The sequence below is a fragment of the Medicago sativa genome, chromosome 1 (assembly GCF_051527215.1).
Source record: "Medicago sativa cultivar Bolivia chromosome 1, Bolivia_mono, whole genome shotgun sequence".
NCBI lineage: Eukaryota > Viridiplantae > Streptophyta > Magnoliopsida > Fabales > Fabaceae > Medicago > Medicago sativa.
This window is the reverse complement of record NC_140749.1, coordinates 38,508,093-38,580,181: the sequence shown is the minus strand read 5'-3', so window position 1 is coordinate 38,580,181 and position 72,089 is coordinate 38,508,093. Positions and strand designations below refer to the sequence as shown.

The following is a 72,089-nucleotide window of genomic DNA, read 5'->3' as shown; positions in this document are numbered from 1 at the left end:
GCATCATCAAACATACGACACTTATGCACCAAAGTATCAAAGTCTCGGATCTCCTGAATACACATGTACTGGTAGATATCGGGCCTCAAACCGCTCTCGAACTTCACACACTTGGTAACGATCGCATCCTCAACATTGACGTACGGATAAAACCTCGAAAACTCTTCGAACTTAGCCGCATACTCAGCCACTGAACGGTTCTCTTGCTTCAAGTTCAAGAATTCCACTTCCTTCTTAGTCCTCAAATCCTCAGGAAAGTACTTCCCCAAAAACTTAGTCTTGAACCTAGCCCAAGTCACAGCTCCTCCACCAGCCTCAAGCCTTCCGTTAGCATTGGTCCACCAATACTCAGCCTCCTCAAAAAGCATTTGAGTAGCCAATCTGACCTTCTGGTCCTCGCTAGTCACCATAGCACGAAAGATCCTCTCCATGGCCTGCATCCATGCCTGAGCTCCATCCGGTCATACCTACCCTTGAACGTCGGTGGACTGTTTCGTAAGAAACGGTCAAGCCTCCGCTCCTCAGCCTCTCCAGGATCACGATGACCAACCACCGCCTGCTCGTTAGCCTGAACCAACACTTGTGTCATTGCAGTCAAAGCCTCTGCAATTGCTCCATCATCTCTGCCACCAGCCATCTCACTTCTACACAAAACCAACCAACAGATAAGAATAACAGCACAACAAACAAGTATTGAAGGTAACTCATTACCATTAGCATACTAACAGGAAAATTCAACGGATGCTAGTTCGGACAAGACTGACCACGGCTCTGATTCCAACTTGCAACGCCCTATTTCTGTTAAAGCGATAAAACACGCGAATATAACGAATATTCAAGAAATAGAAGCTACGTCTAACACAAGATCCAAAAATCCAAACATACATGCATATATATAATGTCTAAACAGTCACAGCGGAATATAATTCATACATCTCCCAAATATATATGTCATGGTCAAGATACAACATCACATAAATCCTCTAAGTCCGACAAGTGGACAATCACAACAAATAGAAACAGAGTCCAATAACAACAAACAGACACTAAGCCTAATCAGAACCTAGACCTATGACTCCAACACAACAACGGAGAAAGCTCCCGTCATCCAAACATCCAACAAGAACTCACCAAGCGACTAATCCTGCACAACGTCTACCCATCCATACAGACAGGTAGGCGGTCAAAACCACTGGAGGTTATCATTACACTAATCATAATCAATAAACAGCAATTGAAATGGAAGTGACAAATCAATTTCCAAAATAGTTTGCATAATCATTTAACCTCCAAACAAACATTCATACAACAATCCCATTATCATAACAAGCAACCGTCATTGCATATATCACCAACAAACATTATTCACATTCACAACAAATCTTCACATCATTATGCAATTCGCCTATACTCGACACATATATGCATGTGGTACCGCAACAATAGTCATTAGATGCCAACCGCACATCTATGTAAGAGTACACCTCCTCTTACATGTAAGAGTACACCTCCTCTTACAACAACTACGTAAAAGTACACCTCCTTTTACATTACAACATATGACTCAATATGATATGATGCATGGACATACAACATCGACCCGATAATGCACAACTTCAACATAACAACGACAATGTAAAAGTACACCTCCAATTACATTGACCACCTCCACAACAATTGCATTATCAAGTATATGTGTCCACACATTCAACGAATCACATTTCAATAGGAGTCATCAACATGGATCAACGCACATCAATATCAACCATAAATTATCACCACAATTCCATATACTCCTCATAAACCAATAAAATGGAACTACACAACATTTCATGACATACATCATATTCAACCTTCAACAATCATCCACATATCATCAACTAATCATATAAAACTATTCATGAAAGATTTATAAGGTACTTGGTTTAAAAAACCATTTTCAACAAGTTCGTCTCTCAAAATCTCAACATTAGAAATAATTAAGCAATTGAGCCAAAACAAAGTAAACAAGTCCCAATGTCTCAACTAAGCATACCTCTAGGCCACATATGAGTGCAGTAGAGGATGCCTTGGCGTTTCACCGGCCAAATGCGACGAATTCATGAAAATCACAAAGCTCGTCTCTCCTTGCACTTTTCACAAATATTCTCATTTTCAAGTCAAAACAAGTTAAGACTTGATGAAACCAATCACAACCATTTTTAGAAATCATATAAAAATTATACAACTTTAATCCTACTTCAATTTCCGGATAAAAACGAGTTTTCGGAAAAATCGACGTTTGGACCGTTTTTCCAAAGTTTACGTGAAAATCACAAAATCAAGTCCAATTTGAATCAAATGAAGTTCTAGTAGGATTAAGTGCATAAACAGAGGTTAAACAGGTCAAAAGAAACATTATAGAAAGCCCGGATTGGTCCCCAAGTGCACTAAACGAAGAATCAAATTTGGCTGTACAGGAGGTAGCACGCTTAAGCGTCCGCCGCACGCTTAAGCGTCCTAAACACCGTAGCTCAGTGTTTGTACGCTTTCAGCACGCGGGCAGCACGCTTGCTGCTCGCTTAAGCGTGGTGAGCACGCTTAAGCGTCCTCCTTCAGACTGTCAAAAATCAGTTACGGGTTCCAACCCATTTTCATCCAAAATCCCCATTTTGATTCACCCAAACCCCAAAACTTAATCCAAAAGATGTTTATAGGTCATATACCATTCAAAGCACTTAAACATACACAAGTTTTGAGATTACAACATCAAATCATCAAAATTCACCAATTCACTAAAATTTTCTCAACTTTCAACAACAACAACAATTTCATCATTAATTCACCCAATTTATGATACCCAATATATCAATTCAACAACAACACATATCCAAACAACAACAACAACAACATTTGAACATGAATTCATTCACAATTCAACAACCATAACATTGTTTATCATCAAAATTTACCCAAAACCCATCTTGTTCATATATACCCATTTTGACATACAATATCAACAATAACAACACAATTATCATTCCATTCATGTACATAATCATGTCAACGACGTTAAGCATGAAATTCTACAACCAAAATCAAATTGAGCACTTAACCAAAATTATGTAAAGAATTAGGGTAGAATTAAACTAAAGGATTATGATTAAAGCCTAACCCCCTTGCCTCAATCCTTCAAAATCAACACTAGGGCTTCACTTTAGCTCCAATCCTAGCTCCAATCCTTGAAGCTTGACCTCCCTCTAGCTCTCTCTCTAGCTTCCTCTTGAAACCCTTGTATTCTCTCTACTCTTTCTCTCTATACCACTTATTTCTAATGAAAATGAAATGTTGGTAAAAACCTATTTCCTCTACCAACTAGAGTTTATATAGGCTTTACTACTTGGGCTCAACTCACAACACCTTAATGGGCCTAACCCATTTCTATTCTAACCCAAAATGTTACTACTCACTTAACGGTAAAATGTAATACTAACGGTCACTTACCGGTAAATAAATAATTACTACACTCTCTCTAGTAACTTAGTAAAATAACACTCTCACTAAGCACTAAAAATAATCCTCAACAAAATTACAAAATTACCCTTACTCTCAAAATGACCAAAATACCCCTAAGTTCAAAATGACTAAAATACCCTTCTAACACCGAATTCTACGATTCCCAACCAAAAATACACACAGAGGCAAATAATCACATATGAGCACATATAACACACATAAATAAATAATAAAATAAATCTATCGAAAAATAGGGCTGTTACACCTGCAGTATTGACAATTTCAGATTTAGGTACCCATTGTTTTATGGGTCCTTTCAGGTTAGTATTAGAAGTTTTACTCTTCACTTCTTGTACCCTGTCCTATAAGTTTGGTTGCTTCTGGTTAGCCATTACCTTAGGTTTAACAACCTTTGATAATTGTTGTGTTATAAAATCTATCATTGATATTTAAAGGAGCAACTAAGTCAATCGGTTTAACAAATGTTAAAGTGAGCATATTGTTTTTTTTTTGGAAACGGTTCATATTTCTTTTTTTGGAAACTAAAGTGAGCATATTGTTGAATAATACATTACAACATTTCTCTAGGAGTTGAAAAAAACTTCTATTTTTTATTAAAAAAATTATTCAATGCAGAGACGGGATGGAGCGGGATACACGAACCCGTCGGGGATGGGGTTCAATTTCTCATTCTCGTTGGGTATGAGTAGGGTAACGGGTAAGTATATGAGAATCGGATATATAGGGATGGGGATGTAAAACGCATCCAAATTCATTCTATTTGAGGTTTTGGGCAAGAGTTGTTTGTCTATCAAATACTAGTATAGTTAGGCTAGCATTCAGCAACCAACAATTCTGACTATTCATTCACGCCTTCTCTTTTTTCTTCTTCTTCTAACCGTTGTTGCTGATGATAGCTGGTTTCAGCATGTACACTAAGTATGGGATGATTGGAGTTTCACATTTCAAATCAATTATCTACCATAACTGGTGGATTTCCACTCAATTTTCTGCATACACAAACATACATAATGTCATTTCAAGAAGTAAGCTCTTATTCCAATCCAATGTCTTTTAAATCAATTTTGTTTTTCTGTTATTCGATTTCCAAATATTTAAAGGTTGTGTTTCCTTCTCACACGGAGGTAGGGGTGGGAATAAGTCAGGCCGGCCTACGGGCCAAACCAGATTTTTTTTAACTAAAATGGTTGGGCCACATACCATAAGGAATGGTTAAAATTGAGTTTTTGAAAATTGTTGTGGTTTGATGTTTTAGGATTTGTATCTGAAGTTCTCTTTGAAAGGGGAAGCGAAAATGTTGACGACAATGGACAGTTGCAACATTTTCCATCATCTTCATATGAAGCTGCAATGGAAAAACTTTCATCTCTTATTACTCGCCAAAGGCGTGGGGAGAAGCCACCTATTGCTAATAAATTAGAAAACATGTCAATGTATCTAAAGGTCATATGTCAATGAATAATCTGATTCTTACTGTATTTTCGAGGCATTATGCTTATTTTTAGCTTGTGCAAAACAGCTTATGCTTATTTTTATGATGAACATAGGGGCCGTTTGGATTATGCTTAAATTACACACACATTTTATTATGAACATAGGGGCCGTTTGGATTATGCTTATTTTTAGCTTGTGCAAAACAACTTATGCCAATAAATAAGTTTTTATGTTAATTTTTAAGTTCTCACTGACGGAAATTGTATATTTATAAATTGTTTTTCATAAACTATATTTAAAAAATTATGAATAATACATAAAAGCTTATTTATTTGCATAAGTTGATTTTCATAAGCTCAAAATAAGCTTAATCCAAACGTGCCCTATTAAGGCTGCGAACAATACCCCAGTCGGTGGGACCCCTTCCCGGACCCTGCATATACGGGAGCTTTAGTGTCCCTGGCTGCCCTTTATAGTTCTCTGATATTGTTGTCCTGACATGACAGAAAAGTTATCCTAATATTCATGTTTATCTTGCATTTGCCCTTTTAGTTAATGGATTTCTTTGTCATTGTCAGGGTTCAACGTGCATATTCTATGAGGAGGCAATCCTAAGGGAGTGTGGTATTCGCACTGGAGTTTTCACATCCCCTCACTTAATTGATGTGCGTGAATGGTTTCGTATAGATGGGTTAGTAATTGAATGGATTGTCTTCAAAAGTTGATCTTAACATTTGTATAGATACTGCATCAGCAGTTCATCATTCCAATAATCTATTCTAACCACTATAGTTCGTTTTGCATTGTTCCTTTCTCTCTCACGCACACACACAAACACACTTCTCATCTATCCTTTACCTGGTCCTGGTAAATATATAGCAAACTTTCAGAAAATTGTGTTACTCAAACCAATGAACTCAGATGAATGAGAATACATCTAGACTTCAGTTGATTAGGTTCTATTCATATTTTCTTACTTCTATAATAATATATCTTGTTAGAAAGAATTGCATTGAGATACTGCTTAGTAGTAAAATCCATGCCGTCAGTCACCGATAGCGGAGCAACCAAACCTAAAACTAGGATAGCGAGGTGCAGGATGGCCGTTATTTGATTTGTTTTGGAATTACTGTACAATTAATGATATTAATAAACACATAATTGATGAAAAATGGAACTAATTGCTGAAAATTCATGTACTATTCTATAGATTTGCAAATAGAACTATAGGGAGGACTTAGTGACAATGCCAGCTTGTACAACAGAACAACTAGCTGTTTTGTGGAAATTCATGCTTTCTGTACTAGTTTTGTTAAATGTATGGCATTAACTTCTGAACTGTTGATATTTCATGTAGGATTAACATATCAAAAGACAAGTTTTTACAGTATTTGTGGGATTGTTGGAATCAATTGGAGGTATTATTTTTCATTTTTCTAGAAATTCTTTTTGACTCCCTCTTTCTAATTAGATGTACTTATCTCGAATCAAAGTGTTTCTTTAATACAGTATGATTGCTTGTATTGTATGTGATATTTAATAGAAAAATTTACTATTGTTAGAGTATTTGTGGCCGTTCCCTTTTGGCCTTCTGATAATATACTTATAGGAAATAAAAAACAGAACTCGTGTTTAATGAAAGAAAACATCTAGAATCTCTTTGTCGTGGTTGATATTGAGAAGTTGAGATCTCTAAAATGGTGATCTCTACAAGAACATAAAACAAGAATCAATAAAACAGAAAAGAAAATATTGGGACACTTCAAGCACTTTTAAGGAGCTCGTTTCCCTCCACCCAAATCTGTTTGTGTCTCCATCTGTGTGGGCTGGTTGTTACGTTGCATCTCAATATGCACTTTTCGTACATCCCTTGCTCGCTCATTTCTCACAACTGTCCCTATTCAAGTGCTTCCATTCCCTTCCTTGCTATTGTACACTTTAGTGTCGGTAACAATACCCCTCAGCACATTTAATCTTGTGGATAGAAAGGGAGGAGCTTTGGGATTGAAAAGATAACATATCAACTCTTATCAAGCTTCACAGACAATATAAATCTTTTTTTTTCTAAGTATGCTTCTATTGTACATTGATGTTGATTAGAAATCATAATTTATGTACTGTAGATTTCAAATCAGATGTTACATTTCACATTGACATGATAACCCATTGCTAAGAAATGATATTGTGCATACTATCCATTTCACATTGACATATTCTGTGAGCAATTTCTTAACTCCCAAAGCTTAATGTTGCAGGAAAAAGCAATGGAGCAGCTTCCAATGCCCCCGTTGTTTATGTTTCTTACTATATTGTCCTTCAAAATATTTATATCTGAACAGGTAAGTTTGTATTTTAGTTTATCAGAGTTTCTCACTATATTATCCTTGCAAAATATACCACGTATCCCTGTATGCAGTAACTGTTGTGGAAGATCCAATGTGACAAACTTCTTATACATGGGTCAAATTCATAGAGTCCACCAACTAATGATCTTTACAACATTCTCTTGCTGTATTTATTTTGTAGTGCATGATTAATGTTGTTTTAAATGATACAGTATCAACCCAAACCAGTTTGCCATGCTCTCTTGATTTGAATTAAAATTGTATGCCATTGCTAGTAATATACCTTTATCTGTCTGCAACATGCTTTTTTAACTCTAGAGTTTCTATTTCTAAACAGATGGAATAATTTCTCCGTCTCAACTGCTATGCTTTTCTAGCATTTGTTATTTTTATCTAAAAGTTATTAGGATCGTTGTGAAACTAAACTAATGTTCTTAAAAAAAATTATCGCTCTGATATTGAGATGAAATTATGCTCAGTGTTTTAATGTATTTGTTAGCCTATAATTTTAAAGGCTATCATTAAATGCAGTCAAGGAGAATTGACCTTATCATCGAAGAAATAGAAAAGTTAACTCTGAAGTTTTTTAGCGAAGTTGGGCTTGCTGGGAGCACGTGTTTCGGTTCGACGAACGAGACTTATCGAGAGACGGTTATTTTGGATAAGGACATCTCCGAAGTGCATTCGAAATTCAAATTTAAATAGATAAGATTTGTTAGTTTTCTATAGTTATAAGTTGGAATTCGAATTTAGGTAGTTACTTCTACTTGTATAAATAGTAGTTTTTCTGATGAAAAAGTGGTCACAATTCAATCATACAAAACTTACACTCAAATTATCCGTATGGAAGTGAGAAACGAGTCACAAGTTGCAATGTATGAATCTGTGTACCAATTTACATTCAATCAATGCAATTTAGATTTGTCCTTTTAAAATGTCTTTACATTTTACTTGTTTCTTTTGAGCAATTCAAAGTTATTTTACTTAACAAACTTCGATTGGATTCAACTGGGTTGAGTTCGATTGCTTTTATCTTTTCTGTTTATTTAAATCTTTCAAGAATATTTACAATTTCCTAGAAACAATAAAAGAACAAATATGCTCCTAAGATTTACTGGTTGATCTTGCAAGTAACTACGTTTAAACCAGCGGTTGTTTACCAAAAATCAGTGTAAACAAATTGGCACGCCCAGTGGGACCTTTTTGTGCCTTTGTAAATAGTTTAATAGTGAAATTCGTTTGATTTATATTGTTGGTTTGTGTTGTGTATGCTCTTAAGGAGTAGAAAACAACATCCTGAAATGGTACGTCCTCCTCCCAATCCAGACACAGCGGCATCGAACGCCGCTAGTTCATCAGGAACAACAACAACCAACCCGCCTGCATCACCTAGTGGTACGCAAGCAATCCTGACAAGTACTATGGCACCCGTATTAGAGCCAGTCGAATCGATGATGGCCGTGCAAACGAGTCAAGCCATTCCAGCGGTCACATCGGCCGCAAGAACTACTCAGGGGGTTCCAGCGTTTACATTGGCCGCCCAGACGTCGCAGGCCATCCCTAGTACGTCGAACCAATGGTTCTTTAATCTTGGCACAAGTCGTCAGTCTATGCAGTACGGCATGCCAACTTCCTTGATGCAAGGCCTACATACGAATCCATCCTTGTATTCCGAGAGTTTGAACGTACCAATTCCCCAACCGTTCGCTCCTAGGGTAAGCGTTCAGTTCATGACACCCCAGCAATCCTTAACCAATGCATCCATGATGGCCTAAAGGCAACAGATGGATGAAGCCAATCATGAAATGGCTAATCTGGTGACACAACAGATGGGTGCAGTGATCAATCCTTTGATTCGAGACACGAATAATAGTTACCAGGCATTGTCTGCTCAGATGGAGCGGATAGCCGATTTCTTTGGCGCTCCTGCTGCACATAGGCCTGTAAATCGAAATCCGAACGTTGGATCGGTAGAAAATCCTGTCGTTAGTCAGAATAATCAAGTGCCTGAAACTCAAACCCAACCACTAAGGTTACAACAACCGGTTCAGGAGGAACCAGAAAGAGTACCAATAGTGGTCAATAGGCACCAAGACGCAAACCAAGTGGTCATGCAAGCCTGTCGAAACAATTATGAGGGCCATAATAACATAGGGAATGTGGTCGAAACTTTATTAGCCCAAAATGGTTTAATATGGGTTTACATAGGCCAAATTAGTGTCAGCTTTATCTGAATATGTTTTAGAGACTGACTTACCAAGGAATTGGAAGGTCCCCAAATTTACTAAGTTTTCTGGGGAAACCAATGAGTCAACAGTCGAACATATTGCTCGATATCTGATGGAGGCGGGTGAAATGGCAAACAATGAGAACTTGAAATTAAAGTATTTTCCAAGTTCTTTGACGAAAAATGCTTTTACTTGGTTCACTACGTTGCCTCCTCATTCCATTTATAGTTGGAATCAATTAGAAAAGGCATTTCATGAACAATTTTGCATGGGCCAGTCTAAAATCAGTTTGAAGGAATTGGCCAGCGTTTGTCGGAGAACGCATGAATTAATCGATGATTATTTGAATAGATTCCGTCTTCTCAAGGCCAGATGTTTTACTTCAGTACCCGAACATGAATTGGTCGAAATGGCTGCTGGTGGTCTCGATTATTCTGTACGAAAGAAATTGGATACCCAATATCTTAGAGACATGGCGTAATTAGCGGATACAGTCCGACAGGTCGAAAGGCTTAAGGCTGAAAAAGCCCGGACGAACAAGTTCCCTAAAAGGGAAAAAGTTGCCTATGTAGATGCAGGAGATAGAGATCCCGAGTTCGATTGGGGATCCGATACTGTTGAAGAAAACGAGATTAACCTGGCAGAACTAAAAGATGGACCACCTTATACATGTAAATTGTTAAGGCCATCGAATGGAAAGACTCCAGAAGAGCCTAAAAATGACAAATACCCGCCTAAAACATATACTTTTGATGTTTTTAAATGTGAAGAGATTTTTGATCTCTTAGTTGCAGATGGCATAATTTCAGTGCCAAAAAATATGAAACTTCCCCCTTTAGAACAAAGGAAGAAGCGAGGTTTTTGTAAATTTCATGCTTTTTTAGGCCATAACTTATCTCGTTGTACTCGTTTTAGGGACTCGGTGCAAAAAGCTCTCGATGAGGGAAGGCTGAAATTTGGAGATAAAACCAAACAGCCAATGCAAATAGATGAAGATCCTATGAAGAAAGCAGACTCAATGTACACTGATGTAGTCGCCATAAACATGATAGATATCTCAGAAGAGTTTGGCACTGAATCCCCTCCTTTGGACCCAGTTTCGAATGAAAGTTCAAAAACTGGAAAGGAGATGTTTGCTGAAGATCATCAATCTGAAGATGCAATGGTTACTGAAGACCAGTTTGCTGAAAAAATGAAAGTGGCGTACCCTAAGGCTGAGGAAGATTTAATTGATTTCCTTAACAGGTGCAAAATTTCCAACGCGCACGCTATGCTTTGCCCAAGGTGCAGCGCAGTTTTCGATAAAGAAGCTGCAAAATCTGTCGAGGGATTTCAACCTCACACTAAACAGAAAGGAGGTTGGGTTGATAACCGTACAAAACTTCAAAGAAGAATCCAGGCAAAAGTCACGGGCGGACTTTCAATCCTCATTTGAAGGCGCCTACAGACACTTGGGTCCTTTCTGGGGGTAAGAAATCTGGTTACTCCACCCCACCAACGAAATGGGTGAAAAGAGTAGCCACAACGTCTCATCAGCAGGAGACATCGAATTCCAATAAGTATGCCTACAACAACAATTACAAGGGTAAGAACCCAATGAAAAAAACACAATGACGAAGGTATCAACGCCAGAAAAGGAAAATGTGTTGAAGGACATCACTAATGTTGAAACAAGGGAGGAAAAACAGGAAACTGTTTTCGAAATGGTCAAAAGACCAGCCACCGAGAGAATATTTCCCCGTTTGTCAACTTTGAAAGAAGATCTTCCAAAAGAGGATGAGGAAATGACTTCAAATTTCTCTGAATCTGACCCAAGTCTCGATATAGTGTGTAATGTTGTGTCAGTGCTGCCAGTTGAATATGATGTACCTTCCGAGGTAAATGAAGTGGAAAGTGATTTCACTGAAGAAATGGCTATACATAAGCCATTGTGCTATTATGTTATGAACAATGGTTGTGTCGAAGATCAACAGGTGGTGTTCGAGAGGCCTGATATCTCGATGATGCATCACCTTAAACCTTTATTTATCCAACCTTAGATAAATGGTGTGGGAGTAAATAAAGTATTGGTGGATGGAGGCGCTACAGTGAATTTGATACCCCAATCCTTTTTAGGAAAAATTGGACTTGTTGATTCTGATTTGAAACCACATAACATAGTTCTTACTATTTATGAAGGAACAACTGGCAATTCGCTTGGGGCTGTCGAAGTTGATTTGATAGTTGGAAGTGTAAAAAGAACAACTACGTTTATGGTAGTCCCGTCTAAGGCTAACTTCAATGTGTTGTTAGGCAGGGAATGGATACATGGTGTGGGGGCAGTACCTTCTATCGTGCATCAAAGGATTGCTATTTGGCGAGAAGATGGCCTGGTAGAGAATGTGGAGGCTGATCAAAGTTACTTTATGGTTAAAGTAAACACCGTCACTAAAAAGAACTTCGATAAACAACTTGCCAAAATTTCTCCGGTCCTTTCTTTGGGTCCTAAGTATGTAGTTTCAGAAGATGAAATGTACACCATGAGACTGCATCCAGATTGCCTCGTATGGGAAAGAGAACTTATTGATCATGATTACGTAATGGTGAATCATGAAGAGACTCCCTTAGAGGAGGAAGATGTACTTAGAACAAGAAATTCAGCATACAGGAAGGTTACTGATGACCTCATTGATGGAGTATGTAGTCTCACCAAAGGGGTGGGATATCAAAAAGGGATCCATGATTAAGCCCAGGATAAAATTACGGCCTACGTGGCCGAAACTCAATTCAAAACGGCTAAAGAGGCCGAAATTTCACAAACAGATGTGATCGAAATTCCAGTGGAAGATGTTACTGATGACCTTCTTGATGACCAAAAACTGGATTGTATATATGACGACGAACCTTTGGGTTTCGAAGAAGATCCTATGGGTTCTACCATTAAAATGAAGGCACAAGATCCTTTCGAAGAAGTAGATTTGGGAGATGGCTCCGTCAAAAGACCCACTTATGTGAGCGCCAAAATTCCCAAAGAGTTCAAAGATCGAATCATTGAACTTCTAAAAAAATACAAAGATTGTTTTGCTTGGGATTACAATGAAATGCCTGGTCTAGATCGAAAAGTGGTAGAGTTGAAATTGTCAATTTGCCTAGATAAAAAAACAAGTGAAGCAGATTCCCAGGAGGTTTGCGCCACAAATCTTACCAAAGATTAAAGAAGAGATCGAAAGATTCTTGAAATGCGGTTTCATCAGACCGGCCAGGTATGTAGATTGGTTAGCAAATGTAGTGCCTGTTAAAAAGAAAAATGGGACGATAAGAGTCTGCATTGACTTTAGAGATTTAAATCTTGCTACTCCCAAAGATGAATATCCTATGCCTGTAGCAGAAATGCTAGTAGATTCAGCAGCAGGATTCGAATATCTAAGTATGCTTGATGGTTATTCATGCTACAATCAAATTTTTATTGCTGAAGAGGATATTTCTAAAACAGCGTTTCGATGCCCGGGGGCATTAGGCTGTTATGAATGGCTAGTGATGCCATTTGGCCTAAAAAATGCTGGTGCTACATACCAAAGAGTAATGAATTCGATGTTTCATGACTTTATAGAAGACTTTATGCAAGTCTACATCGATGACATTGTGGTAAAATCTTCATCATAAGATAGGCACTTAGATCACTTACGCCAGTCATTTGAAAGAATGCGGCAATATGGATTAAAAACAAATCCATTAAAATGCGCATTTGGTGTTTGTGTAGGTGATTTTTTAGGTTTTGTTGTCCACTAAAAGGGGATTGAAATCAATCAAAACAAAACCTAGGCAATAATGGAGACTAAAGCACCTTCGACCAAGAAAGAGTTGTAGTCTTTGTTGGGAAAAATCAACTTTCTCAGAAGGTTCATATCAAACCTAAGTGGCAGGACACAAGCATTTGCGCCATTGCTTCGCCTGAAGAAAGAAGACGTGTTTAAATGGGAATTAGAGCACCAGAAGGCTTTCGATGAGATTAAATCTTATTTGATGAACCCTCCTATTTTTTCACCTCTTTTAAAAGATAGGAAGATGAAATTGTATATAGCAACATCTGAAAGTACTATGGGAAGTATGTTATCACAAGAGGATGAAGATGGCGTAGAAAGAGGCATTTATTATCTTAGTAGGGTATTGAATGATGTTGAAATAAGATATCACCCCAGTGAAAAATTATGTCTTTGTTTGTATTTCTCATGTAAAAAACTTAAGCATTATATAAAGCCTTTTGATGTTTGTGTTTATTCTCATTTCGATATAATCAAACATATGTTGTCAAAACCTATTTTGCATAGTAGAGTGGGAAAATGGGCTTTAGCACTTACAGAATATTCATTGACTTATCAATTTTTGAAATCCGTTAAAGGCCAAATTATGGCTAATTTTATTGCTGATCATTCGGTGGAAGAACCAATGCCTGGGGGCATCGAGAACCAGTGTTGGAAGTTGTATTTCGATGGGTCTAGTAATAAAAATGGCATCGGAATTGGGATGGTGATCGTTTCGCCAGACAACACTATAACTAAGTATAAATTTCGTATTAATCAATTTTGTTCCAACAATGAGGCTGAATATGAGGCCTTAATTACCGGTTTAGAGATCTTAATCAAACTGGGGGCAAAAAACATAGAAATCAAAGGAGATTCATAATTGGTGTTGAGACAATTAACCAAAGAATACAAATGCGCCAAGGAAGGTTTAATCCTATACTTCACAATAGCAAATGCGTTGCTCAAACGTTTTGTCCATGTTGAAATAAAGCATATTCCCCGAATGGAAAACCAAGAAGCAAATGACCTTGCTCAAGCAGCTTCTGGGTATAAGGTTTTGAAAGATCAAGAGCAGGAACCAATCAAGATCAGAAATATGCGCAGTTCGATGGAATCTCTCTCTGGAAAATTGTCAAGACCAAAATTTGGGGGCATGGAAGCACCTTTTAGACAAGTACAAGGTACGAACTTGGTCAAAATTTTGGTTGTTAAGAATTTATCTGATGATGATTGGCGAAAGCCTATTGTTAATTATTTGGAAAATCTCGATGGTACAACTTGTCGAAAAATAAAATATAAAGCTTTGAGTTATGTGATTGTGGGGAACGATTTGTTCAAAAAGACTCCAGAAGGAGTTTTACTTAAATGTCTTGGAGAAATTGGGGCGTATTTAGCCGTTTCCAATACTCACAGTGGAGCATGTGGTACGCATCAAGCGGGCCATAAGATGAAGTGGCTTTTATTTCGACAAGGATTATATTGGCCAACCATGCTAAAAGATGCATAGAATTTGCCAAAGGGTGCCAAGAGCATGCTGGAATCCAACGTGTGCCAGCAAGTGAGCTACACTCGATAGTCAAACCTTGGCCATTCAGAGGTTGGGCTTTGGATGTAATTGGGGAAGTAAAACCCAAATCATCGAAAGGCCACAAATATATTTTAGTAGGGATAGATTAATTTACCAAGTGGATAGAGGCAATCCTACAAAAGAATGTTACACAGGATGAAGTGATAAGTTTCATTCAAAAACACATCATATACAGGTTTGGCATTCCTGAAACTATCACTACAGATCAATGATCTGTGTTTACTGGTCGAAAGATGGTAAAGTTTGCTGAAAATACAGGCTTTAAGTTATTAACTTCTACACCATATTATGCGCAAGCCAATGGTCAGGTTGAAGCAGCAAATAAAAATATTATTTCGATAGTTAAAAGGAAAGCCAAGGGCAAACCCCAAAATTGGCATGAATTTCTTGGTGAAGCTTTGTGGGCATGTTGAACTTCTCCCAAAGAATCGACAAATACTACATCCTATAGGCTTACATTTGGCCGTGACGTCGTTCTGCCAGTCGAAATTTTGCTTCAATCAACTAGAGTCCAAAGGCAATTTGAGATTCCAACGAATCATTATTGGAACATGATTCTGGATGAATTAGTGGATCTAGACGAAGAAAGATTGATGGCACTAGAAGTTCTTACCAAGAAAAAAGAAAGAATAGCGAAAGCTTATAATAAGAAAGTCAAGTCAAAACTTTTTGCTCAAGGAGACTTGGTATGGAAAGTTATTCTACCAATCGACAAGAAAAGTCGAGTGTTCGGGAAATGGTCTCCTAGTTGGGAAGGACCATGGGAAATTCGAAAAGTTTTTTCGAATAATGCGTATGAAATTAAAGAATTAAATGATGATCAAAGAGTTATGCGCATAAACGGAAAATATTTGAAAAAATATAAACCGATGTTGCAAGAAATTAAAATTGCATAAGAGTAGTTCGAAGCAAAATACGAAACATGGCATTAAAAGATAGTTCCAACTAACGGGCAATTTACATTATAAGTCCCAAAAATGGATAAACTAACCATTAAAAAAAGTGCAAACAAAACAAACTAGATAGATTAAAGTTTAAACGACGATAGACTAATGAATCTACCACTGGTGATTTATGCCAAAGACTTCGAAAAACCATCGAACTTCGCTATCAAGGCGACAATCAATGCAAAAGTTGTGAAAGCTGTAATCTTCATCAGCAGCAGGAAGAAAACCACGATAGTGTCCTGCTCTCCTGTCTCCTGGGCAGTTAAGCCAATTGTTGCAGAATTGTCGATGCAACAGGCCTGCAGGCATGGCTCTCCTGTACCAAGTACAACGGAATCTGAAAGGAGTACTGCCCCCAAGAATGTCCAGTCGGTAGCGCTCCATCTGCCTGGTCATCAATAGCTCCCTAAAATCCTCGAGGAGTCCCTCATAGTCCAAAGGGGGTGGACCAAGAGACCTCAAGAGGAGTTGGAAATATTCAGCACTTTTAAAGGGTGCATCATTCTTCAATAAACGGTCTATGGTACCAAGATTTGGTGTTTCATGCAACATTTGTTGAGAACATCGAAGGAGGCAGAACATAGGATTGCCATGGTCCCATAAATGCACCATGAAATCAAGTTTTTCATGGGAAGGTTCCAAGTCAGTAAGAAGACGAATGCAGTCGTTACCAAAAGATTTGGTGACAATAGGATCCCTACAAAGCGCTGCATGCTGTGAAGCCCCGATACTTCAAAATGGATGACGTACCGTATCCCCTGCGTATCCTGCACCGATACCTGCCCGATACTTCCCGATACGTATCCGGAGAGTATCCAAATATTAAATTTTATTTTTTAAAAAATTAATTATCCGATACTTTCCGATACGTCCCGATACACACGGATACTTGTGTTTTTTATATTATTTTGATTTCTGTTTTTTTTTTTAAAAAAAAAAATAAGAATAAAAACATTATATTACTATAATATATATACATTTCCTTTATCTTTCTTTGGTGCCAGTACGACCCACACCACACCACACAAACAATTGCATCTTTCCCTTTCTAAGAAATTAGGGTTTCAACTTTTTCTTCCAAAGTGGTCGCCGTCCACTTTGGCCACCGTCGAAGTCTTGGTATCGGACGACTTTGGTATATATTGCGTATGTAATTGACTAATGACCACTCTCTTAATCGTCAATATTATTTATATTTATGTTAATGTGTTACGAGCCTGGTTTCTTGTGTTTGTTAATATATTTGCATATTAAAAAAATGGTTATACTTATATTGTACATTTAATTATATAATTTTTTTTATTAACGTATCCCAGCCGTATCGTATCTTGATTTTTGAAATTTTTCCGTATCGGCGTATCGGTGCAGTATCGTATCCGTATCGTATCTCGTATCCGGGCTTCACAGGCTGCATGCCTTTTGTTGGTTCTTTGAAAGTAAAAATGGTCGTACATACTACGCTCAGCAGCAATCCTCTTAGCAATATTGATGAGAAGATCATCACCCAGAAAATCCATTTTTTGAAGGAAAGAAAACTTGAAAGAAAGTTTGAAAATTATGGGAAAAAGATGATAGAACCTTCAAGAAGAGTTTAATATTTATAATGAAGGTAGAAGTTAAGGGGGTTACTTTTTACGGTTTTTAAACCTTTACAGATACACACACGTGGCTTTGATAACTGCTGATTGCCTTGGAAAAAGAGGGAAGTTGTAAAGTTTATTTATTTACTTTTATTTATTTTCCTCTAGAAACATAATTGTCAAGAAGTTGTTACGTTTTCATAGGCTGGTTTAACCTGTTTGGTTAAACAAAAGAAACTTTTTAGTTTCTCATGATTACTTTTTCTTGAAACTTGTTCCTAAATAGTATTCTAGTAATATTTTAAAGATGATGAATTTGGCAAGTGAAATTTCTAAGAAATAAAAATTGTTAATGCCATTTAAACGGTAGGAATACCGTCATGGAATACAAAATAAAGATAGATAAAAAGAAGCAAAGTGTTTCAAAAGGAAAATTATTACAAAAATATTTGTACTAAATGACAAATTCAGACAAAAGTTTGTCGAGTTGGCTCTTGAATTCTTAAATCTTTCCATCGAGAGCATTGCAATTTTCAGTAAGGGTTTGAATTTGCTGTCGAGATCGTTGTAATTCCCTGGCCTTCTGAAGGGCAGCCTGAGCCTCTTGTTTCATAAGTGTTTCTTTGTCTAAATGGTTGGTCTTTTGGGTTTCCAATGCTTGGATTTCTGCCTTGTATTTTGCAATGGTAGCATCGATTTCTTCCATATTTTGTTGAATAGCTGGAGTCTCTTGTCGAAAGGCATCAAATTTGACATTAAATGGCGGTAATATCTTCCAAAAGCTGATCGCAGCGTTGCGTTTGCTCTTCGAGTTGGGCTTGATCAGTCTTCTTTTCTTTAAAACTTTGATTGATGTTATCAAGAAGAGGCCCTAACACTTGAGAGAGGTTCTGGAATTTAGAGACAGAAGGAAGCTCGCACAGTTTGTGAAGCAATCCTTTCACTTCATCAATGATGCTCTCATCTTGCTCGATAGCTTCCAATAGATTGACTTTTAAGACTTTGTCTCAAAATTCCGCTAAAAGATTTTCTTTTGACGTCTCTGACGGAGCATCAGTGGAAACATTCAAAGATTTACCCTACTTTTTGAGAAGAGTGCATCATTCTTCATCAAGAAAGCAAAGGCGTCTAGAGGATTCTCTTGCTCAAGGCGATCGAATTCTTCTTGGTTTATGGTGGCATCCGCCAAGTTTAAATTGACCATTGATATGATTTTCTTCGATGAAGGGTCATTTTGGTCAGAAGCATTCCTCTCAAGAACTGGCCTTCCTTCTTCAATCGACTTGTCGAAATCTAAACCCTCATCATGTGTTTTCGATGGTTGGTTGGGAGAAGTAACAACAACATCAGGAGAGCTAGTCTCAATGCCTTCCTCTTCCTCAACAATTGGAGTTGGAATTTCCTTATCAGTTGAGAAAAGCTGACCCTATTGAGATGTATCAACAATGCCATGTTCGATACCTTGAAAGACAAAATGAATGTTGTACAGGGTTGTTAAAATAACATGAAATTGGATATGTTAAATATGGCATTAGATAGATAAATTACCTTCGAGACATTGTCACCTACACAAGATTGAGCACTGTTAGGATTTGAATTCTTGTGACCTTGTTTTCTCCTTTTTGGGCTCGATTTGACTGGAGACCCCTCAGTATGTGTAGTCTCAACAGTAATCTCTTGGGCTTTATGTTTCCTTTTCTTTCGGCCTTCTTTGGTTTTTGGCATTTCTGAAGTCGTAGTAACTTCGATAGTCCCAGAAGTGGAGTCAGGCTGAAAAGATATTATCAATAAGGGATTATCGCATAAAGTAGTACTTGAAGATAGATCAAGATGAATAGAACTTATGTGATCTTCGGGACCAAGATCTTCAGTCTCCTTGGGAGATGGTTCAGGGGAGGGTGCAATCTGTTTCTTCTCTGATGTCGATGATTTTTTCTTCTTTGATGTTTCCCTGATTTCGACCTCAATGGCTTTGGGACATCTTCATCATCACTTTGATCTCCATCTTTGGAATCCAAGGAAATAGCTGCAAGGCAAGATACAAGATAAGTGGCAATAGTTAATTCTTTCTAAATTACTTGTTCTTTCTTAAAAATTGATTGATAATGTCATACCTATTCCTATCAGAGAAGTGATTCGAATGTGTGGAAGGTCTAAGCTAAGATGACCTCTAAAAGTGTATAGATCACATTTCGATGCAGTCACTTTATCATCATCTTTATTTATTAATTGTTGTTTCATTCCCAGTGAAGAAATACAAGGTAGCCATTTTAGATATGGTGGCCTAAAAGCTAGCGCTAATTTACTAGTTGGCAATGGCGGGAATTTCATTTTAAAATGTAACGCAAAAAGATATTTACTGGGAGTGTAAGGCGGAAATTTCATCGAAGGAAGTTTATCATAAATTTTATCCCTTAAAGTTTGGGCAGCATAATTAACTGTCCATTTTAAATGTAAAGGGTCATAAGTGGTTTGGAAATATTTCTGAAAAGCTTGAATTTCTCGAATATGCGTACCTTTGTTCTTCTTTGCCCTGCTCTGCACAGTGGTAAAAGCAAGAATTAGTTGAGGAAGCATTTGATCGGGATTCACTCGATTGGTCTGGCGCTTATTATAGTCTCGCCACCATCGAAAGAATGCCTCAGTGCATGAAGTAGATAAAGCAAATGAAATGGGATTGAAAACAAGCGTTCGTTTCTCAGCTTTGCGTAAAGCTGACCTCCAAAGGTGTTCTATCATTGGTTGCTTCAGGTCATCTACGCTTTGGAACAAAGAAGTAGGCTTAGGTTGAACTAACCCAAATTGTCTGGTAACATGATTTGGCTGGTAGCCATATAACCCATAAGGACAACCAGCAGTGAGTCTGCTATACAGAAGTGTGGGAGTCAAGTAGGCTTCCCAAATGGCATTAGTTTCTGCCTCATCTTTGACAGAAGTTACTGGAAATTCTTTCTTAAACCAAGTTGGTCCTCGAAGCCTGACAGTAAATGGAGCCATAGCAGGGGTAAAAGTATCACACTCTAGAAGGGTATTAAAAGCAATAGAGAATAGGTCTTGAGAAGTCCTATTACCATATTGGAGCATAGCCAGGCATATGCCTTCGATAGGGCTATCCTCATATGCTTTCTTAAGACGAGTAGGAAGTGTAACAGCCAGTTTTGTCCTAAAAGTGGCCAAGAGCCACAATTGAAACAACCAAATAGGGCCAGGAATAATTAGGCTCCCTCGAGATGAGTATTCTTTAATGTTGATCACTGCTTGGTTCAGGTTTTCATACAGAGATCCTAAAATAAGTTTGCTTAGGCAAATGCTTTTGCCTTCATGTAATCGAATGGCTAGAGTTGTTAATCTCTTGGGGATCTGGATAGATCTTGAACAGAAAATAAACCTGGATAACCAACAAGTTAAAAAGGCAATGTGTTATGTGTCAGAAACTTCGGTAGTCGAGGTGTCATGATGGTCTATGGCAAAGTTACCATAAGCAGGCCTGGTAAAATCGAAAGAGAATTCTGACTGTTGGTCATCAAGATCGAAGGTTTGGCCAGTAGGTTTGAGGCCAGTTATGCCTGCGACATCAAGCAGAGTAGGCGTAAGCATGCCACATTTCAAGTGTAAGCTGTTTGTTGAGGGGTTCCAGAAATGTAAGGAAGCGATTATCAGTTCATTATGGTACTTAGGTCCTTGCCTAGATAGCTGAATAAGGTCAAAGATTCCCATTTCTTTCCAAAATTGACCTTTTTTCTTTTCTAATTTATCTAGCCAGCCAATGTAAGGGTCATTCTCACCAATTTTTGGCTCCGTTCTGAACTTAGACTTCAAGAAACTTAGGTCGTATGGACCTTTAGTAATAATTAAAGGTGGTTGTTCTTCTAGACATGGAAAAACAGCATTAAGACCTTTTGCGGTTTCTTTGTCTAGGGGAAGTGGCCCTAATAATGCATGCGGTGATTTAGGGCGAGAGATGATTACCTGGGATTTCCAGATTTTCTCTTCAGCTTCTTTAATGTCTGGTTCTTCGGTGAATACAGGAGCACCAACGGAAAATTCCTTGTAAAAATTAATAGGCTCGTTGCGATTAACAACCTTTGAGGAAGAACTTTCTGCGTTCGTCGTGATTATTAAAAGACGAATGGAATGGTGTAATTTTTCTGGAAAATGAAGTTTTGAAAAAGGGGTTTTTCTTGGTTTCTTTTTCAATAAGAAGATTGAACATTAAATAGGGAATGCTTGGAAAGTGAGAAGGTATAGGTAAAACCTTTATGTTTTATAGCCTCTTGATCTAGACATGTGTCAACATCTTGTGTTGACAGTTTTCTACAAAGTGGTAGTTCCCAAAGACTGGAACGTGGCCCACTAACTATGGTGGGGACACCAAAATCTGATTTTTTGAATTGTTCTCTGAACGGATGATGCCATTCGAGTTCGAAACGTCGAATAAATTGAAGTATGGTCATCGGGATCAGAAACATCTTTCTCTCCCTATCAATAAGATGAGTCGACATTGACGTTTCTGGGGGGCAATTTGTTAGCCTATAATTTTAAAGGCTATCATTAAATGCAGTCAAGGAGAATTGACCTTATCATCGAAGAAATAGAAAAGGTAACTCTGAAGTTTTTTATCGAAGTTGGGCTTGCTGGGAGCACGTGTTCCGGTTCGACGAACGAGACTTATCGAGAGACGGTTATTTTGGATAAGGACATCTCCGAAGTGCGTTCGAAATTCAAATTTAAATAGATAAGATTTGTTAGTTTTCTATAGTTATAAGTTTGAATTCGAATTTAGGTAGTTACTTCTACTTGTATAAATAGTAGTTTTTCTGATGAAAAAGTGGTCACAATTCAATCATACAAAACTTACACTCAAATTATCCGTATGGAAGCGAGAAACGAGTCACAAGTTGCAATGTATGAATCTGTGTACCAATTTACATTCAATCCATGCAATTTACATTTGTCCTTTTAAAATGTCTTTACATTTTACTTGTTTCTTTTGAGCAATTGAAAGTTATTTTACTTAACAAACTTCGATTGGATTCAACTGGGTTGAGTTCGATTGCTTTTATCTTTTCTGTTTATTTAAATCTTTCAAGAATATTTACAATTTCCTAGAAACAACAAAAGCACAAATATGCTCCTAAGATTTACTGGTTGATCTTGCAAGTAACTACGTTTAAACCAGCGGTTGTTTACCAAAAATCAGTGCAAACAGTATTTGCATTCTTATATGTATATCTGCATCTTAATAAATTATTATGTTTTGATTCAGGAATCTTTGCTCAACCTTCACTTTTCATATGCTGCACCTTTTAGTTCAGTATATGTGCTGCTAGTTCATATAATTTCTTTCGCTTTTCCCTGTTGTTTATGTGTTTATTAACATTTGCTTATCTGCTTGTATTGACATTCATTATTCTTTACTCCTCATTGGTCATTGCCAATATTTTATTAAACTGTTCCCCATTCATAAGTTAATGCTGCCATTATAGAAGTTGGTCTTGGAGGCACAGAAGACTCAACAAACGTCGTATGCATTTGACATATGGTATCACTGATTTACTTCTTTTAACTTTTTCTGTTTAAATATTTGATTTAACTAATAGAATAAATGTGTTCCATAAGCAACTAGTATGCTATTAATTTGAAACTTTAGGTGATTCCCACTGCAACATTGCTTCAACCTTCAACGGATCCACGACAATACCACCTTTAGAAATCACATGACCAAGGAAACTCACTTCTCGCAACCAAAACTCACACTTCGACAACTTAGCAAACAACTTCTCCTCCTTCAAAACTCCCAACACAATCCTCAAATGCTCAGCATGTTCTTCCCCAGACTTCGAATACACCAAAATATCATCGATAAACACCACCACAAAATGGTCCAGAAAAGGATGAAATATTCTATTCATATATTCCATGAAGACACCTGGCACATTAGACACTCCAAATGGCATCACAGAATACTCATAGTGTCCATACCTCGTTCGGAACACAGTTTTGGATATATCTTCTGCCTTCAGTCTAATCTGATGATATCCTGATCTCAAATCAATCTTGCTGGACACTTCCGCACCAACAAACTGATCCATCAAATCATCAATCCTCGGAAGCGAATACCGATTCTTAATCGTCACTTTGTTCAACTGCCGATAATCTACACACAACCTCATGCCTCCGTCCTTCTTCTTAACCAACAACACTGGAGCACCCCACGGAGAAACACTCGGCCTGATAAACTGCTTCTCGAGCAACTCTTCCAACTACTTCTTCAACTCACCCAACTCTTATGCAAACATCCGGTACAGCGCAATCGAAATAGGACTCATTCCTGGTACCAAATCAATTGCAAACTCAACTTCCCTCTCCGACGATAACTCGGTAATGTCGTCCGGAAAAACTTCTGGAAACTCTTGCACTACCGGCAAATCACCAACTCCTTTCTCACTACTTTCCTTCAAGGAAGCAAACATCATGAACACACTAGCTTCACCATCCAAAGACTTCTTCACTTGCTCCGCGGTTAAGAACTTCCCACGTTCTTCAGCTACCGGCTTAGAAAACGTTACACTCTTGGTCAAACAGTTAATGTTAACACCAAAAGTCAACATCCAATCCATACCAAAAATCACGTCCATGTGCTTCAATGGAAGGCACACAAGATCCAGCTCAAAATCAACATTGCCACAACTAACAGGACACTTAGCACACACAAAAGAAGTAGTCACTGAACCACTAGCCGGGGTGTCGATAACCATCCCTCGCGACAACGGAGTCACAACCAAACCCAAACGCTCAACATAACTAACCGCAATAAAAGAATGAGTAGCACCAGTATCAATAATTGCAATCAAAGCAGTACTATTGATAAAACACATACCTCAGATGAGATTATCTAGATGCTCCACCTCTTCCGCATTCAATGCAAACACCTTTCCCGCCGCCTTCTTGGACTTGGTACACTTAGTGCTGATATGCCCCTTCTCACCACAATTGTAGCAAGTGATCTCCTTCTCCACATAGGTACACCCAATCGCCTTGTGACCCGCTTTCCCACACTTGTAGCATCTATCGCCATTCTTGCAATCACTAGCAAAATGACCCAATGTGCCACACTTGAAGCACTTAACCTCAGCAACATTCAACTTAGAGCCTCCACCACTTTCTTTCTTCTTTCCCTTATCCTTGTTGTACGGCTTCCCAAATCCATGACTCTTTCCCTTCTTCTCATTCATCGCCTTGTAATGGTTCACCTTGACCTTCCCAACTTCATCAAACATACGACACTTGTGCACCAAAGTGTCAAAGTCTTGGATCTCCTGGATGAAGTGGATATAATAGTCACAAGGAAGGGGGGGTTTGTATTGTGACCCTTTTAAAATTAAACCTGTAACTTAAAATTGATTCTCAAGTTGTGAACTTGGAATGGTTAAGTTTGGAGACTGACTTCAGAACGTTCTGAAGTGTTAGTACAAAAACAGTTTAAATAAATAAGTAAATGTGTTTGTGTGTGATGTGTATACTGTAAATAAAGAGTATAGGGAAGAGAAAGAACACACAGAAATTTATAGTGGTTCCCCCAATGTGGGTTAGCCCACTCCTCACAATCTTGTGAGAGTTTCCACAATGATGTTTGAGATAACCTCTCAAATCCTGCACTTTACAATCTTGTTCACCTGAACAATTACATCAACTGTATTCTCTTAGCCTCAGCAGGCTTGCACTTTCTTGCTAAGTTACCCACTTAGACTTTTGCACCTTTTGCTCAAACTAACACTTTAGTACCCCTAAAGCTAGATGAGACTTTCTTTTCTTCTTGCTAAGTTACCCACTTAGACTTTTGCACCTTTTGCTCAAACTAACACTTTAGTACCCCTAAAGCTAGATGAGACTTTCTTTTCTTCTTGCTAAGTTACCCACTTAGACTTTTACACCTTCAACTCAAACTAACACTTTAGTATCCCTAAAGCTAGATGAGACTTTACAAGATGTTTGGAGTTTGAATGTTTGTGAAACAAACAGAAGAAGAAGAAGAACTTATCTTTGAAAAGATAAGAGAAAGAGAATTGATTTACACTTGAAAAGACTTCTTGGAATCTTTGTGATGATCAATTTTTTGCTAAAGCTTCACAATAATGTTCGTGTTGTTTTTCTTGTTGCTTTGCAATGGTGCATGTTATGCTGAGGTCTTGATCTCTATTTATAGAGTTTCTTGAACCTTTGTAGCCGTTGGAGAGTGTCCACTAGTCTTGTGCCACGTGTCCTGGGACCCACCAACTTACACTTGAATTCTGGGCAAAACTGATATACTTCAGAATGTTACTGTGTTCTTGAGAATACTTCAGAATGTTGTTGTGTTCTTGAGAATACTTCAGAATGTTGTTGTGTTCATCATGATCTTCATCTGGGTTCATGTGGATGGACGGTCAGATATGTATCTGGGCTGTTGCAGATGAATATCACATGAATTTCTGGGTTGTACTATGAAGATTTCCTTTGTACGACTTCAGAATGTTCAAGGGTCAGATCTTCTTTGAAATCTGTCTTGGAACATGTTCAAGTGGAGCTGTCACTTTCATTCCATGCTTTAGGGGATTTGGTTTGCTTTGTACAGTACCAACTCCCTTATGTGTCGAAATCTTGTTGACTCAGACTTGATCTTGCTTTTGGCTTTGCCTTTTTCTTTCCAACAACTGTACTGTTCATGTCAGAAAAAACATAGAGCAGGATCAAACTTTCTGAACTCAAGGGACTTCAGAATGTTCCTTTTTGTTTCACTTAGGATGATTTGTAAGATTTTCATTTGATGTAATCAAATCCTAATAGTGAAACATTTATGAAGTGCAGCTTGGAAAACATCTAGGATGATATTCTTGATGGAATATTCCTAATGTTTTGTACTTCAAATGTTCATAGTCTTGAATGAACATTGAAGATGCCCTCTTTGACTTTAATCAATTAAATGCCTTTATTCCTTGATTGATATTAGTCATTGTACTTTACTGGGTTTTTATTTAAGTCACGTAGATCTTGCATGTTCTTCATTTTGTTCATGAATATCTGGGCTTGGTTCTTGATGTTCATCATGAACAACCTTCTGAACTCTGTCCAACCTTCTGAACTCTTTTAGCTTTCTAAAATCTGACTAACCTTCTGAACTCTGACTGAGTTCATAAGTTTTCACGTTCTTTGATAACTTGATTCTTGGTTTGATTTATAATTTGTTTGTGTCTTAGTTAATCACTCATGAACACACACATACCAAGAACTATCCAAGTCCATTAATCCTTTAATCACCATAGATGCCTTTAATGATTTCTTGATCCAAAGTTAAAATCATTGTATGCATAAGATATGTTCATGTCACATCTGTTCTTGCATGTTCTTGGTGTGGATATTGATTTATGAGTTTGCTCTAATGAACCTTCTGAGCAACCTTCTAAACAACCTTCTGAACTCCTTCTGGGTTCATACATATGAACTTCAGAGTGTTTCTTCTGGGTTCCTTCCTTTTTGACGGTTGTACTTTGTGCTGAACTTTCTGATGTTCATAAACATACTAATGTTCTTCAACACTTTGAACCTTATGAAGGTTGTTTCTTTATTCCCTTCAAAAACTTCTTGAAGCATATAACGGAGAGATCATTTGTTTTGACAAACAATATGATTCTTTCTTTGAAGTGCAACAGAATATTTCTTTGCATCTAGTTCAATATCGCTTGAACCGATGACTTTAAATATTCTTGTTTATCCATGAAATAATCCTTTATGATTTCTAGAAATATTCTGGTTTATGTTCATGATCATTATGAACTCCATTCATATGAACATTCTGAACTCTATTCATATGAATATTTTGAACTTTGAACTTCTTATCCTTAGAAGCTTTGGAAGTGTGATACTTTGAGGAGGTTCTGAGAATCTTCCTAACTTGTATGCATATTTCCTTTTATCTTGTTTACCCATGGAGGATCTTCAAATCATATAGCACAAAACTCAATGTGAGTTTTGTCACATAAATTCAAGCACATTCTTGTGTAGCTTGTGATGTAAGTTCTTCCAGCATGATTCAAGTTCTTCCATCATGATTCTTGAGCTATGAATCTTCATGCAGATATGATATTGTTGTTTCAACTAATGATATACTCATTCTTTCATTGTTGAGTAGATATACTGCACTTATTGATGTGGGTGGCTTCTAGCTTATCCACTTATGTGATTCCTGTTCTTATCACAAAAACTCAAGTGCAATCATCAGTAGAACACCATTCATAAAACTTATTATTTATTCCACGAGGTTTGTTATCATTAAAACATTCATCAAAAAGATTTTTGCTTCAACAATCTCGCCCTTTTTGATGATGACAAACCTTTTGAATAAATATTAAGTTTTATGATGGATATAATAATAAATGTAAGAATGTTCATGGATATGCAATTAAACTCCCCCTAAACACATGCAAGAGTTTAATTCTTATCAAACTGATTAAACTCCCCCTCAACATATGGAAAAGGTTAATTCATAGCATTCATCATTAATTAAATCCATTTTAGATTTCTCTCTCCCATAATACATATGTCTCCCCATCCTAGGTTTTTCTCCCATCATATATATCTCTCCCCCTTTTGTCATCTATCAAAAAGTAGTAGGGGTGATATGAAGGAAAAGTGACATAATTTTGGAAGGTAAGAATCACAGGACATTGCATGTAATTCACAAGTTCATTCATATATCAAACTCATGGTTTAATTAAAACATATTGCAGGAATCATGATCAATCATTATTTCAATCAGTTGTATAAACAAAACATGAAAAATGAGAACATATGCAACCATTTCAACATATTCAAAAAATGAGATATTTTCTTCAAAATTTGAGAAAATGTTTTTGTCCTTGGTTTCAATGTTTTCGAAAAGATTGATATTTTCAAGTATAGAAAACTCCCCCTAAGTTTTAGAGATGAATATCCTATTACATTTCAAATCTTTTATTTTCTAAGAAAATAATTATTTTCTTTTACTTATTGTCATAGCAGATAAGTTTTTCATTTTGACAAAGTCATGCTCATAATTTAGAAAATGATTATCTAATCTAAATTGAGTTTTTAAAAGAGAAAAGATCAATTGATCTTATTCAGCAATTTTTTGAAATTGAGAGAAAGTGAAGTATTTGTGGAAGCGGTGAAATCAGCGTTTAGAAAAGATCTTTCTCTCTTTACAATATTCTCATGTTGGAAAATATTGTTGAATTTTTTCAAAAGATGAAATGCTTCAAAGTATCATTTGATGCAAGATAGTTTCTTTAAAAGAAAACAATTACAAGCAACAATTTTTGACACAATTTGTCGAAAACACACATGTTCACAATTTTGTGGAAAACACACATATGTAGGTGTGTGTGTTTGAGTGACACCTTTTGAGTGCTGATCTTTCAAGTTTACATGCTTCAAAAGTATGTTAAACACTTAAGGTCAAATTGCAAGATAGTCTTATGCAACAAAGTTATGCACAAACACATATTGATATGCCATTGATGTTTACAACTCTATCTTTGTCTTCAATTTTTGCAATTAAAATAAGATAATTATTCAACAATGCTTAAAACAAATTTTTATGCTCAAAGCAAGGCCAATATAAGTTTAAGAACAAAAAAAAGCAAACCTTAGAGCAATTTTTGAAGATTATAACAAGATCACACACAACATCAACATGAAGATCAAGTATATAAAAAATCTTCTAATGCTAATTCAAACATAAGATTCATTTAAAATCATGTTTGAGGAATGATATTTTCATAAACTACATCAAAATCAAGTGAATATCTTCACGTTTCAGATTATTCTGAAGTTTGACAAATTAAGACATTTTTTATGTTTCAAATCAATGAACAATCATGATTCAACATTTATGATCAAACATAAATCTTCCTATCAATTATTTAACAATAATGATGATTTAGTTTGCAACTCATGTTAATAACTCAGATAGAAATGCATCAGAATCATTTATTTCAAGTGTGAAAAGATAAGTATTCACAAAATGATGTAACACATTTAACATTTAACATGATAATTAAGAAGGAATTTGGGGCAAATAATGAGTGAATATTATGCATGAATTTAAACATAACAGAACCAACCCCTTGTTTAATTCTAAGAACACTAATTTTTTTTTAAATGCACCCTTAATGTATCTTGTTAAAGCATAAGACATCATGCAATGATTTTAATAATCAATTACCATCATGAAAGGAGCATGAACAAAGAGTGAAAAAGAATTATTGCATTTAGGGTTAAACATTTGATATAAGCACATATTAAACATGACATAATTTGATGCATTCAATCATCATATTTATTATAGTGCAAATAAATGTGTACCTTATAGGATGATGTCTCTTACTTTGAGATTCAATGAATAGAGCATGTTTCTCTTTCTTTGAAATACTTTTTCATCTGGATGGAGAACTCCAAGCATCAATAAGCATGACCTTCTGAAGCAGTTTAATCATCAGTAGCCTTCTCTTCTTCTTAGTCTTTCCAACTTTCTGATCTAACTGTCTTTTAACATATCCAGATGTTTCAGGATCTGCAGACATATGATCAACAGATGGAATGCTTTGTTCATGAAGAATGTTTCTTTGAACATTCTGAACTTGAGTTGAAGGAATTGTTCCATCATTTTCCATCTGAGAATCCTCAAAGATACTTGTATTGAAGTCTGAGCTGAATTCCTCCATATTCAGATCAAAACTAGCTTGATTTCATGCTAGCTCATCCTCATCAGATTCCTTTGTGGTAGTGCAACATCATGCATATGTTGATCTTTTAATGACACAAGATCATTTCCCATATCAGATTCTAGAACAATTTCTTGTTCATCAAACTGGAGTTCACTCATGATGTTAGTAACATCACTTCAGATTTTGAAATTGTTTCAGCAGTAGAAGATTTAAAGGATCCTTCTCCAATAAAAGCTTCCAGCTTTGTTAGCTTTCTGAGGTATTTTTCAGAAGCTTCTTCAATTTCATTAACCTTCTGAAGTTGTTATGCAGGAACTTCAACATCTTTCTGAGTTCCGTCTTTTAGTAGCTGCATCAACTTTCTGAACAGCTTCTTTAGCAATGTCTGCAACTTCTTGGAAGTTTCTTCAGGGATGTCTTGATCCATTGTTGGAGGATCCTCATTGTTGTCAAATTCTTTATGTCAAAGATTTGACAATCCTTCTCATACACTTCACTTTTTCAGAGGCATCTTAAAATGCTTGAATATGAGTGTGAAAGCCAATTCATATCGAATATGAGAAGTCTTCTTGTTCTTCAATCATATGTTGCAAAAACATATAGTTGAGATTGAAAGACAATATGTTGAGAACTTGGTATATGATCAACATTAATGACATACTCAAACATTTTCACTTAATGTAGCAAGTGAATGCAGAGATTGTTTAGACAAGTCTTTTGATCAGACCATCTTCTTCAATCTTGAGCTTGCAAAAATAATTCTCTTATTTGCATCATATGAGTGCAGATGACCAGTAAGGTCCTTATGTTTGATCCAACATTCTCTAACCTTCCAAAGTTATGGAATGTTCTTTGAGTAATAGCTCTTGCTGACTAATTTTCTCAAAGTATAAGATTTCTACCTTGCTTGAAAACAGAGGGATGAACTTTGAAGCTTTCAATTTTTGGATTGAGTAGCTTCAGCATCAGGAGCATTTTCCTGAACATTCTGATCTGCAGACACCTTAACATTCTGATCTTCAATTTCAGGTGTTTCTTGAACATTCTGAATTGCAGTCACTTTGAACATTCTGATCTTCAGTTTCAGATGTTTTTTTTTTGAACAATCTGGACTGTATCCTGAGCATCTTAAAACAAATCAGTGTTGAAGTATGAGTTTAGATCTTCTATGTTGAGATCAAAACCAGATGAAAATTCCATGTGTTCATCTTTTTGTACTTGTGTATTTCCTTGACTCATTATTTGTGAAGCCAAGATTTCTGCATCTTCCTGAGTGTCTTTATCAACTTTGTGAGAAACTTTGCTCAGTATTTTCTTCAACTTTCTGATCTTGGTCAGAAGGGTTTTCTTGCGTCAACCTTCTGATGTTCTTCTTCAGCATCATTTACTGGAGTTTCTACAACAATTTCATCTTTCTTCTGAAGAGATACATCATCAACCTTCTGAGTATCATCTTCTGTGATTGAAGCAGCCATATGAGCTTCTTGAGGTATCTCATTATCTTCCATTCGAGATACAACCTCATCTTGTACATTTTCTTCTTTAACAACTTCATCTTCTTTCTGAAGATGTTCTTCATTCTCACCAGCAACAATCTGAACTTCTTTTCTTGCAAGCTCATCAACTTGTTAAAACATCTCCAGGGCTGGAGGAGAATGAGCTTCATCATCTTCTATACTTTCAGGAGATCCATCTCCTTCACTTCTGTATGCTGGATAGGTTTTTAACCTTCTCAACTCTTCTTTTCTTCCTAGCTTTCTGAACTTTCTGATCTGCATATCTTTTCACAGATCCAGATGTTCCTGAAGTTGGAGGAGTTGGCATGTTTGAAGTGGTGATGTGAAGTTGTCCTAAGGTTTTGGTTGTGAATCTCATGAAGGTGTATTTACTTTCTTCACCTTCTAGGGATACTTGTGCAACCTTAAAGATGGGAGTCATATGGATCCCATATGGAAACTCAACAACTTTTTGTTTGACAGCCAAACAAGAATCAATCATGTATTGAAGGATTATGAAGCAGATGTTGAGTTTTGTTTTGGTCATGAGATGATACATAAATCAGTATCAACATCAAAGATTCCATATCTAGGGAGTAAAGTGTGCCTAATCATGTTATGGAAGATTTTAGGGACATCTTTAAGATTTGTGGAATCATGATCAGGTTTGGTGTATTCTAGGATAGGTTGTGGTTCATGTTTAGGTGATGATAGATGATAACTTCTTAGAGGTGTGCAAATAAATGAAGTTTTGGTTCTTTGACTTGAACTCATTTTAAATTGTTCCATTGTTCTAGAACAACTCAACATCATCTTGAGAAGTTTCAGAATCTTCATCATTTTGATCTCCACATATTTCTTGAACATAATTTGTCCATGAATCAAGCTTTTCCTAGAAATTTAGAAGACATTCCTGCATCACAAATTGGTAAAGCTCTTGGTACCCGTATTACTTTGGGTCCTTGGAGGTTAGTGTTTCTCTTCTTGAGAGATTCTTTCTTATGACCACATTCTGATTTAAGATGATCAGATTTGTTGAAACAAGAAAACTATATTTTACCAATCTCAACCTTTTGATCTCATTCTATTTTAGGATATAATGTCTTTTTGAAATGAGGATTTTTCTCAAGTTTCTTTTTAAAAAGAAACATACAGGTTCAGAATTTTAAATTCTTTTTCAAAATGAACATTTTTCAATTTCCTTCTCACTTTTGTTTGTGATAGGTTATGAATCCTAAACCAACATTTTTGAAAGGTTTAACAGACTTTAGAAAGTTGGTTATGTCCTTTTTCAAAATATTACTTCCCTTTTCAAAATAACATTTTGTTTCAAAAATTCAGACTTTTCTAAATCTTACAAATTTTTGTTCATTGAGGATCTTATGTTTCTCAAATATTTTAAAATGAGAGTGCTACAATTTTTGAATGGTTTTAAGATATATATCATTCAGGATTAGTAGTTTCACATTTTCTTTCTTTATACAAGAAAAGTTATTATTTTAAAAGTTCATACTTTTAAGATACAATGCATGAGTCATATGAGATATTATTAAACACTTTATATAAAAGATAAAGATTAGAATTTCTTACCTCTTCACTTCTTGTGTTTCTTTACTCATGTGTTGATTTCTTCTTTTTCTTCAAAATCATCTCTGGTTGCCATCTTTGCATCTTCTTCTTCAGAGGGCATTGGGTTTTGAAGTATCCCACATTGTTGCATATGTGACATGCACTTTGATTTGCAGGTTTTGACATCACTTCCTTCTGGATCTTTTTCTCATACACTGTTAAGTGCTCAAACCATAGAGGCAGGCTCTGATGCCAATTGAAGTGGATATAATAGTCACAAGGAAGGGGGGTTTGAATTGTGACCCTTTTAAAATTAAACCTGTAACTTAAAATTGATTCTCAAGTTGTGAACTTGGAATGGTTAAGTTTGGAGACTGACTTCAGAACATTTTGAAGTGTTAGTACAAAAACAGTTTAAATAAATAAATAAATGTGTTTGTGTGTGATGTGTATACTGTAAATAAAGAGTATAGGGAAGAGAAAGAACACACAGAAATTTATAGTGGTTCCCCCAATTTGGGTTAGTCCACTCTTCACAATCTTGTGAGAGTTTCCACTATGATGTTTGAGATAACCTCTCAAATCCTGCACTTTACAATCTTGTTCACCTGAACAATTACATCAACTGTATTCTCTTAGCCTCAGCAGGCTTGCACTTTCTTGCTAAGTTACCCACTTAGACTTTTGCACCTTTTGCTCAAACTAACACTTTAGTACCCCTAAAGCTAGATGAGACTTTCTTTTCTTCTTGCTAAGTTACCCACTTAGACTTTTGCACCTTTTGCTCAAACTAACACTTTAGTACCCCTAAAGCTAGATGAGACTTTCTTTTCTTCTTGCTAAGTTACCCACTTAGACTTTTACACCTTCAACTCAAACTAACACTTTAGTATCCCTAAAGCTAGATGAGACTTTACAAGATGTTTGGAGTTTGAATGTTTGTGAAACAAACAGAAGAAGAAGAAGAACTTATCTTTGAAAAGATAAGAGAAAGAGAATTGATTTACACTTAAAAAGACTTCTTGGAATCTTTATGATGATCAATTTTTTGCTAAAGCTTCACAACAATGTTCATGTTGTTTTTCTTGTTGCTTTGCAATGGTGCATGTTATGCTGAGGTCTTGATCTCTATTTATAGAGTTTCTTGAACCTTTGTAGCCGTTGGAGAGTGTCCACTGGTCTTGTGCCACGTGTCCTGGGACCCACCAACTTACACTTGAATTCTGGGCAAAACTGATATACTTCAGAATGTTACTGTGTTCTTGAGAATACTTCAGAATGTTGTTGTGTTCTTGAGAATACTTCAGAATGTTGTTGTGTTCATCATGATCTTCATCTGGGTTCATGTGGATGGATGGTCAGATATGTATCTGGGCTGTTGCAGATGAATATCACATGAATTTCTGGGTTGTACTATGAAGATTTCCTTTGTACGACTTCAGAATGTTCAAGGGTCGGATCTTCTTTGAAATCTGTCTTGGAACATGTGCAGGATATCAAAAAGTGGAGCTGTCACTTTCATTCCATGCTTTAGGGGATTTGGTTTGCTTTGTACAGTACCAACTCCCTTATGTGTCGAAATCTTGTTGACTCAGACTTGATCTTGCTTTTGGCTTTGCCTTTTTCTTTCCAACAACTGTACTGTTCATGTCAGAAAAAGCATGGAGCAAGATCGAACTTTCTGAACTCAAGGGACTTCAGAATGTTCCTTTTTGTTTCACTTAGGATGATTTGTAAGACTTTCATTTGATGTAATCAAATCCTAATAGTGAAACATTTATGAAGTGCAGCTTGGAAAACATCTAGGATGATATTCTTGATGGAATATTCCTAATGTTTTGTACTTCAAATGTTCATAGTCTTGAATGAACATTGAAGATGCCCTCTTTGACTTTAATCAATTAAATGCCTTTATTCCTTGATTGATATTAGTCATTGTACTTTACTGGGCTTTTATTTAAGTCACGTAGACCTTGCATGTTCTTCATTTTGTTCATGAATATCTGGGCTTGGTTCTTGATGTTCATCATGAACAACCTTCTGAACTCTGTCCAACCTTCTGAACTCTTTTAACTTTCTAAACTCTGACTAACCTTCTGAACTCTGACTGAGTTCATAAGTTTTCATGTTCTTTGATAACTTGATTCTTGGTTTGATTTATAATTTGTTTGTGTCTTAGTTAATCACTCATGAACACACACATACCAAGAACTATCCAAGTCCATTAATCCTTTAATCACCATAGATGCCTTTAATGATTTCTTGATCCAAAGTTAAAATCATTGTATGCATAAGATATGTTCATGTCACATCTGTTCTTGCATGTTCTTGGTGTGGATATTGATTTATGAGTTTGCTCTAATGAACCTTCTGAGCAACCTTCTAAACAACCTTCTGAACTCCTTCTGGGTTCATACATATGAACTTCAGAGTGTTTCTTCTGGGTTCCTTCCTTTTTGACGGTTGTACTTTATGCTGAACTTTCTGATGTTCATAAACATACTAATGTTCTTCAACACTTTGAACCTTATGAAGGTTGTTTCTTTATTCCCTTCAAAAACTTCTTGAAGCATATAACGGAGAGATCATTTGTTTTGACAAACAATATGATTCTTTCTTTGAAGTCCAACAGAATATTTCTTTGCATCTAGTTCAATATCGCTTGAACCGATGACTTTAAATATTCTTGTTTATCCATGAAATAATCCTTTATGATTTCTAGAAATATTCTGGTTTATGTTCATGATCATTATGAACTCCATTCATATGAACATTCTGAACTCTATTCATATGAATATTTTGAACTTTGAACTTCTTATCCTTAGAAGCTTTGGAAGTGTGATACTTTGAGGAGGTTCTGAGAATCTTCCTAACTTGTATGCATATTTCCTTTTATCTTGTTTACCCATGGAGGATCTTCAAATCATATAGCACAAAAATCAATGTGAGTTTTGTCACATAAATTCAAGCACATTCTTGTGTAGCTTGTGATGTAAGTTCTTCCAGCATGATTCAAGTTCTTCCATCATGATTCTTGAGCTATGAATCTTCATGCAGATATGATATTGTTGTTTCAACTGATGATATACTCATTCTTTCATTGTTGAGTAGATATAATGCACTTATTGATGTGGGTGGCTTCTAGCTTATCCACTTATGTGATTCCTGTTCTTATCACAAAAACTCAAGTGCAATCATCAGTAGAACACCATTCATAAAACTTATTATTTATTCCACGAGGTTTGTTATCATTAAAACATTCATCAAAAAGATTTTTGTTGCAACACTGGATACACATGTACTGATAGATGTCGGGCCTCAAACCGCTCTCAAACTTCACACACTTGGAAACCATAGCATCCTCCGTATTGATGTACGGACAAAACCTCGAAAGCTCTTCAAACTTTGCAGCATACTCAGCCACTGAACGGTTCTCTTGCTTCAAGTTCAAGAACTCTACTTCCTTCTTGGTCCTCAAATCCTGAGGAAAGTACTTCCTCAAAAACTCAGTCTTGAACCTAGCCCAAGTCACATCTCCACCAGCCTCAAGCCTTCCATTAGCATTGGTCCACCAATATTCAGCCTCCTCAGCAAGCATATGAGTAGCCAACCGGACCTTCTGATACTCACTAGTCACCATAGCATGAAAGATCGTCTCCATGACTTACATCCATGTCTGAGCTCCATCCGGATCATACCTACCCTTGAACATCAACGGGACTGTTTCTCAAGAAACGATCAAGCCTCCGCTCCTCAGCCTCTCTAGGATCACGATGACCAACCGTCGCCTGCTCATTAGCCTGAGCCAACACCTGAGCCATTGCAGTGAAAGCCTCTGCAATCGCTCCATCATCTCTACCACCAGCCATCTCACTTCTACACAAAACCAACCAACAGATAAGAACAAAAGCACACCAGACAAGTATCGAAGGTAACTCATTACCATTCGTATACAACAGGAAAATCAACGCATACTAGTCCGGACAAGGACTAACCACGGCTCTGATACCAACTTGTAACGCCCTATTTCTATTAAAGCAATAAAACACGTGAATATAACCATATATTCAAGAAATAGATGCTACATCTCAACAAAAATCCAAAAACATCATGCATGTATATATAATATATAGCAACAGTCACAGCAGACCAAAACATATAACTCATCAAATACATGCCATGGTCAAAATACACCAACATATAAATCCTCCAAGTCCTAAACACAGGGAAAATAAAGTCAAATCAACGACCGATACAAGACACTAGCCTAATCAGAGCCTGTCCTAGACTAAGACTCGACAACGGAGAAAGCTCCCGCCATCCAAACATCCACCAAGCAAACTCACCGAGCAACTAATCCTGCACAGCGTCTACCCATCCATACAGACAGGTAGGCGGCAAAAACCACTGGGGGTAAGCATTACATTAGTCATAATCAACAATTAATAAATAGACATAATAATCCTCAGATATCCAATCATACGACACTTCAATTATCACAACTAGCATTCATTAAGCACACTTACCACCCACAAACATCTTCCACATATCACAACAAGATAACATTTCATTATGCAATGCGCCTATACTCGACACATATATGCATGTGGTACCAAATCTCCTTAAGGTTGTCACCCATGATGCAACAAAAACATCATATGCAAGAGTCCATCCCCTCTTACAATTCACCTATGTAAAGTCCATCTCCTTTACATTTCAACATATGACTCAATATGATTATGATGCATGGACGTACAAGTAAAGACCCAATAATGCAAAAACTCCAACAATTATATCACCAACATCAATGTAAAAGTCCATCTCCATTTACATTAATCAACTCCACAACAATTGCATTATCAAGCATTCACGTCCACACAATCAATCAATCATATTTCAACTAAGATATCATGATTCAACAACCACTCACAATATATCATAACATTTCCATAACCTTCACATAACTTAAGTCGAATGGAACAACACAACCTTTCATGATAAACATTATATTCAACCTTCAACAATCATCCACATAACATCAACTAATCATATAAAACCATTCATGAAAGTTTTACAAGGTAATTGGTTTAAAAGAACCATTTCCAACAAAGTTCATCTCTCAAGTTCACAACTTAAAAATAATTGAGCAATTAGGCCAAAACCAAGTAAACAGGTTCCAATGCCTCAACTAAGCATACCCCAAGGCCACATATGAGTGTAGTAGAGGATACCTTGGCGTTTCACCAGCCAAAAACGACGAAATCATAAAAATCACAAAGTTCGTCTCACCGAACATTTTCAAGAATTTTCCCATTTTCGAAGCAAAACAAGTTAGACCCAACACATCATAGTTTGAAAACCATAATTGAACTTATAGAACACAAGTTTTAAAATAGGAAACAATCCACAAGGTTTGGATTGGCTTAAAAGTGGTTATGCGTAGTTTTCGTAAAATTTCTCTAAGACATCCTTAGAGTGTTTTCCTCATAACATAAAATCCAAGAATCATTTTCAAGCCAAACCAACGCCATTAGAAAGATAAAAAGAATATCTACAACTTCCACGTTTACACCAAAAACCAAATCAAAACAGAAATGAGGAAAAAAGATACAAGAACGCGAAACAGGGGGGTGCTGCCCTATGTAACTCGCCATTGCGAGTAGCTTTACTCGCGAGGCGAGTAAGCTCCAGGGAGCCCTCCTTGCTCGTGTCCAACTCGCCTCGCAAGCGCGGTGGCGAGTTGTGACAGTAAACTCTCGGGAAAAACTCCATTTTCATCCTAAAACCCCAATTTTGACTTCCCAATGCCCAAATTTGATCCCAAAGTTTGTCCAAACATTTTCAAACATGAAAAGACACTCAAATTGATATAAAATTTAACCCAAAACATTCTCCTAACAAAATTCATTATTTTACCCATTTTCATAAAACTTCAAAAATAACAACATAATCATCACAAACTCAAAGGTTAAGATCACCCAAGGTTCCATTCATCAACAACAACATCTCACAACATCAACAACAACAACTAATCATGAATTCATCACAATTCATCAACAACAACATCTCATATCATTAATTTTTGGGTAAAACATAAAGCATACATATGTATATGTTTTAAGCTTGCAATTTCATCATTAACAACTCAATTAACATTCATTTTACATACCCAAACATTGCATCACAACATAAGCACGAATTTCACAATTAATCTCACAGATAATCAATTTTTCAAATAAGCACTTATGTAGAAATTAGGATAGAAGCTACAACTAAGTGATTATGATCAAAGACTAACCCCCATATCTTAATTCTTCACAAACTCAAGCTAGGGCTTCACTTTAGCTCCAATCCCCTTGAATTCTACCTCCCTTTAGCTCTCTCTAGCTCTCTTTCTTCAACCCTTTCTCTTCTCTTGCTCTTTCTCTTTCTACCTCTTCTCCCAAATGTCAAATGTTGGTAAAACCTTATTTCTCTACTAACACTAGTGTTTAAGTAGGCTTTACTTAATTGGGCTCAACTCACAACTCCTTAATGGGCCTAACCCATTTCTATTCTAATCCAAAATGTTACTAGTCACTTAACGGTAAAATGTAATACTAACGGTCACTTACCGGTAATTAAATAATTACTGCACTCTCTCTAGCAACTTAGTAAAATAACACTAATCTCACTAAGCTCTAAAAATTATCCTCATCAAAATTACAAAATTACCCTTGCTCATAAAATGACCAAAATACCCTTGAGTCCAAAATGACTAAAATACCCTTTCAACACCAAATTCTACAATTCCCGACCAAAAATACACACAGAGGCAAATAATCATATAAGAGCACATATAACACACATAAATAAATAATAAAATAAATCTAGCGAAAATCGGGCTGTTACAGTTATAAAGTGTGCTTAGAAAGGATCAAAGAGATCATATTGTGTAGATGACGTTAGAAAGCGTTCTTTCACATCATGATCTTTAATCATGCAACAAGAATAAAGAGCAGGACCTTTCATAACATTTTCCAACTCAAATCCTACCATCTCATTACTCACTTGAAAAATAATCCTACCATTTTTAACATCAACGATAGCTCCCGTGGTAGCAAGGAAAGGTCTTCCTAGAATCATAGGGCAATCATGGTCCTCTTCAATGTCAACTACCATAAAATCAGCTGGGATGTATATCCCTTCTATCTTAACGGGGATGTCTTCAACAAATCCAACTGGTTGGATTATAGAACGGTCAGCTAATTTCAAGGTCATCTCGATAGGTTTTAATTCTCCTATTCCCATTCTCTTAAAAAGGGACAAAGGCAACAAGCTAACACTAGCTCCTAAGTCACACAAGGCTTTATCTATGGTCTCACTCCCGATCACACAAGGGATCGCAAAACTACCTAGGTCTCTAAGCTTTGGAGGCAGCTTCTTAATGATTGCACTACTTTCTCTAGTCAAAGTTATTGTCTCATTATGCTTTATGGTCTTTTTCTTTGAAAAAATTTCCTTCAAAAACCTAACATATAGAGGCATCCGAGACAAAGCTTCCGCAAAGAGGATTTTAATGCAAATTTTCTTAAGTACGTTAACAAATTTATTGAATTGAGCCTCCAAGTTAAGCTTAGCAAGCCTTAATGGGGAAGGAGCTTTGGTCTTATCAAGCGGTTTCTTACTTTCTATCACAGTTTTCTCACCTAAAAGCTTGACACTCTCTCCCTCAATGTCTTTAGCCTTAGCAATAATCTCTTCTAACTTACTACCCCCAAAAGAAATAGCATTAACATGAGCTTTGGGGTTGGCTTCGGTTTGACAAGGAAAGACTCCCGGTGTTTGAGAAGAGGTGGCCACTTGTTGGGACACTTGCGAGATTGGGGTCACAAGCATTTTAGTGTGACTAGCAATAGAGTCTACCTTGGTAGTGAGTTTGGAAAGAGCATCATTCAGAAATCCAGTTTGATTTTTGAGCTCTTGTAGTTGTGTAGATTGATTCATGACATAATTTTCCATTTAAATTTCCAAACTTGATTTCTGAGCGACTCTCTGGTTGTTTGCATAGCCAGGTGGTACTACTTGCCCATAGGAATTTTGAGGATTTTTATAAAAGTTTTGGTTTTTCCTCATTCCATGGTTGTATTGAGCATAATTTAATTGCTCAACACCATTAATAGCACTTCCTAGCTGGCAATCAACACCAATATTACCAAATACACCACAAATTTCACAAGGAGGGGATGCAGGGGTAGGTATGGTAGCACAAACATTTAATTTTTCAAATTTTTGGGTGAGTGAATCAACCTTAGCAGCAAAATGATCAAAGTTAGAGACTTCATATATACCTGCCTCTTTTTTAGAGGGTGTAGAAGCAGTGATGGCCCTTTCATTAGTCCATTGGTAGTGGTTCTGGGTCATGTCTTCAATTAAAGCGTACACCTCCGTATAGTTCTTGTTCATTAAATCTCCACCTGCAGCTGCATCAACAATCATTTTTGTGGCATATGATAAGCCAATATAAAAGGTGTGGACTATGAGCCACTTCTCTAGACCATGGTGGGGACAAAGTCTAAGCATTTCCTTGAAACGCTCCCACACATCATAAAAAGACTCCCATCTTTTTGATTGAACCTTGTAATTTGGTCTCTTAGTTTAGCAGTTTTAGATGGGGGAAAGAATCGGGCAAGGAAAGCTTGCGTCATTTGATCCCATGAAGTGATGAAACCAACTTCCAATGAATGGAACCAAGCACTAGCTCTATCTCTTAAGGAGAAAGGAAAGAGGTGCAGCCTTACGGCTTCTTGATTCGCTTTCAAGGTTCTGGTGAGTCTTAAAAAGGTTAAGATATGCAGGTTTGGATCCTTAGCGGGTGATCCAGAGAACTGATTTTGATGCACCAAATTAAGTAGTGCAGGCTTGATCTCAAAGTTGTTACCCTCAACCGTCGGGTACACAATAATAGCATGTGGCTCATCCGTAGATGATGTTGCATACTCTTTGAGAGTGCGTTCAGCCATAGCGATATTATTTCGTGCTTCTCTCTTTTTCTTATGCAAATATCTTTCGATCTCGGGAATGACTTCTCCAAGACTTTTAGTTCTTCGCATAAAAAATTAAGAACCCAAGAAGTTAACGGTAAAAGAAAGAAGGAAGTAGTAAGAGAAGAAGAAAAAAGAAAAATTCTAATCACTAAGAAAAAGTTAATCAAATTAGTTAACTCCCCGGCAGCGGCGCCAAAAACTTGATGGGATAAAACCGCAGGTGCACGGTGTAACAGCCCGATTTTCGCTAGTTTTATTTTATTATTTATTTATGTGTGTTATATGTGCTCTTACGTGATTATTTACCTCTGTGTGTATTTTTGGTTGGGAATCGTAGAATTCGGTGTTAGAAGGGTATTTTAGTCATTTTGGACTTAGGGGCATTTTGGTCATTTTGAGGGCAGTGGCAATTTTGTAATTTTGCAGAAAGTTATTTTTTTAGTGTTTAGTGGAAGTTATTATTTTACCAATTTACTAGAGAGGGTGTAGTAATTATTTTAATTACCGTTAAGTGACCGTTAGTGTTATATTTTATCGGTAAGTGAGTAGTAACATTTTTGAGGTTGAATTAGAAATGGGTTAGGCCCATTAAGGTTTGTGAGATAAGCCCATTAAGTGAGCCTTTATAAACTAATGTTAGTGAGAAGAGATAGGGTTACAAACATTTCCATTTCATTTTCATTGAGAAGAGAAGAGATAGAGGCTAGAGGGAAGAACAAGATCAAGGGTTATAGCTTGAGGAGGGGATTCATCATCTAGGAGCTAAATTGAAGCTTGGGTTAGAGAATCTTGGTGCTAGAGGTAAGAGGGTTAGGTTTCAACCATAATTCATCTTTTTTTTTTCTTTACCCATTTTTGTTAAATTGATGAATTGAACCTAATTGTTGTAAAATTCGTGCATAATTGTTGTTGTTATGTTTGAGAACATGATTTATGTGATAATTGTATGTTAGTATGTGAATTAACATGTTTAAATGCATAGTTGTTGGTGCTTTGTGTTCTTGAGCAAGTTTGATGAGAATTGAAGTTGTGGTGTTGAATTGTGCATGAATTTGTGTTCATTAGTTGTTGTTATTGACTTGGAACATGTTGTTATTGAATTGGTGCTTTGGGTACCAAGATTGATGAATTGATGAAGAGATTTTGATGTTGTTAATTATGCCATGAGTGTTCCATTTAATGAACTTGTTGTTTTAAGAGTTTGATGAAAATGAGTTATTCATTGTGGATTGTGATTCTTGATGAATTAAGGTGAAATGTTGATGTTGTTGTGTTGGTATAAGTTTAATGAAATTCTGTTTTTAGTTATAAGATTTGGTTGTGAAAAGTTTTGGGAAGAAACTTAGGTTTTTATGTGAAGAGCTAGTTAAGTGATTTTGGAATGAGAAATGATTTTTCAAGTTTTTTAAGTGGTGGTTATAAGGGGTTTGATAATGGGTTAAGTTTTGGAAATGATGGGGAAGTATTGGAGTGGGATTATGTGACTTAATAGCAATTATTTGAGAAAATTCGTATTTGAAAGTTGATTTCTGCATAAACTGTTGCTGTCATAATCATGAAGCGATTTCGCGAATCATGAGGCGATTTTGACAGCAACATCAAATTTATCTGCACAGTCTGATGCTGTGAAAATCGTGAAGCGATCTTACGGATCATGAAGCGATTTTAACAGCCCAGAAACCTCAAAAATGCATTTGTCTTCAATCCAATCGTTTCCAAACTTATTCCTAAGTATAGGGACTTCTCTCTAATCATCTAGGGGTACTTTTATGAAAGAAATAACTTATGTTTTATGAGTTCAATTAAGGTGTTTAATGGCATTTAACCTATGAGGTGATGGATCTAACTTGTTTTGTTTTGAAAATGGAAATTTTTGTGAAAAGTGAGATGAACTTTGTGATTTTTATGAATTCGTCGTATTTGGCCGGTGAAACGCCAAGGTATCCTCTACTGCACTCATATGTGGCCTAGAGGTATGCTTAGTTGAGGCATTGGAACTTGTTTACTTGGTTTTGGTTAGATGACTCAATTATTTTCAATGTTGTGATTTTTGGAGACGAACTTTGATGAAAATGGTTTTAAGAGTCGATTGCTTTATGAATCCATTATGGATAGTTTGATATGATTGTAAGAAGATGTATGGTTGATTGCTAAGTGATGAATATGATGTTTGTTATCATATGTTGTATTGAATGGAGTTGTTGAACTTTATGATAAAGCTAAATATTGATATTGCCGTTGATTATTGCCGTTGATTAATTCCGTTGATTATTGCCGTTGATTATTGTCGTTGTTTATAGCCGTTGAATATAGCCGTTGATTTGTGGTGAACATATGCATAGTGGATTGAGTCATATGTTCATGCATCATATGTCGTGTCGGATGTTATATCCATATTGCCGTTGATCGGGTACTTGTATCCATATTGCCGTTGATTATAGCCGTTGATAATGATGTTTTTGTTGCATCATAAGGTGACGACCTTGGAGGAGTTTGGTACCACATGCATCTAGAGAAGAGTCTAGAGCATCATATGCATTTGATTAATTGATGAGTCGTGTCATAATTGAATAGGTGACTTGGTGAATTTGTGTGTTGGTGAAATTTGGTGAATGTTGTGATTATGTGGATTGGTGTATATGTACATTGGTGAATATTGTGGAGGGTTGTGAATAATTGTATTATGCTCTAATTGCATGTCTTAATTGTTTGTGCTTATACACTTGGTGAATCAATTGATGATGGTTATTTTAATAATAATGATGAGGTGAGATTTGTATATGTGTATATATATATATATATATATATATATATATATATATATATATATATATATATATGATGTGGTGATGTTCTTTGATAATGATGATGGCTTGCTTATAACTTTGATATGATGAATTGTACTTGTTGAGATAAGCATACTAGATGAGTAATGAAGTGAGTAATGTTTTCATTGGTTGATGTTGATAAATGATGAACTTTTGTTGATGACTTGATTAGAGGTTGAATATGCATGCTATGCTATGATAATAATGTGATAGCTTGAAATGTAAGTGATGGGGGATAATAATGATCATGTGATGCTAGTGTTCTAGGAGGGAGGGTTATGTATATGTGATACGTGTATGATACACTTGTTGATATGAACTTGGAATGATGATATGGAATGGTTTGAATGGTATGAGAATCATGAATACCTGTGAATACATGTATGATTTGTTATTTTGTATTCTTGAATATATCTTTCATTTCCAATGTTCTTGTTTAAATCTTTTATGGATTATGATGATGTAATGCTAACCCTCAGTGGTCTGTGGTGGACCGCCTACCTCTCTGTATGGATGGGTAGACGGCGTGCAGGACGCTTAGTTGTTGCTTGTTGATGCCGAGGAGTGGAGTTCCTCTTTTTCATGCAAGTGTCTAGATTAGGGCTCTGATCTAGGATAGTCTTTGCATGTTGTTCATTTGACTTTGTATTTCGGAGTTGTTGAGATATTCAGTTATTTGAGATTTGGATGATACATTTGTATTTAGTTTGGAGATCCAGAGATTGTTTATGACTTATATATTATTCCACTGCTATGTGGTATAACATGATCTTTATGCATGTCTGTTTTGTGGTTTATTCGAAGACGTAGCATCTATTTCTAGAATATGTCTGATGTATTCGCGCGTTTTACCGCTTAATAGAAATAGGGTGTTACACACGGTTCTACCGAAGTAGTAAAAAGAGAGTATCGTTCCAACGGGGAGTTGTTCAATTCAATTAACTTTAGTTGATGATTAGAAAAGGTTTAAGTTGAAAAGTTGGAGTTTTTAACGTTTAAAAATAATAATAATAAAAAGAGAGCCTTGGGATTATTGGTCCATCATGGTGACAAACCCTTCACAAATCAAACCTTTAAACCTAGAACATTATGTTAGACCTAATTTCTAAAGACAAGTTTCTCTTTAGCCTATCACATCTCCTTTCGGTCTCAGTGAGTGTGTTCCTCTAGCAACCACGCCTATTTTCATGGTTGATCGCTATTAGAATCCTTGAAGTTCGAAACTTTATATGTCTAAAGGTTTGCTAGACTATTTTCATGTTTCACAATCCTTGTCTAAATTCACTTGTTCCAATATCAAAACTTCCACTTTCGCTTGATAAATTGATTTTTGAGATGATGAGTTAACAATTACTAACCCACCACTTTCGCTTCATGAGTTTGATAATTGTTAATTCATGTGATTACTGTGAATTTAGATTAGGAATTAGGGTTACATAAAATTAGGGTTTAAGGCTTGGTTTGATTAGGATTATGTCATTAGACTTTGTTGGAACAAAATGTGTTTAACATTAGCCTTTGAGAGTTTTGATGATAGCAAGGTATTAAAAATTGTTAATTGGATATGCTAATATTTGTTCAAGTGTACATGACCATAGACAAAAAATTTGACATCTTTATTAGGTTTTGAAAGAACAAAAGAGAGCAATAGAATCAACAAAAAGGAAGCTTGAAGCATCTGAAGAAAAGTGCTCCTGAAGATTAGCGCTCCTAAAGTGATGATGTCATCAGAAGCAAGTTCATCAGAAGTATCTCTTCAGAAGCTGAAGATCACCAGAAGCTGAAGTTCATCAGGAGATGCAAGACTTAAGCTTCAAAGGTTGTTCAATGGATTTAATCTCGTCTAAGAATTGTAGAAGACTAGAAGAGTGAAGCAACGGCTATTTTGAAAGGATTTGAAAGCATTGGATGCTTGTTCTTTGAAGAGCGTTGACAAAGTACAATTGTACGAAGTGTACAACCACTACCTCCACTACTCTGTTTTTGTCTCTGTTACAAGACAAGAAAAATAGCTCTGCCTGCAACGATGTTCCTTCACAATTGGAATGGATTTGAAATTGATCCTTTATAGGACAATAACCATATTAGGCAAATGATCATTGGTGATTGATCAAAGCTTCAAACGACTCTATTTTGATGTGCTAGAAATTCACAACGTCTCTTTCACACCTCTATATAAAGGAGTGAAGACTTAGAGATTGGCAAGGACTCAACAACAATTTACAAGTGCCAAAACTTTGCTAAAATTGTTCTGCATTCAAAAGTTCACTTAGAATTTCTTTCTCAAAGTTCATATCTTAGAAATTCTAGAGTCTTAAGAGTCTGTATTTGATTTGTATTGTGAACACCACTGATTGTATATCAAGTGTTCAACCTCAAACATTTTTCTTAGTAATTCTGTTTGAATTTGAAGTCTCTTGCAGTTGTGCTTGAGCATTAGAAGTCTCTTGATTGTGTTCAGGAGCATTGGAAATCTCTTGCAGTTGTGCTTGAGTAATTTGAAGTCTCTTGCTAAGTTTGGAAGTGAGCAGTTGTAATCAGATATTACATTTTAGTGAACTCTCCTTGGAAGTGCAAGGGGAACATGACTACTTCCGGTTTGTGGAAGGAACCTGTATAATTGCTTTATGTCTTTCTTCTTTCTCTCTCTATTTATCCGCTGCATTTAGTCCTGAACTTCACTTAGGAAGTAGAATTCTATCTGCTTCTGATGTGTTTTCTGCTTAGGAGAAAACAAAGAAAAATTAACACAATTCAACCCCCCTTCTTGTGTTTTTCTCACCTTCAGACTTATCCAACAATCCCAAGACAAGAAGAGTCTACTCACTCATGTTCATCGTAGACATGGAGAAGAAGAAGAAGAAGAAAATCATAAAGTAAATAACCAAGAAATAATGAAAAGAACTTTTATTAAGAAAGACAATTGTCACTTATTGAATTTCAAGAACTAAGGATGAATTGTTGTGATAGCTAGCTACTCAATTTATAGACCTATGTCAACTTAAAACCTAAGTAACTAATCACTAAAATGTTCCACAAGAAACCACGGGCTTTTAGGTCAAAATAGGCAGCTAGTTTCTGAAGCAAAGCGGCAAAAGAGTATCCTGAAGCTTGGCACGGCCGTGCTGCTGGTGGCATGGGCCGTGCCTCCTCTCTGACTTGGGGAGTGACATATTTTTATCCCATATTTTGTATTTTCATTCCGAATCAGCTTCTAATCCTCTTTCTTTTGCTCCAAGACTCAATCTATCAAATATTCGTTCCTGAAATATAATAATTTGCAATTGAAGTAAAATAGTTCTAAAAGGAAATAATATTTAAATAAAATAAACTTAAATCAAAATAAAACGGAATCAAATATTATATTAAAACTACTAATTATTGACTCATCAATCCTGTCCGTCAAACTGAAACACACGCCTTGAGTATTTCCAGCAAGTCCAACTTCGATCAAGTATATGAGAATAGGAGAGCTTTATTCATTTCTTCGATTGCAAGGTCAACTTTGGTTTGACTGTATTTAAGATAACCCTTAAAAAATATAGGCTAACATCTGAGTGTTTAAGCCTACTTATGACTTGATTAGGATTTTAAAAGACTATTTTAATAAAAAAAAGTCTTTAAGATTTTAAAAGACTTGTGAGATTGTACTGATTCTGTGAGATTTTAAAAGACTTTTTATGTAAAAGACTTTATACACTCAAAATTTTAATGGATTTATCACACTGACTTTTAAGGATTTCAAAGGATTTTATGGGATTTTAATATTTCAAAGGATTCAATGAATTTTAGAGGAAAAAGAACAAACTTACAAGCGTGAATGAATGATAAAAATAGTAAACAAATAAATTGCGTTTGAATAAAGAAAATTAAAACCAATAGAAAATTCTTTTACTAACAAAGTGATTAATGTTTTTCTGTAAAAAAAACAGAGAGATTGATTATTTTCTACATTGTAATATTATAACTTCATGTTCTCCTAAGTAGCATCTCTCCACATATCTGAACCTATATTAGTCCTCCATAGATTAGCATCTTCTCGTTCTTGCTCTTGTGTTTGAACATTGAGTTCATAATTATTGTCTTCGTGAATAGTTAACATTGAAGATGAATATGAAGACTCATTAGAAGGTTCAATTGGAAATTAATCGGAACGACATTCTTTGCGAAGAAAGTTATGAAGTGATGCACATGCCAACACAAGTTCTGCTTGTGTCTTAAACAAAAATGGAGGTGCAGACTTAAAAATTGTCAAACGCGATTTAAAAATACCAAATATTCTCTCAATCACAATCCTTAAAGACGCATGTCCTTTTCATTTTCAGGGTCATTACTGTGACCTACAAAATCTTGTAGATGATATCATCGCACACCTCGATATGGAGCTAAAAATTTGCGTCGATTAGGAAATATGCAATCCACCAGAAAATATTTACCTAATTAAATTTACAATACATATAAAATAAGTATGAAAATGAAAATAAAAAAACATAATTATAATTTAAAAATTAATTACTTACCGTGGTGCACTTTTAGTCCATTCTTCCTTATCAAAGCATCATTTAGCAACTTGGAATCATGGGTTGAACCCTCCCACCTCTAAGAACGTACATGAACTCCAAATCAAAATTACAAGCAGCTAATACATTTTGTGATATCCTTCCATGACGATCACGATAACTGCTTACATCTCGTCACCATCAATATCCCCAATGCAATCCTAAAAGTGTGTTTATATATAACCATAAAAAATATATATTATTATAATAAAGATGATTACTGTAGACCGTGATTTTCAGGTGTCAATCCATTGATTGGTTTTGAACCCTCAATCGTTTGGACTTTCTCGATTTTTCGTGGGAAGGGAAAATGAGTTAAACCCTTATTTGGATCCGGGGGTCGGTTACGATTAGGGAAGGTGTTAGGCACCCACATCGTCCACGGTACTCCGTGGGAACCTCTTTCTAACTTTATCTTATGCTTAGATTGTTTTTTATTTGAAAATTTCTTGCTTAAAGTCTAAGTGAAAGAATGGAGGGAGAAGAAGTATGAGTTTTTGTTATTTTTATTTGATCGATTTGGAAGGAATAAACCCTCTGCCTACGTACCCTTAAAAGGGATCAAAACCGCCGTAGTTCTCTCTCAAAAATATTTTTTGTGGGTTAGGTTGATTTTAATTTTTTTGAAAATGATTTTGAGAAGGGTTGCGAGACCTCAAGGTATAGAAGAATAAAATGGTGTGAAGTTGGTTCAATTTTAATTGAGAAATTTAGTCTAAGTTCGATTAAGATTCATTAGGAATTTGATTAAGAAAATAAAAGGGAAAACAACTTGGATTTGGATCCAAGGTCTATTAAGAAAATAATTTGACTTTTTGCTTATTTGATTTTTTTTGAGGTAAAAAGATTTTTCTAAACTAACAGAAAGCTAGCGTAACGACCTGAAAAGTAAAGCGGGATAAAAGCGATAAATAAAGTGATATGGTGTCGGTGCAAGTGTCGGTGTGTGCAATTACTAAGCTATTACATACCATCCTAGCGGCATTCTAAAGCAACAAATAAAAATGCTCAAAAATAAATTACATCAACGCCTAAAATACACACTAAGATATTGGGGAATTTAAACAAATTAAGAATAATAAAGCCTTAATGATAAAAAGAATGTAAGAACACAAAAATGCAATAAACACATATACTAAATAAAGCAAGAATGAGCTATGCATGAAAAAGATTTTAAAATTTAAACCAAAACGAAGGAGCAAAAATGCTTGAGATTATATTAGAGATGATGCAAAAAATAAAAATATACCGAAATATTAGATCATGAACCAAGAAGGTTTAAAAGAACATCACATACGACAACAATTACCAAACAAAATGCATGACATTATGTACAAAAATAATGCATGAAATGCAAGTTTCGAAAACAAATATCAAAGCAAAATTAACTACAAGATGCATGTTATAAGGATTAGGGTATTTAAAAAAATGCATGAGGCATAGTGCAAAAATTTATGAGTTTAAAAGACATAGGTTTAAATTTTAAAAGAAGGACTAGAGTGTAAATAAGGCATAAATAAAGGATTAAAATGCAAACAAAGCAACTTGGCTCAGCCTGAGTTAATTTGGGCCGTCTGATGGATCAGAGGGTCCAGATTAAACAACAGCAAGTTCATCATAGCCACAGATCAAAGATCAAGAGGTTTTTTAAAAAAAAGGAAAAAAAACAGTGAACAAAATCAGGATGCACATCGACCGTCGGATCGTAGATCTGAAGGTTTAAAAGAAAAGCACACAACAAGAAACCAGCAAAGAGACACATACTAACAACACAGGATGCATCGCTGGCCGTCGGATCTTAGATCGGACGGCCTAGCCCTGAAGGTACGTGATAACACAGTGCTACAGCATACATGAAATTAAAATAAAAAAACTAGTATAAAAGATACTCTCACCAAAAAAACAACACAAAACCAAACAAACTTCTCTCTCTATGGATCTTAGAGAGAGAAGCTCTGCAATTCAATGTCTTCTTCTCCGATGAGTTTATCAACTCCGGCGTGGTGGTCGGCCGACAATCTATGGCGGCGCAGCCGATCCGGAGGTAGTATCCACCTCCTTTTTAAATTTTTTTTAGCTTTTCATGATTCTTTTTCTCTCCTAAACTCAAATCTCAAATCAAAATCTTCAAAATCCAAACACAAAAGCCTAGATCTAACTTTTAAATTCGGAAAAAAAACAACGAACAAAACACTTTATACCATCGTTTTCGATCGGATTCACTTGTTAGAGGTCGAATTGGACTCGGTTGGAATCAAACAGAACTTGGATGTTGAAGTTTATCCGACACTCGGTTCTTTCTTCTCTACTTCGGTGTGAATCCGAGCTCCTTCTTCATTGTTGTTGATCTTCAAATCTTGCGTTTGGATATAGTGATGTTAATATGGTTCAGATTCAGCCTCTTGTGATGTTGTATGTTCATTCAACATATTTTCGAATTATGTTGATGTTGTGAAGAAATGATGTTGGCTAGATGAGATTTGCGATGAACAGTGTTAGATTTGAACAATTTGAATGATATGGTTTTTGTATTTGTTTAATGATGAATGATTTTGTGAAAATGGAATTGTGTTTTGAATGTTAGGTAGAAAATGGATGTGTTACTGGAAAATTGATGAGGTCAGTGTTCTTCATGTTCTTGAAATAGCTTTGTATAATTTTGTTGTTTGATCCGAAAAAGTAGAAAGAGATAGGAAATTAGGGTTTGTGAGACTGAGTGGTGCGGCTGCGTCTGTAACACCCATACTAGACGTATCTAGAAAGTATAGCATGTGTATTAGTTTAGTACTGGATACATTAAAATTTTACAACAATACAACTACGAATGAATACATATACAACCAAATGCGTTCGTACGTAGTAATACAGCTCAACTTTCTAAAGTATAATAGATGCATCCTTGAATATCCACATCGTCCTGCAGCGGTACGAACGAACACTTGTCGCATCATCCATTCGGCTACTAGCTTGCTAATCCAACCTGTTTATCTGAAACAAATAAGGATTGGGATGAGACATAATGTCTCAGTGAGTTCCCCTAAATCCTAGGCTATAGGCAACCTCAGGGGAAACCTACGGCCACCACGTGTCTAAAATTCAACCTGACGGTCATGCATACTAGGGCCGTCATAGTCTTATCTCACTTGTTATAGGATTCACTTCCTATACGTGTCATGGCGGTCAAGGGGAATCTAAAACCGCAACGCCAAGAATACGCTCTACGTATCGAGGCCTAATTCTAACATAATCATGACACGGTTCTAAACCGGATGATTAGGGGAAACCTAAGATCGTCATCGGCATATCTTTCTCTATTTGCTCTAATGCAAAATACGATGTTTCTAACAACGTATCTTATCTTGCTATCATACTAGTTTAGACGATCTACGTCTATGTTCTACTATTCTTGACGATCTACGTCAAGGCTCTACTAATTCTCGACGATCTACATCAAGGCTCTATGACATAACATAAATATGTCTAATAAATATGCACAGTCAGATTCATTCATAAGTTAGCGTTTAACAAACAAGCATTATCTCAGTTCAATTTACGGAAAGCCCCGAGTGGAGTAACCCCGAGCGCAATCCCTATCTATCCGATGGAAACCTATCTAAGGTATAACCAACGGACATCCTGCAGTGACGTGCGGGATCCTTACGGCTAACCCCGTTTCTCCTAATGGAAACCCCTTGAACCAACCTAGTGTGGACACAAGAGACACGACCACTACATCTTGCTTACTAAGTGACATGCGGGTTCCTTACGGCTAACCCCGTTTCACCTAATGGAAACCCCTTGAGCCAACCTAGTGTGGACACAAGAGACATAGCACCTTTAACTTAAAAGTCTTGGTCTATATATATGCATGAGTATTAAATCTATAAATGCTATCTCTTTTACCTCGGATGCCTATACGATCCGACTAGAGGTAAACTATATGCTTGCTTAACTTGCTATGTGAAGAGATGTCTAATCAATTCACGTCTGGCCACACTCGTATGGCACTCTAGTTTCTATACGAAGAGAATACTCTATATCACTTCGCATCTAATCAAGCATACTACTCATGCCTAGCATTCTATTCTTTACTAACCATTCTAGTTCTTGACAAGCTATGTCAAGGCTCTACTTTCATCCCATGCCTAGTTCTTTGTTACCCGAGTAATTCGGCTAATCTCTCTTGAATCACTCTTGCCATTCATGTTAAGATTGCCATGATTTTCATTTCAAGAATCATTTGATGTTATGTGCATTGCTTAGATGTTGTTTTGGGGTTAAATAGTTGTAAAACATCGAAAGAAAAGCTTCGGAATGCACCACAGACCTTGAACTGGGCCAACAGGCCAAAGCAAGTTGGCCAAGTCCAGAGAGCTGCGCTAATAGCTCAGCTGGGGCGTGGCTCATCCTGTGAATTTCGCTATTAGCGTAGATTTCGCTAACACCGTAGCTCTTCGGGTCTGTGGTACCAAATTTCCAATTTTTGACCCAAAACTCATTCCAATGGTTCCTGCAATGCACCAAAACATCCAGCAACATATATATACCTTATAAAACATCTTTCATGGCAATATTAACATGTACAAGACTAGATCAAGGCTAGGGTACTAAAAATCATTTTTCTCTAAACTTAACTAAAATCATGATTTGCTTGCAATTAAACACATAATCCCAATGGTGGGTTCTATCTAAGAACTCACCTAACATATTCCTTGTGATTCCTCAAGTTCCAAGCTTTCCCAACTTCAAACCCTAAGCCAAGAATCTTTGCTCAATCCTTTCTCTTTGTTGTTTCTTGTCCTTGAAGCTTCTATGATTCTTGTTTGGTTACCAATTGCATGATTTGGAAAGCCTTGGATGGATTGGAGAGGGAAGGAGGGGCGCATATCTAGAGAGAAGGAGGAGAGAATTCTTTACCCAAAAACCTAGAGAGAGAAGGAAGATGGAAAATGTGATATTTTGGTGCCAAAATCCAATAAATATCCTTTTTCGTGCAATTACCAAAATACCCTTGCCTCAGGCGTGTTAAATCCGACACTGATGCTTAACTTGTATTAAGTTGACATCACATAATAAATATTTGCGTCAACTTACTTTTCATAAACTTTCTTCCTCTGGCACGCTTGACTAATAATATTCCGATACTGATAAGCGGGATATTACACTCTACCCCCCTTAAAAAAATTTCGTCCTCGAAATTTAGAAATCATCTACAATCATCGCAACTATAATCTGCCTCCTTTGGTTTTTGTTATACAATATCTGATCAAACTCACTCCGAAGAGTTTCAAAGCATACTTTCCTTATCAATACATGTAATTCTTCCTCTTTCTTACTCTGCATATGATTGAATATGGTCTCTTCAATCTTACTATCTTTATCAAAATCACAGATCTGTCTGAGAACATAGTGATTATAACTAACTTTTGTTATATGAGGATTGCTTGTCTCGGATCTATTCCTTCTCTGCTTAGCATGAACTCTGCATCTAAGTAACTTTTCTCTATCTGAATCACTCAGGATTTGCCTTTAAACTGGAGTTCTACTGATATCCAGGTTTGCCCTGCAATGCTTACTTGTATCTATCACATCTTATCATGCATACATCTTATCACGCATACATAATCTTTCTTGCCGCACCTTGCGACTTTTGCCTCTTACTTTGTTACTCATCTTGATGATTCAGCAAATCTATTATCTCTTTTCGGAGTCTTAAGAAACCTTTCTATCTCTCACAGTCTACTTGCACCCGAATCCAAGGGTAACTTGTCCAACTTGGTATGAAGAAGCGAAACCATATACATCGATTCACCTGAAAATCTATTAACCAATCTTGAGGTTTGCACGCTCTTAAAACTTTCTACCAAGTCCATTTACACTTGCATTGGACATTCTAAGCACAAATCTGTGCATCCCGTAGGACATTAGTATCACATGAACATCGTCGTTTCCTCTTAAAACCTTATCTTCTATAGTTTGCACAGATTCTAATACGGTTTCTTGTTAGTTAATAACGATACTCATTCTAGCATTTTGTTTCTAAAATTTCTAAACTCTGGTACATAGGTTCTTGGAACGAATAGATGCATGACTAGAAAAATATCATTTTAAAACTGAGTCTATACTAGTACTGCAGAACCACAGGACGAGTCTCTATATCTGAAAAAGGTTTTAGGACTCTCCTTCACACTTGCCTCTAGCGAGTTGGTCCTGAAGTCTGTACGTCTTAAGTGAGCTTACTCGCTTTCGACGTATCTCATCAGTTTTAACAATGTGAAATTTCATGTTTTTTTAAAATAAACATCGTTCCCAAGTTCCTCAATACCAATCTTAACTCTAAAAATTATAAAATCATGGCTTGACACCATTCTAGAAAGTACCGTTATCACCTAACAAGTATGGTATAAAATGATATGTGCTTCTCCGTGCATATCTCATGAATCGTATTCTTTTATCACATCACAAATTCTTTCTGACTGACCAACAGCTCTTCTGCGCATTCGACATCACCAAATAGGCAACCCGATTAATTCATCTGTGTAACTCTAGTCTTTCTCATCTTACTTGAGTGAAGATACTTTCTTTAAACTTTTACCTTAATCAATACTGGCTGCATAAGCATCTATACTCACTTAACATAACGAGAACTCCCTGCTCGTTTCATAATACTTCTCACTAAAGCTGCATTTCTATCATGAACTTCCTTCACGAAGATTTTTACTATCAATTTCCATGTTCCATGGCTACTGTTAACAACTTTACTGATTAACTTTTGTTGCGCTACTCTGATTCTCACCGGTTGGCTTCAACCAATACTCTGATCCGTTGAGACGAGTGAACTTTATTCTTCTTCTATCCCTACATTAATATCTGCTTGAACTCTGCTCGATACTTCTATGTTGCATGCTACTCTGCAACCTCACTCTACTCCTTGCTGGTAAGATTGAATCTTAGTGAAACTTACCTCTGGACATATCAATGTCATACTTACTCTTATTCCCGAGCAACTTAACTCGAGGAGCACATCTTTGCTATTACACACCTACTATTCCATGAATCGCTCTTACATCTTCCCATGGTAGACTCATCTTGCACTCGGAAATACTTCGTTATGCATCTAACATTGTATCTTCACATCTTGCATACTATGTTTTGCTTATTCATTCCTATGCATGGTCGTTTATTTTCTTTAAAAGGAAACTTCATAAATTAACACACGGGTCATTGACGTTGATGATTTTTCTACTAAATAAAAACATATACTGAATCTAGGGTCCAGTTGTTACTCTAAATTCACAGGACGAGTTGACAACACATACATGCCATCATATCTTAGTCCTAGTGAGTTTAGCCCAACTATACGAGTCGCAACAAACCGGTACCTACAAAATTTTCATTTTAATTCCCAAAATAGCAACACCAATCACCCATATGCATTTATCTTTCTAAAATCATGTAAACTTTGTGATTCAACATCATAACGAGCCTTAGCAAGTCAATCAAGCAAAACATAGATTCAAGGGGTACTCATAACTTCGCGAAATCCAACATCCTTGTGATTTCGTATGACTCTGCACCACTTTAACTCCTTACTTTATGCCTTCACATCTGTGACTTCCATTCTAGATACTGGTGCCTCTAAACTCTTGGTCTAAACTCATTCTTATCTCTTGTCACATTAACTTCCAAAGTCACATTAAACCGAATCGATTTTCGTTGGTGATTGCCCATGCCTCTTTCCCTTTTGAAAACTTTAAGATATGATATGCATTCGTCACTCGATATCAAAAAAAAAAATTTTTTTACATAAAAGATGGTGAAGACAACTCTCCAATAGTCACTGCATTCCCTAGAGACGAACTGAAAGTTTTCGGGAAAACCGAAAATTTCGCTCCAGGTTCGCTATTGTTGAGTTTCTTCAGCTCAATTTTTTTTTTCAAAAACATTCTTTGCATAAATTTTTATTTCTCAAGTAAATCAATGCACATCAGTCATTCCCAACATCTACAATATCCTACTACATATGCATGGCAAGCATCAACCTAATTCGATACAATTCTCGGCACTTTAGAAATTAATGCCTCATTCCTGATAACATAAAACTTTCACTGAATCCTTTTCTACTACGAGTAGCTTGCTTCTTTGCGTTGCCGCTTAACGTAGCTTTCCGAACACTAGAACCTTGTTCACTTTGAACATTCAAGTCCATAACCTCAACAACATAACGCTAATCCTGAGAGTCTACTAATTCCGCCAACGTACGTCGACTGCTCTCTATCTTGTAGCCTTGCGCTTAATTTCCAGAATACAATTTCGTTCTAACTACGACCCTTACTGAAGCTTCAGGTCCTGCTAAGATATTTCCATATTCTTCACTTACGGGTATACGAAGTTTCATTAACAACTTACCCAACACTTTCGGAACGACCCTTCTCAACATTGTTTTACATTCGTGGAGGATTCATACTTCTTACTTGCTTAGTTCACTGGCCACCTACTGGCACGATCAACTTCTTACTAATACTCATTCCGAGTTCTTACTTCTGAGTTCACACTTTTCGGTGCATCTTCATCACATACTTCGTTCCTCCAGGGTCCTATTCAGCTCTCAGGCATCCATTCTAATCGTCGAATGCTAAATTGAGTTGATCAGGCTCAACTAACAACAACAACTAGAACATTTACCCGGAACCCAATGGTCCCACTACCTTTGTTGTAACTTAATGACCCAAGGCACGATCTGAATCGACCTGCTCTGATACCAAATGTAACACCCATACTAGACGTATCTAGAAAGTCTAGCATGTGTATTAGTTTAGTACTGGATACATTAAAATTTTACAACAATACAACTACGAATGAATACATATACAACCAAATGCGTTCGTACATAGTAATACAACTCAACTTTCTAAAGTATAATAGATGCATCCTTGAATATCCACATCGTCCTGCAGCGGTACGAACGAACACTTGTCGCATCATCCATTCGGCTACTAGCTTGCTAATCCAACCTGTTTATCTGAAACAAATAAGGATTGGGATGAGACATAATGTCTTAGTGAGTTCCCCTAAATCCTAGGCTATAGGCAACCTCAGGGGAAACCTACGGTCACCACATGTCTAAAATACAACCTGACGGTTGATTATACGTGTGTGGGGACTTGCATACTTAGACGGTCGTGCATACTAGGGCCGTCATAGTCTTATCTCACTTGTTATAGGATTCACTTCCTATACGTGTCATGGCGGTCAAGGGGAATCTAAAACCGCAATGCCAAGAATACGCTCTACGTATCGAGGCCTAATTCTAACATAATCATGACACGGTTCTAAACCAGACGATTAGGGGAAACCTAAGATCGTCATCGGCATATCTTTCTCTATTTGCTCTAATGTAAAATACGATGTTTCTAACAACGTATCTTATCTTGCTATCATACTAGTTTAGACGATCTACGTCTATGTTCTACTATTCTTGACGATATACGTCAAGGCTCTACTAATTCTTGACGATCTACGTCAAGGCTCTATGACATAACATAAATATGTCTAATAAATATGCACAGTCAGATTCATTCATAAGTTAGCGTTTAACAAACAAGCATTATCTGAGTTCATTTTACGGAAAGCCCCGAGTGGAGTAACCCCGAGCGCAATCCCTATTTATCCGATGGAAACCTATCTAAGGTATAACCAACGGCACTCCAGCAGTGACGTGCGGGATCCTTACAGCTAACCCTGTTTCTCCTAATGGAAACCCCTTGAACCAACCTAGCGTGGACACAAGAGACACGACCACTACATCTTGCTTACTAAGTGACATGCGGGTTCCTTACGGCTAACCCCGTTTCACCTAATGGAAACCCCTTGAGCCAACCTAGTGTGGACACAAGAGACATGGAACCTTTAACTTAAAAGTCTTGGTCTATATATATGCATGAGTATTAAATCTATAAATGCTATCTCTTTTACCTCGGATGCCTATACGATCCGACTAGAGGTAAACTATATGCTTGCTTAACTTGCTATGTGAAGAGATGTCTAATCAATTCACGCCTGGCCACACTCGTATGGCACTCTAGTTTCTATACGAAGAGAATACTCTATATCACTTCGCATCTAATCAAGCATACTACTCATGCCTAGCATTCTATTCTTTACTAACCATTCTAGTTCTTGACAAGCTATGTCAAGGCTCTACTTTCATCCCATGCCTAGTTCTTTGCTACCCGAGTAATTCGGCTAATCTCTCTTGAATCACTCTTGCCATTCATGTTAAGATTGCCATGATTTTCATTTCAAGAATCATTTGATGTTATGTGCATTGCTTAGATGTTGTTTTAGGGTTAAATAGTTGTAAAACATCGAAAGAAAAGCTTCGGAATGCACCACAGACCTTGAACTGGGCCAACAGGCCAAAGCAAGTTGGCCAAGTCCAGAGAGCTGCGCTAATAGCTCAACTGGGGCGTGGCTCATCCTGTGAATTTCGCTATTAGCGTAGATTTCGCTAATAGCGTAGCTCTTCGGGTCTGTGGTACCAAATTTCCAATTTTTGACCCAAAACTCATTCCAATGGTTCCTGCAATGCACCAAAACATCCAGCAACATATATATACCATAAAACATCTTTCATGGCAATATTAACATGTACAAGACTAGATCAAGGCTAGGGTACTAAAAATCATTTTTCTCTAAACTTAACTAAAATCATGATTTGCTTGCAATTAAACACATAATCCCAATGGTGGGTTCTATCTAAGAACTCACCTAACATATTCCTTGTGATTCCTCAAGTTCCAAGCTTTCCCAACTTCAAACCCTAAGCCAAGAATCCTTGCTCAATCCTTTCTCTTTGTTGTTTCTTGTCCTTGAAGCTTCTATGATTCTTGTTTGGTTACCAGTTGCATGATTTGGAAAGCCTTGGATGGATTGGAGAGTGAAGGAGGGGCGCATATCTAGAGAGAAGGAGGAGAGAATTCTTTACTCAAAAACCTAGAGAGAGAAGGAAGATGGAAAATGTGATATTTTGGTGCCAAAATCCAATAAATATCCTTTTTCGTGCAATTACCAGAATAACCTTGCCTCAGGCGTGTTAAATCCGACACTGATGCTTAACTTGTATTAAGTTGACATCACATAATAAATATTTCCGTCAACTTACTTTTCATAAACTTTCTTCCTCTGGCACGCTTGACTGATAATATTCCGATACTGATAAGCGGGATATTACAGCGTCAGAGTGTGAACAGTGATTCCGTCCTCTGACTGCAATCAATGCAGTGTATTTATACTGACCAGTGTAGGGTTTTGCAGGTACTCATTGTGAGGTGTCCCAGTTTGATTGGTTACCCTTGCAGCTTTGGATGAATAAAATGGACCAATGAATAAAAAACCTGTGGACTAGACTAAAGGACCATAAAAAAAAGGACTAGAAAAAATAAAAGAAACAAATTAACATTTCTTAAAAAAAAAAAAAAAAGTGACCTTTAGAACGGAAAAAAAAACAAAATAGAAAAGGACATAAAATAAAGATAATAAAAACATAAGATAAAAAAGAAAATTAATTAATGAGGATTAAATGAAATAAATATGAAATAAATAAATTAATAAAAATCTAAAAATGTCCCTTCGGAACCAAATGAAGTATTTTAAAATACCTCTCTGCCGAAATTTCGTCTGAAATGATGAAGTTATTCGGCTTTAAAAATATAATCAAAATTTTTAAAAGTGGTCAAAAATTGGGGTATGACAATTATGTTTACAATTCTCTTATAATTAGATAATGATCACATACCTTGAAGTAAGGATAAAATATTGTACTTTCCCTTATTTTTGCAGGCACGCTTGAGGTTGATTTAGCCATCGACAATTATATTTACAATTCTCTTATAATTAGATAATGATCACATACCTTGAAGTAAGGATAAAATATTGTACTTTCCCTTATTTTTGCAGGCACGCTTGAGGTTGATTTAGCCATCAAATCAAGTGCTATTGAGTTCAAAGCCTTCAAAATCTTGTGAAAATTTTCACTTGCAGCAAATTGTGATTGGCCAAATGTATTTCTAATTATACAATATTGAGCATTCTGACCGACAATCTGTAGGAACGACGCAAGCATTTCTTAAATACAAAATCTTGTATCCACCAAAGGTGTTTTTTCTCTTATAATCATGCATAACTTTTGAAATACATCAGGATATAATCTATATACTTGTCGAAAGATTTCAGCATCTCCATTTAATGATTTATGTATATAGTCATAGCCCTTACATGTAATTCGTCATCGAGTTAATGGACGTTCACCATGTTCACCACGCATCATATTTAAAAACTGATTTACCACGTGCATTAAAGCATAAATTGCCATCATATACATGTATATGGCTTCATAAAATTCTTCATCTGTTTCTTCATCATCCGTATCATCCTCAATATCATCATTGTTGTCGTCGTCATCATCATCTATAGCTTCAGTATCTATATCTTCACTTGTCCCTTCATAATCAATTTCTTCATCCTCCATGTCATTGCCATGATTATAAGACAATATTTAAGGTAGTATCAAAGTCAATGCAAAGTCATATTTAAAATTCTATAATGAAAAATTAAAGTTTAACCACAATAGTTTCACAAAACATATAGAACTAAATGCTTCAATCCAAATACAACCATTATAGTTCAACAAAAAAAAAAACCAAATACTTTAACAAAAGTATAACCAAAATAGAAATCCATAAACTATAGTTCAACAAAATCAAGATGTTCAAATAACACTTAGATGATCAAATATCAATCATCCCCTAACTTGAATTTTAACCAAGACAAGTGGTCTTCCTGTGACATCTTCAAGAAGAGGTCCTTATTTGTTTTAGACTTCATTAATTCAGCAATCTTGAAACGAGTTTTGTCATCTAAATTTGGAATATCTTTTATAATATCCAAAATATTATTCTTCAACTCTCTATCTCTAGCTCTATCCTTTTCTCTTTTCTCCATCATGTTAGACATCTTTTGAAAGTGCACAGCAATAATCCCAATGCTAGAAGGAAGGTTTTCCATAGCAGGTCCTTGATTGTTGATCCCAACAACGCCAGAACTCCTTTCGTACTCGGATCCATTTATCTTATGACGATTTCGTTTTTCATTAGGAACCTCTGAATCTAAAGGAAAATGGGGTGGTGGAGTAGGTTGGTTAGGTGATGGAGGTTGGTACGGTGGTTCATAGTTATCTGGTGCTACGAATGCATCATTATTGGGATCCTATGAAAACCCTTCCATTCCAAAACTTTCACTTTTTTGCTCAAAAGTTGTTGCGCCAGTATCCTCAGGGTCTAATGCTATAGAACTATTCCCGCTAGACACTCCACCTCCAACAACAATCTTCAAATAATCATAATCAATCATACTTTTTCCTCGAAGATTTTAGTGAGATGGATGGGACTAAAAAACAAAAAATTCACTATTAATATACTATAAATATTACCAAAAAAAAAAAAATCAATCAAACTTTTAAACAATTTTGAACTTAGCTCACCTTTAAGTAATTATTCCATACTTCAGCAATAGCTGTGTAAGTCTTCGCAACCGAGTCCCATCCAAAACCAGAGTTGTTACGCATAAACGTTGACATCTTGTTGTATTGAGTTCTAAACCACTTCATTCGGCTCAAGTAATGATTATAAGTTTTATGTGATTCAGTTTTGACATTGAGCTGAGGAAGGATAACTCGCTCTACATTTTGTTTACTAAGTGACCCATTGGCATCACGTAACCCTATATTTATAGCATCCACCAAGAGGTACAACAACTCATTAGTTTCATCCAAGGTCCAAGCTACATAGCCATCTTTGTCCTTACCCTTCCCTCTATTATTTTCTTGTTGTGAATCCCCCATTTAATCACTAATATATATATATATATATATATATATATATATATATATATATATATATATATATATATATATATATAACAAACTAGTTATTTCACAAGAACAATTGTTGTTTCCTAATTGCCAAAAGTATAGCACATACTCAATTATTATAACAGTAATCGGAACAATTTGAAGAATTTGACAAAAAAAATTGAATCAATTTGAAGAATTATTACAGAAAAGTAATCGAAACAAAAAAAACAAATATTAATAGAATCAGACAAATAAAATGCAAGTTGAATTTGATAGAGAAAAGAAAAAACCTGGCATGGAAGATGACGACAGACAAGGGTTTGCAAGACAATGACAAAATCTCAAGGGTTTGTGTGAGATTGTTGGATGGAAGTATTGTTATTTATGGGAAATGTTAACAAGTGCCCTTAGGGCATTGTTTAGTAACTTTAAATAGTAAGTTTTTGTCAAAGTTTATGAAATCAATACATTGGAAATTGGAGTTTTTGACTTTTTAAGGAATAATTTCTTTATTAGGAATCCTTAAAGAGTGCCATTAGGTATGTCGGAAAATGTCATAGAAATACGAAAATGTACGGAACATGCCATAATTATACATCACCATCATCATAGTCAAAAAGTACATAAAAAAAAGCCTAATCATAATCAACCCTGCTACCTATCATGCCTCTACCCCCTGCGCTGCCTAGCAATCTGATACGTAAGGGCAGGGTGAACAGTACTGGCTATCCGCATCACCTCCTGGAAAATCTCCTCTTTAGTCATCTCGGTGTGCCTGGCCACAATATCATCAGCTATATGCACATAATCCCAGATGATCGTCAGTGTGTCAGGCATCTCTCTAGCATGATCCTCCTCTATAATCTGCTCCACGTTTGCTGCCTGGGATGAGATCCTTCATCAGGTGGAAGAATATGATGGTGAGAGACTTTGGCATACCAATCCATGTAGCCAGTGTCATGATGTCGTGGTTTCTCACACCCATGTACCCAATCAGGGTAGAACCACGCCTGGGCGTCTAGTAACACAGTGGTCAGCAACTGCGTAGGAATCTGAGCAACAGATGACGGATGTCTGGGAACGTCCTGTACAAAGGAAAACTGCCTCTTTACCCCCTCAGGTAAATGACAGTACGCCCTCTCCTTCCCGCACATCAGCCATCCCGAATAAATGCACAAAAACTGAAAAGAGTGCACTTCACTATGATTACCATAAGTACAAAACCTCACGTCATCCACCTCTAAGCGATCCAGCCGTAAGCGGTAATGGTACACATCTTTATGCCCTCTTCTAGTAAGCCATCTCCCAGCACATGGTCTCTCCGGATTCCACCTCAGGTTAAGCTTTTTTGGGTACGGACCTGGCAAATGCTCCAAAATCCATCCATGCAACAAAACAAATAATACACAAAAATGATTATTCGAGTTAAATGTTCAATAAATCTAATACATTATAAAATAATCTAACATGATAATAAAATTTATAAAGTAAATTCATAAAGAAATGAAGATAAATATTAAATTATTACTACAGGAAGAGTCGTACAACCGGCCATCGTTCTGTTATTTAGGATAAAAGAATCATCCAGGTAAGCTAAGGTCATCCCTCCCCATGACCACTTCCCAATCGCCTACAAGTCCGCCATACAATCAAGATATATCAAGTCGATCTGTCTGTTCGTTTTGTTAGTGAACAGCGCACAACCGACGAGATATAGAAGAAAACTCCTCACCCACCACACCCTCCTCCTGCCTCTCTCCTACAACTCCTCCCTCGTCTGTGGGTCCTCCAGCCTTCTAGCCTCTGTCAGGTGGGCTACATAAAGTCGCTTCAGTGTGGGATAACTGATATGACCAGCAGACTCATTCCTAACCTCAGCACTAGCATCAACATCTGACATACCCAACAACCTGGTCATCAAATCAATCGCACGGTCCCGATCCATTGCCTCGTCATGGTCCTGCATGCGGCCGTGAATAGGAATGTGTAGGAGATTATACACATTGTCCAAAGTGATCGTCATCTCCCCCACAGGTAGATGCAAACTACAGGTCTCCATGTGCCACCTCCCACACATAGCAAGTATCATGGCATGGGTCACACTAGAATACCCCGTGTATATCAAATAGTGTAGGCCAAACGCCTCCACAAGATCCCAAAACCACCTCAAACCCTCCTCCAGCTTACCAAGCTCTTTCATCTTTTTCCCTGCATTTATACACTTGTAATCTGCTTCATCATACCACATCTGAAATTCAAATTAATTAAGACATTGTCACTATAAATAATTAAAACACTTACGCTACATTATTTTAAATAATTAAAACACTTAAGCTACAATCTTTTAAATAATTAAAACGCTTACGCCTCATTTTTTTAAATAATTAAAACACTTACTCTAAATTGTTTTATATAATTAAATCACTTAAGCTACATTATTTTAAATAATTAAAACACTTACGCTACATTCTTTTAAATAATTAAAACACTTACTCTACATTTTTTTAAATAATTAAAACGCTACCGCTATATTATTTTAATCACTTTAAAGCATTTAAAGAATTTTAAACAATTTAAACACTTACATTATGATGGTTCACCCAAAGAGGGTTCGCCACGTGCCTCGCATAGTCGGACAACAATGATGTGGTCTCAGGTCCTCCAGGAAAGGGAGGCCCTCCAACAGGGTATGGCGGTATCAACGGAACACGACGACGTCGTCGCTGAGTCCGAGGCTCACTCTTAGGAACTAGATTATCTGCCTCAAGATAATCCGCCACAACATCCTCTGACACCTCCTCATCCTCTGCCTCGTCTTGCGGCTGATAAAACATTATATCCTCCTCCATCCGATCATATCCTACAAAACCCTAATCATACACAGCATTATCATGCGCTGATGTCGGATCAAGCACCTGAGAGGAGTAATCCATATGTGCTTACTTATCCAAATATATCCCACCTTTCACCTAAGCCCCGTTATAACCCTAAAGACCTCAAAATTGTGTAATGATATTGACTTTGATTGATGTTTAGAAACTTTTCAAGCGTATGGTAATATGTAGACCTGCATGTCGACTGATAGAACCCTATTTCAATTTGAATGTGTGGAGTTGTGAATTGGTGGATGCAAACAAGTCAAACTAGCTCATCTTTAGCTAGAAGGAGAATGAACTTTTGGGTACTATCGTTTTGTCAGGTAACTGTTATTTTACTGTCGTTTGTCACTGTTGCAAGCAAATTCCTTGAGGACAAGGAATGGTTTAAGTTTGGGGTTGTGATGACATGCTGTCATTACGTAATTTTTAGGACTTATTGTGACATTTTGATAGAATTCTCATGCAATTTATACTGTTCTGAAGTGCAAAAAGCTTAAATATTGAAGTCTGTTCGAAGGAAATCGTGCCACGCCAATTTCAAGCCGTGCTGCAATTTTTGAAGCAAAATTACATACTCCCTGTTTGAGGGAAATCGCGGCACGCCTATATACATGGCGCGGCGCGATTTTGATGGGTCAGGCCCAAGACTTCTATAAATACTGCACTCAATCTAAAGAACAGGGGTGACGATTTTGGAGAGCAAAGTGCGATTTTCAGACATCGGAGACGGCTAGAAGGGCGATTTCTTCAACCTTTTACCAATTCATGTATGTTTTATTTCAATCATTGATTATGCTATTTGTAAACTCGATTATGAGTAGCTAAATCTCTTAGAGATTATATCCGAGATGAATCTTTGTAACCCTAATTGACACATGTTGTTGTGAAACTCTATTTTGTTTATGAATTCAATTCTAGTTTATTCAATTCAATTGTTCTTAATGCTTTTTATATCTTGATCACATATAACTTGATTTCGTGAGAACGAATGACCACTGACCATGGCTTTCGACTTAGACCTAATTCAATTGTTCTAATAAACAGGGTTAGTCTAGGAATAGATAATCGTTTGTTAGTGATAATAGGTTAACGTTCGGAAAAACCTTCAACAATTATTAGACCACCTAAGGAATTAGGGGCTGTAGTTTAAGAAGAGGGTCCTAACTCAAGGGATTGATTAGGGCTATTTTGTTAATCATCGTAAATTAGAAGAGGATTCATAACAAATAGGTGCAGTAGACCAATTAGGGGAACTTAGAGGATTCGACGGATCTGATCTCATCTCTCCCCATATCTTCTTAACAAATCTTTATTTTCTGTTTCTTGATTTAATTAAAATCAAATCAAATCTACTGCCGAGTGGCAAAACAAAATAAATTTTATACATCCTATTTTTTTATAACGCAATTGAATTATTGAAGTTAAAAACAGTCCTCGTGGGATCGATATTTCTACTACTTCGATAGTATTTGGTGCACTTGCCAAACGTCTATCAGTACCTGGCCAGTGGTTGCTCACGACACATGACAGGAGAAAGGTCTATGTTCCCAACCCTCACAATGAAAGAGGGAGGAACTGTGGGATCTAGAGGCAACTAGAATGGCAAGATCATTGGTATAGGAACTATTGGTAACTCCTCTATCTATATTAATAATGTGTGGTTGGTAGATGGTCTTAGATATAACCTACTTAGCATTAGTTAATTTGTGATAGTGGTTATAATTTGATGTTTGAAAAGACCAACTGCACAATAATGAACAAGAATGATGAGTCCATGATTTTTTAGGGAAAAAGGAAAAATAATGTCTATAAAATTAATTTCTCTGAACTGGTTGATCAGAAGGTAGTTTGACTTCGATTAGTGAATGATAAGAAATGGTTGTGGCATAGAATGTTGGGACATGTTAACTGGAGATTAATCTCTAAGCTTAGCAAGTTACAACTTGTCAGAGGCCTACCAAACATTAATAGTCATTCAGATGCACTTTGTGGTGCATGCCAGAAAGGGAAAATTGTTAAGTCATCTTTTAAAACAAAAGACATTGTCTCTGAAGGTGAGAAAAACAAAAGAAGGGGTGTTGAATTGTGTTAGATTTTTCTTCGTTTTCTCCTAAGCTGAAAACACTTGATCAAAAGCAGATTGAGTTCTACTTCTGAAGTGATGTTCAGGACTAATTGCAGCGGATAAAACAGAGAGAGAGAGAGAGAGAGAGAGAGAGAGAGGGGAGAAAGACACAAGCAATTATACAGGTTCCTTCCACAAACCGGAAGTAGTCCTGTCCCCCTTGCACTTCCAAGGAGAGTTCACTAAAATGTAATATCTGATTAAAAATGCTCACTGCTAAAACTAGCAAGAGACTTCAAACTACTCAAGCACAACTGCAAGAAATTTCATATGCTCCTGAACACAATCAAGAGACTTCTTATGCTCAAGCACAACTGCAAGAGACTTCTATTCAAACATAATTACAAAGAAAATTGTTTGAGGTTGAACATTTAATATAAAATTAGTGGTGTTCACAATATAAATCAGATACAGACTCTTAAGACTCTAGAATTTCTAAGATATGAACTTTGGTAAGAAATTCTAAGTGAACTTTTGATGCAGAACAATTTCAGCAGAGTTTTGGCAGTTGTAAATTGTTGTTGAGTCTCTTACAATTCTCTAAGTCTTCACTCCTTTTATATAGAGGTGTAATATCCCACTCGTTAATATTTGGATTATTACTAGTTTAAACGTGTAAGAGGACTAATGTTTATGGAAAAATAAGTATGACGTAAAAAGTTTATTCGAATAATTCTTAGACAAGCCAGAGATACGTTTAAGAGACAGAATAAACATGTTTAAGCCTAAGAGGTAAAAGAATGCAGCTTCACGGACTGCATAGTACAGACACAATTATATGGAAATTACTGTGCATGGCTTTATTCTTTTCTTTTCAGCTACCGTCAATCATTATTTCCTCTTCAATTATTTATTTTCTCAATCTCTCAATCATTCTCCTCCTTCTCTCTCTCTGTCACATGGTTCCTTCATCCTTTCTCTTCACCCATAAACTTTCTTAGTTCTTCAATCTAGCAAGCAAGGAAAGAAGTTCATCATAGAAGCAAGTTTCTTCAACTAGGGTCTTTTCATTTAGAACTTTCTTGCTAGGAACCTTGGTGCTTTGAACCAGAGCTTTTGTGTTAATTTCAATATTGTTTGAGGTGAGTTCTTAGATAGCTTGTTCCACCTTTGGGTTGTGCAAATTTCTTGTGAGAAAACATGTTTTGTGCTAATATGTGATTTACAGTTTTAGTACCCCTTTTGTACCATATATGATCAAATATTGTTAATTGATGCCATGTATATGATAAAGATTGTTTTTATGATGTTCTGGAAGTTTAGGATGCATTAGAACACTTGAAATTGAGGTTTTTATGTCAAAAATACGATTTCTGCACTTCTAGACTGATGGCAGCACGCTTAAGCGTCCACAGGACGCTTAAGCGTCCAAAATGTCGTAGCTACTGGACCTGCATGCTTGGAGCACGCTTAAGCGTCCTCCCAAGCGTCCACAACACGGTCAAGCGTCCTCAGCACGCTTATGCATCAGCTCCCAAACAGCTTTAGACAGCACTTTTGACAGCTTTAGACAGCACTTTTGAAAATGTTCTGTTAGGTCCATAAATGTCGTTCGAGTCCCGTTTCATGCAAAATTTTATTGAAATATCAACCCCTCAATTCCAAGAGTCTAAAATACAATTCCAAACAAGTTTTTAAACAAAGGAAAGACATGGTAAAACATTAACAATGTTTGTTGATAAATGAAATACAAGAGAGTTTAAGTCGATTTACTCGGGTAGCGATGAACTAAGAATGGGAATGAAACTAGAGCCTCGATATAGTTTATCGAGAACTAGAACGACTAGCATGAAATATAAGTATGTATGTTAAGATGAAAATTGATTAGTAAATCTTTTTCTAAGATTAATAAGTATGTAAAACGTAGGTATTCGTGTCTCTTGCGATCCACTTTAGGTTGGGATCTCAAGGGGTTCCCACCAGGGGAATGGGATAAGTTATAAGATGAACCGCACGTTGCTGAGGGAGTCCGATAATTCCTAACTTTTGGTTTCATCTATTATGTATGGGATTGTGTTCGGGATTACTCCACCCGAGACTCTCCGTAAAATGAATTCAGATAATATTGGTGCTCAACGCTAACTTTTAATGTATATGATTATTATATGATATGTTGTAAGATATTAATGTATTATTTTTATAGTAAGACATGAAATGAAACCAGTGACGAACAAGATTTTCCCCAATCATCCCGATTAAGATTATGTCATGAATGATGTTAGGTTTCAGCCTTGGTGCGATTATCGTATCTTGGAAATACGATCTTAGGTTTCCTTGATCGCCATGACATGTAGGAGTTAGCAAGACCAATAACAAGTATACGAACTATGATGGATTTAGTTTGCATTACCGTTTAAGCAAACATATCCACACACGTATAATCAACCGTCAGGTTTTATTGTAGACACGTGGTAACCGTAGGTTTCCCCAAGGTTACCAATAGCCTAGGGCTAGGTAGGACTCACTGAGACATTATGTCTCATCCCACTCCTTTTTGTTCAGGTTCATAGGGTTCTCGTGGAAAAGGTAAAGAAAAAGCTTTGGATTGATCGCGCTTTTGTGGGTCAAAGTTGTGTATCATTATTGGACGCATATGTTATATTAAGAGATGTGTTGTATTGAACTAAGAGTTTTAAGTTTCGTGTGTTTATTTTTGGAAATAATGTAACATAAAGACTCAAGTTGGCTTGTTTTCTGAATTTCGCGATTGTTGTCGCATCTGTATTGTATAATTATTGTATCCAATATCAGTATTTAATGAACTTATTGAAAATTCTAGACACTTTCAATTTGGGCGTTACATTTTGGTATCAGAGCAGGTCGTTTCAGATCGTGCCTTGGGTCATTAAGATTACGATCTAAGTAGTTGTTCTCTTTGAGTCTAAGATGTTTATTCTCATTGTTATATTTGGTTGAAACTGATCACTTTAACCTAAATATGACAGATAGAACAAAATGTCTGGAGAACGAAGAGGACGAGGCCGACCAAGGGGCAACCAGAACGTTGAAGGGAATGCCAACCCCGATGCAAATTTGTGGGCATAAATGATGCAGCAAAATCAGCAGCTGATGCAGTTGATGCAGCAGCAAATTCAACAGAATACCCAGTATCAACAGCAATGGGCTGCATCTATGCAGCAGGGCCAAGGTGTTCATCAACAACATCCACCGCCCCCAGTCATTGGACATCCAGCTTTATGAGAGTACAATCGGAACAATCCTCCAGAGTTTGATGGTCGTGGTGAACCCCAAGATGCAAAGAGGTGGATTAAACATATGGAGAAAATTTTCCGTATGGCTGACTGCACAGAAGAAGAAAAGTTAATCTTCGCAACAACTCAGTTCAGAGGCACAGTGGAAGACTGGTGGGATACCGCTCAACGCTGCATGATAACCGATGGAATGGAAATCAATTGGATTAATTTTAAACAAGTGATGCTGGAGAAGTATCTTTCTGTGACTTATAAAGTCAGAAAAGAGCAGGAATTCCTTCACCTAAGGCAAGGCAACATGTCGGTGACTGATTTCACCA

At 36.5% G+C, this 72,089-nt stretch overlaps 3 protein-coding genes, 1 long non-coding RNA gene, 1 other non-coding gene and 1 pseudogene across 5 annotated transcripts; 1 reads left to right on the top strand and 5 right to left on the bottom strand.

The window, feature by feature from the left end:
- Positions 1 to 33,270: 33,270 nt before the first annotated feature.
- Positions 33,271 to 41,229, bottom strand: LOC146954830 (uncharacterized). The gene is made up of 3 exons (XM_085746211.1): positions 40,739 to 41,229; positions 40,279 to 40,672; positions 33,271 to 33,474 (listed from the first exon to the last, which is right to left on the bottom strand). Exons 1-3 carry the CDS (start codon positions 41,227 to 41,229, stop codon positions 33,271 to 33,273), a joined length of 1,089 nt encoding a protein of 362 aa, XP_085602337.1.
- A 530-nt stretch (positions 41,230 to 41,759) lies between these two features.
- Positions 41,760 to 42,230, bottom strand: LOC146954828 (uncharacterized). The gene has a single exon (XM_085746200.1). The coding sequence runs from the start codon at positions 42,228 to 42,230 to the stop codon at positions 41,760 to 41,762; it is 471 nt and encodes a 156-aa protein (XP_085602326.1).
- On the top strand, positions 41,762 to 41,867 carry LOC146954829 (small nucleolar RNA R71). The gene has a single exon (XR_015025169.1). It is a non-coding gene; the product is annotated as a small nucleolar RNA R71 (small nucleolar RNA).
- A 6,673-nt stretch (positions 42,231 to 48,903) lies between the features above and the next one.
- On the bottom strand, positions 48,904 to 50,087 carry LOC146954827 (uncharacterized). The gene is made up of 2 exons (XR_015015241.1): positions 49,603 to 50,087; positions 48,904 to 49,518 (listed from the first exon to the last, which is right to left on the bottom strand). It is a non-coding gene; the product is annotated as an uncharacterized LOC146954827 (long non-coding RNA).
- A 12,349-nt stretch (positions 50,088 to 62,436) lies between these two features.
- LOC146954826 (uncharacterized protein At2g29880-like) lies at positions 62,437 to 63,541 on the bottom strand (annotated as a pseudogene).
- Positions 63,542 to 64,222: 681 nt separating this feature from the next.
- LOC146954825 (uncharacterized) lies at positions 64,223 to 65,108 on the bottom strand. The gene is made up of 3 exons (XM_085746191.1): positions 65,102 to 65,108; positions 64,493 to 64,913; positions 64,223 to 64,448 (listed from the first exon to the last, which is right to left on the bottom strand). Exons 1-3 carry the CDS (start codon positions 65,106 to 65,108, stop codon positions 64,223 to 64,225), a joined length of 654 nt encoding a protein of 217 aa, XP_085602317.1.
- Positions 65,109 to 72,089: the final 6,981 nt, after the last annotated feature.

What these genes read in the sequence shown, in the direction of transcription:
- LOC146954830 (XM_085746211.1), bottom strand. Translation starts at nt 41,229, where the DNA reads ATGGAAAATTATGTCATGAATCAATCTACACAACTACAAGAGCTCAAA. An exon ending in CGGATGCCTCTATATGTTAG is followed by an intron (nt 40,673 to 40,738) that starts GTTTTTGAAGGA and finishes AACTTTGACTAG; the next exon opens with AGAAAGTAGTGCAATCATTA. An exon ending in ATGGTAGGATTATTTTTCAA is followed by an intron (nt 33,475 to 40,278) that starts GTGAGTAATGAG and finishes AATTGGCATCAG; the next exon opens with AGCCTGCCTCTATGGTTTGA.
- LOC146954825 (XM_085746191.1), bottom strand. An exon ending in GACACTGGCTACATGGATTG is followed by an intron (nt 64,449 to 64,492) that starts GTATGCCAAAGT and finishes CACCTGATGAAG; the next exon opens with GATCTCATCCCAGGCAGCAA.
- LOC146954828 (XM_085746200.1), bottom strand. Translation starts at nt 42,230, where the DNA reads ATGGCTGAACGCACTCTCAAAGAGTATGCAACATCATCTACGGATGAG.